The following is a 72,089-nucleotide window of genomic DNA, read 5'->3' as shown; positions in this document are numbered from 1 at the left end:
TCCGCAGGGCCATATTGGGCTCGTATTAGAGAGGAAAAGTTTTACGATTGGGGAGAGAGATCCTTCTCCCCGCTTCCCTTACGCTGAGCATTATGTCTGACAGGACGGAAAAGTAAGCGATCTAAGGTTATCGCCCGTTTTTAAGTGCTAAACGTTCTCGTCTTAGGAGTGTGTGTGTGTTTATGTTCTCTCCCCCTCTCCCACCGGAACCTTCGATGCACCAATCATGGACTCTAGAACAATATTTTACACATGATAGATTGGATGACTTACGTAAAAATGCGTCGAACTACGTTGTGTATAAATAGCACTCCGTTCTTGTTCTTAACTGTATGCTATTAAATTAAGGCACTTTGAGATCTGTTACTATAGATCAATGTGGTGTACTAAGCTCCAAGACTTTGTTACATTTCGAGAAATGTGGTGCACTTGGAGGGTTTAGGACTAGGAAAGCTCTATTCAGTCAAGAGAGGTGGAGTGTAGCTGTATTCGTCTGCTCGGTTGAGGAATAATTGGGTAGCGATGTTGCGGGGTAGGTTGGTCAATGCCGAGGTGAGAATGGTCTTTTAACGTAAGAGGGCGAGATAGCTCTGTGACCACCATACGTAGAGAAATTGATCGAGTACTATGTGCGAAGTCTTAGTATACCAGACAACGCTATAGATATTTCTTAGATCGTTTTTTATGTGTTCGTGAATTAAGTGTGAATGGACGTGCTGAGCAGTCATCTATGAATGTTCGCAATGATACTTGCAAAGCAGAGGATGTATGGTTTAGCTATGATACTGAAATTAGGAAAACTAGCTATAACATGATAGGCCAGTGTTGGACTTATCGCAAAAAATTTTACAGTATCAGCTGTGATGGATAATATTACAGAAGATCGGTGGTGTCTTATCCACCGCATCAGTGCATTGGGTACGACATAATGACTGAAAATGCTTGTTTGAGTTGGGGGACAGTCAAATTTTGGTTGATGGACCGCAACTTCCGAGGTTGCTAGCACCGAAAACGGGTCATTTTTGCACACAAGTTCGGGATCACCATCACTAGAAATGGAACACAGAGTTATAAACTAATCGGTCACTGCGACATACGAGTTTAAATGTAGAGGTGGTCAACCATTTTCGAGGGAAGTCGCCACAACGCCACCAGGCTCTTCTAGTTTCCTTGTGTTGTGGCTGTCCTTTATTTGAAATCATATTCATACAGTCGACAGAATAACATTGAATGATTTACAAGCTGCAAGGTATAGTTTCCTGTGAGAGGCCGTGCATCAGTCCGTGTTAATGTCTGTTTAGAATCAGATACTGACTTCGAAGTCGCGGCAGAAGGACGAAATGCTCGGCAGTGTGCAAAAGCGTGTTAGAAAACATTGTTTGAACAAGGGTCAGAGGTAGCTTCTCCTTCGCTTAGAGTATGGGTGGTCAAACTTAAAAGTGGTCTGTGCAGCGTCTGTATATTTAATATGATCTTGTTCATATAGGCAGCTGCAGTTTGACTTGGTTAGCTGTTTGAGGTGTCAGGAATTCTTGGATGGTCGCACTCTGAGTTATTCGGGGAGAGTATTGTGAATTCCGTTTGTCCCCGCTGGAGGTGGATCGCATTGGTGCCTTCGTGAGTTTTTCACTGTTTGATGGTAGAGGATAAAGATGATAGGGCGTTGAGGATCTGTTGTATCTAGTTGGTGACGTACAACATTGCGCTCATTTCTGGCGAATAGTCAAAAGAAGGTCCTGTTGCAGTAACTGAGGTCGTCCTGTTTCTATACAGACTGCAGAAGGTAATAGACATGTCTTTCTCCGACTAAAATTGCAGAGATCAAATGGGTGAAGATAAATGCATACTCATCTACGCTTAAAAAGGGAGAATGATTTTTGAATATTATTAAGTGAGTTTTGGCCGGAGTGAATATGGTTTTATATATGCGAGTGTTTAAGATTTGCGAGTGGAAATTGTCAGCGAAGGGTGAATGACGTCAGGTTCGCTGGCTGGGGGAGACACTTTTCACATGTCCTGTTGGCGATGCGAGTGGGTTGGGGGGGGGGGAGGGAGGGAGGGATAGAGATCTGCGCTATTCAGGAATCCATTTGTGCGCTGTATGTCGTTAGACAATAGCTGGAGAGCAGTTATAGAAAGAGAGAGCCCACTTCAGCATTCTGGTCCCAGGGCTGAGTGGACGGCTGTTTAGATTGACAGTTATGTTGCTTTGACATGCCGCCGCCGCCACCGGCGCTCGGACGCTCGCTTTGTAAGGCGCTATGTGATTAGTTTGAGCATTTAGTACTTGTCTTGGTCGTTATTGGATTAAGAACTGTAATATTGAAGTTCATGTCCTCAGCGGGACCACTGTGTAATTGAGTGAGAGTGTGTGTTTTTGAAGATATGTTTCGCGATTGGTGATGTTAAGTTGATGGCGAAATTTAGCTACCACTGTAAAAAATAGCTGTCTGCTGCTGAAAGAAGGAAAGAAAGGGGTGACCTTGCCCCCAGACCTGATGGATGAGTTATTCAACAACTATCACTTGCTCTTGCCTAATGATGTTCGGATATAGGAGTCTCTAAACGGCGCGCGAGATTTTTTTATGTGGAAATTTATGCAAACTATAGATAGTGATATTCGACTGCTAGTAACAACAGTTAAGAGTGGAAAAATAGGTCGAAATCGAGTGCTGGCAGAATGTTGGGGCAATGGTAATAATACTTAATTCAAGGTGAAGGTGGTAAATGTGGATCAGGCTTTGAATATTGGTGTGAGTGTCGTATGTGCTTGATGCTCTGTATAAAAGTTTGACTCATTAATTGCGTTTGGTATTTCTGGGGGTGTGTAAAATTAATTTTACTGTTGAAAGTGCGAGAAAGACGAGTTGATTGGTGTTTAGATAGAGGCTACGTTTGTACGTAATTCGAAAAGAGGGGATGAGAATAGTAAATTGATTGATGAACATGGTTTGTGGGGTGATATATGAGTGTCAAGATAGTGTTCAGGACGTCTGCGTATGTTGATGGTGGGACGGGTGTGAGGTGAGGTGCTGTGGGAGGTGTAAATTAGATCTCATTAAAAAAATGTTGTAAAGTAAGAATAATGTTGAAAAGGTATTAGATGGCTGGTCACGCGACGAGGCGAGAGAAGGGATGTGTAGTTATGTTTAGTTAAAGGGTCGTGTAATGTCGTGTGAGGAGCAATGCGCAGTGTGCTACAGTGTCATAGGAGGTAAAGACATGCGCTGCCATGATGGGTCTAGCGTATGGAGACTGCGCTCTCGAATTATGCTACGTAGATATTAAGTTGTCTTTCACCCGAGTTCGGTGGTCGCGGCTCGGGACTGAGACGGATCGTGGTCCTGGACAGACGTATGTGTGTTCTTTGACTTCTGACGAGCGCGTTTACCGCGCCAAGTCACGCTTGCGGAAGCCGAACAGGGGCTGTGTGAGGTCTGAAATCAGACGGATGGGTGACTTCACGATCCTGTGGGCAGGGTGCGGAGAGGGGGGGGGGGGGGTACCTGAGCACGTCTGCTGAGTTATTTTGCGAGCGGATCTACAGGCTCTGCTATGCGTTATTTGGATAGTTTACGAGTACTGAGCGTATCTACACATCTGTGTGAAGAATTATTTAGCAGCAGTTTGCTATTGTATGTACTGAAATTATGATTGGGTGCGTGTCTGTGGGCTGTGCAACATGGCCCAGGGCACATCTGGGTGGGTGTTTAGTGATAGCGTGATGGATATACTGTATGGTTAAATAAGTTGTTCGAAAAAATTGAGTGTTCTCAATGATTACACACACGTGCAGCGCAAATCAGAGTGATTGGTTTTCCATCACGATCTCGGTTGCTTGCGAGTAGTAAATGTTTTCCCGGCCGCGTTAATCATGTGTGTCAACGAGCTATGGGCTATTCTGACAATAGACCTGAAGGCAGGTCAAGACCTGAGACGCCGGCGGTAACCATGAGAAGAACAACGCAGCTTTCACATGTCAGAGGAGAGTGCCCTTTCGGGTCGGCTGTCACGAGCGAGCGCGGAAGCTGAACTTAGATTACGCTCCAAGCCAGGCCGCGCGCGCGTGCGGTCGGCGGGAGGAGGGATTCCAGAGCCTCCACCCAAGACGTATAGGTGATATGAATTTTCTCGGGTGTTAGGCGCGAATGCGACTGTGACGAAGTCATGTTTGGAGGCGGCCGAGCGGAGACTTTTGGTCTGTTTGGTCCAACCAACCAACCCATTAGTCCCTTGTTTCAAATGTGGTCCATTCCGATAGTGTGATATCTCAAAAAAGTCAGAACGATGAAAGGGAAAAGGCTAAAAATGTAAAAGGGCGGTCATGTTGGCAATGGTAAAATCAAAATGAGGCAAGTCTGCAAGAGAGCGAACCCAACGCTACGCTGAAGCAGCAGAGGCAAGACCACCTGCGACTTAAAAGGTGCAACCGCTAGAATGTATAAGTGTGTATGGGAAAAGCAGACTGTTTTTATCATTTTTTTAGGATTGGCTATAGTAAAAGGGGAAGAAAACAGGATCTCAGCCAGAGAGGGGAGTCGGGAATCTCCAACCACGGCGTACAGTGGGAGATACCCCAACACTCACCGCCCTGCCCCAACACCAGAGAGATTAAAAACCTTGAAACTGAGAATACAAACCACTTTCCTTGAGGAAGCCGAGAACCAGGTCGACCATCTGGGAATCGCCAGCCAACATTAAAGGTGAAGTGTGGGGGAGCCTGTACTTAGCACGCAGAACCAAAAGAATGGGGCATTCAACCAAAATGTGGGCTACTGACTGGAAGAATCCACAACCACAAAGTGGGGGTGGCTCATCACACAAAAGAAAACCATGGGCCAGCCTGGTATGGCCAATGTGGAGACGACACAGTGTTGTCGAGTGCATTCGGGAGAGGCCAAAGGAAGAAAGCCACGGGCCTGGTGTCACCTTAATCGCACGAAGTTTGTTAGACAGGGGAGCAGCCTCCCAAGAATTCGCCCACGACTGTGCGAAGTGGGATTTGATGTCAAGCCGTAAATCCGCTGCAGGAGGGCTTACAGATAACGGGGGTAAGTGACTACTCCCCCAGCCTGACGATTAGCGAGCTGATTACCCAGGATACCCACATGGCCATGGACCCAAAGGAAGTCAACGGAACAAGCAGCACGGTGAATATCAGCGAGATGGTCATGGATGACAGATCAAGGGATGGCGCGAAAAACATCGGTCAATAGCCAGAAGGCCACTCATTGAGTCCGTACATAACAAAACATGGTTGTGTTGGGACTGTTTAATAAAGGTAAGGGCCTGAGAAATTGCCATCAATTCCGCAGTAAACACCCCACATGTGGGTGGCAGCAGATTTTTCCGTTCCAACAGAGGACTTTAAGGCATACCCAACATGATCAGCAGATTTAGAGCCATCAGTGTAAAAAACAACAGCATCCCGAGACTCCCATAAAATTCAGCGGAAGAAGGGACGGAACACCATCGGGTGGGGGGGGGGGGATGGAATGTTTCGGGCCTCGGCGGAGATCCATCCGAATTCGAGGCCGAGGAACTAACCGAGGGGGGGCGGAGGGTAGGGAGCAAGGAACACAGGACTAAGAAGGAAGCTGAAAATCACGGCAAAGAGACGCAAGGCGGAGCCCAACCGGTAAACCTGCCTGAGGGCGGGAATCAGGTGGGCGACGTCCATAGAATAGGAAGGATGAGTGGGAGAAGAACGTGATGGGATCGTAGTAAATATCATCCCGGACCAGCAACATAACCCCTGCATGAGCTGGGATACCTACCACAGGGGGTAGGTCAAAACGCACAGAGGTGTAGTGTGCTAAGGCAATTTGATCGCATGGGCGTAGCTTCGTTTCCTGGAGGGCTACGACGAGCGGACGATGCAAGCGGAGCAGCAACTTCAAGTCCTCTCGGTTGGAGCGAATGCTGCGAATATTCCAGTTAATAAGTGCCATCGTAAGAGAAGGAAGATGAGAGAAGGGGTCACCTCGAAGGCCGCTTAGGGCCTGGCTTCGAGCGAGCACTGCCGCCGCTAGCAGGAGGCGGACAGTCATCGTCCATGGGGTCTATAGGGTCATCGGCCATCTCGGGAGGATGGCCGGGAGGGGGAGCTTCCTCCGCCGGTGAACGGCCAGATGTTCGGCTACCAGCGGTGCGGCCAGGCGAAACGGATGACGGCCTGGGGCGGCAACCGCTGGGTGGCGCAGGAGAAGAAAGGCGCCGCGGCGGAGAAGGAGAACTGTGCTTCCTATGCGCCTTTTTAGAAGGACGTTTGGTGGAAGTACCGCTCGAAGGCTGGGAGGTCGAGGGACGGAGGAAGTCTGCACGGGACGGTTCCTTCTTGAAGGCCCGTGCATCTGACTCGGGGTCTTCGACTGAGCAGAAGCTGAGGAAGTGGCTGGTGTGTGTGGGGTGATGGGAGGAAGAGGAGACGTCGACCGTGCTATCTTAGCACTGGCCGAACGAACGACCGTGGTGCTGAAGGTCAGATCGCATGTCTGGGTTGCTACCTCCCGCGTAGTCCGAGGAGAGGCGAGGACAGTGCTGTATTTCCCCGCTGGGAGCAGCGTGGGCTTCCTACTAGCCAGTAGCTGGCGAGCAGCCGAGGTGGACACTTTCTCTTTGACTCGAATTTCCTGAATACAGCGTTCTTCCTTATAGACAGGACAGTCGCGGGAGGATGCGGCATGGTCACCCTGACAGTTCACACAACGAGGAGACGGAGGTGGACAGTCACCCTCATGGGCATCCCTGCCACAAGTGACACATTTAGCCGCATTGGAGCAAGACTGTTGAGTGTGATTGAAACGCCGACACTGGTAGCAGCGCGTAGGTGTCGGGACATAGGGGCGAACAGAAATAACCTCGTAGCCCGCCTTGATGCGCGATGGCAGCTTAACACTATCGAAGGTTAAGAAAAGTGTCCGGGTCGGTACAAGGTCATTATTGACCTTTTTCATGACCCGATGGACAGCCGTCACGCCCTGCTCAGCGAGGAAAGATTGAAGCTCCTCGTCAGTCAATCCGTCGAGAGAGCTACTATAGACTACACCACGAGACGAATTCAAAGTGCGGTGGGCCTCCACCCGGACAGGGAACGTGTACAAGAGTGTGGCCCGAAGCAGTTTTTGTGCCTGAAAGGCACTCTCAGTTTCTAGTAATAAGGTACCGTTACGCAACCTGGTACAAGATTTGACAGATCTGGCTATGGCATCTACGCCCTTCTGAATAACGAAAGGGTTGACAGAGGAAAAATCCTTTCCGTCCTCAGATCGAGAAACTGTGGGGCAGGCGGTAGTACTTTTGTCACTGTTGGCTGGTCACGTTTCCTTTTGTGGGTCGAAGTCGAAAGCGATGGAGTAGAATCCATTACGGAGGAATCCCCCATGACTGCCAGCGTCTCCGATGGCGCGCTCCTTCCTTGTGGGGACCCTCTCAGAGGGCACTCCCGCCTTAGGTGAATGTTTACACCTCAGGTCACACCTTCCGACCATGCCGATTGGTCCCTCCGTCTGTTTCTCGGGAGGTATCAGCTCAGGCAATCACCCCTCCCCGGGCCTGGCCTTTACCAGGGGGTACGCGCGTGCCTTACCTGTCTACCCAGGGCGGGGACTTACGCGTTACCCCGTCACCGGCTACGCGTGCGAACGCGTGGGTCGGCCTTCAGACACGCACAGGGAGGAAAAAGAAGAGAGAGGGAGAAAGAGGACAGACTGTCTCAAACGCCGAGGCGGAGACCAGAGAAGGCAAGGGGAAGAAGGCAATGAGAAGGCAAGGAGAAGGAGGCAATGAGAAGGCAAGGAGGAGAAGGCAATGAGAAGGCAAGGAGAAGTCAAGGGAAAGAGTAAGGAAGACAGTGAAGTGGAGAAGAGCGAAGAAAGGAACCAACAAAAGGAAGGAAGAAACGAGAAGTGAAAAACCAAAAAGACCACGATTATAGGTCGTGAAACCGTCCGTCTCCGGACGCAGGCGCTAACTACCCCCGTGACGGGGATGGACTCCTTTTAGTCGCCTCTTACGACAGGCAGGAATACCTCGGGCCTATTCTAATCCCCGGACCCGCAGGGGGGGCGCCCACCCTGATACCACCCACTCCGATCAGGGGCTCTCCTCACACGCGCCACCCAGGCACAGCAAGGGCCATCTGGCATGGCTACCATTGCCGGGAGTTCCGATGCTCCAGGATGACGAGCAACCACTCCAAGGCTTGCATGAGGAGGTCACAGCTCAGGTATCGGAAGTGTGATCCCTGTGTGTTCAGGGAGCTCAACCAAAAGTGTACATAGCGGCCCCACCACACAGGCTTGCTACTGTGCTGGCTATGCACCCTAGCATCAAACAACAACGTGAAAGAAAAGGTGGAATTAACTAGGAGGGATTATGTCGGAGACACTAGGTAAGGTGCTCTTCCCCAAATGGCTCACAATACGGAAGAGAAATTTAGTAATGGGGGTCAAACCCCAGAGGGGGACCAGAGAGTGCCAAAAGGAGGTGATTATGCAACAAAGCTAAATTGCAAAACCAACGTAACCAGGAGGATAGCGGGGATCAACATAAGCAAGGACACCAGGACAGGGCGAGAGGGAAGGGGGGCAAGAAGAGGAAAGACAGGGAAGGGGAAGTAAATGGGGCCCCGAGCTATTGCAGCCTTCCTACTTTCCAGGGCTGCATCCTCCCCCCGCACGTATACACAAAAGAGTTGTGGACCCCTTGGGGGCAGGGTATTGGGTGAGGGTGTTTGGGCGCATCTGTTGGACTATTTTTTTTGTGAGCATGGCTGTGCACTGTGCTGTGCTTTATTTAGAGAGTTTAAGAGGAAAGCACACTCCCTTCTTCTATCAGCCTAATGCGGGGTGAGTCGTTTTACCAACAACCCCCTACGGATTGGTGGTGGTGGTACGCCTAGTTTTCAATAATTTTCTTACGTTGGTAGCAACGACGCAAGTGAGCTTTGTTTACTGGCAGATTTCACACTTGGCGCCTGATCCTAGGAGGAAGTGGCGGTCGGGTGGATGAGGTTATTACAAGTGCCCTTTCTTTACGCACTATTTTCTTAGGTTGGTAGCGACGGTGCAAATGAGGTTTTTTTACTGATTGAATCCAAACTCGGCGAGAGTTCCTAGGAAGAGATGGCGGTCTGGTCCTCAAAAAGTAGTTGAGGTAGGTGGCGAACAGTCGGCATCGACAGGTTTGAACGTGCCCAGGAAAACAACTTTCGCGCCAAAAGTGTGGCAGGGTGTTCTTTGTGAAATGGCTGACGGTTGTGTGATTCAGCTCCAATGCAAACAATTTTGGCGGGAAACGTGCGGAGGCGGCGAATACGCGTGGTGAACGGACAATGGACCGCTGTGACGTCAAACTTGGCAAGCTCCAGCGTGTCCAGCGAAATCATGTTTACGATGTGGGAGCGATAGCCAGTCCAGCGGCTAGCGCGGGCCGCTGAAGCACGCCGGCAGTCCACCGCGAGCGGCCGCCTCACGTGACAGGCGTCGGCAGTGGGTCCGCGCGCTGACTGGCGGGGCCAGGGGGTGGCGACGATTTGATCTAATTCAGTTGGAGCGCGGATGTCATGGCGACTGCACTGCGATATCAAAGAGGTGTACTGGTATGCCGCTGTCATTCATTCGCGTCTGGTCAGCATTTCCAGCAGATAGCAACTGCTATGACCTTGTTTCCCTCGATCAGATCCTGTGTTGTGCAGGATTATTCAAAATGAGGACAAATTAGCAGGTAGGCCGGCTCTTGCGTTGTGCGGCACTCGCAGTGTATATCTCCATCAGCTGGAAGAACGCCCCATTTTCGCATGTTGGTCTCGCAAAGAGGAACGCCCACCCTAAGACGATTGAGCGATCTCCAAATAGGGTAGGGCAAGTTATCAATCACTAGAGGGAACACCAGAATCTTTCTGAATTTCAGTTGATGAACTTCAGTTGATGGACTACAGCCTGCTGACCATGCAGTGGGTGTCAGGGATCATAAGTTTGCTTAGCCTACTCTACATAAGTAGCAACAGCCCTTCTAATAGTGAGGGGAGCTGTTTCAACAATCGGGTAGATTTTATCGACTGGAGTTGGCTTCATACCTGGAATCCTGGAAAGATTCTCATTGATTGCAATACCAACATGTTTGGTGTGAGTGATGCACTCCACACAGATGAAGCATACTCTGCTGTGGACACAGAAAACAAGAGGCTAAATTCTCAGGATGGGACAACTTGCTCCCCAGGTGGTGGATGTGAGCTTCCTGAAGATGTTATTCTGGGAACTAACTTTCAGCCTGGTGTTAATGGCAATGGGATGTCAAGTCATATATCCCTCCCACAAGGCGGTGCTTAAAGTGCTTGGTGTTTGGCCATATGTCTTCCCAGACTGTGGACGCCCATCACATCCCAATACCCCATATGTCCTGCCTCCCATCTCTGTCAACTGCAGGGAACATCATTCACCTTGCTCGCCAGACTGCAGGATTCTCCAGAAAGACAGGAAAATCATAGACTAAAAGACCCTGGACCAACTGACCTACACTGAGGCTAAGAGGAAATTTGAGCGCCTACATCCTGTGGCTAAGACCACCTTATATGCTGCCACTTCGGGAACAGTTGTCGTCCCATCAGGTCTTCTGTGGCCTCTCAGAACTGGGAGACTACAACTGCTCCCTTGATGGTGGAGTGCACTTCCCTTCCTGTTGATACCGCACCACCTACTTTGGTAGCAACACCCTCCCAGCCATCGGGGATTTCTGTCCGCAATTCTGAGATGGAGAGGCGTAAGTCTTCCTTGGCTCCTCTCGCTAGGAAGGGGTGCCTTGGGTCATTCCCTTCCCAGGTTTCTTCAAGTGGGAAAGATTACACCCGCCAGAGGCTGAAGAACCAAAAGCAGCTGGTTGTCAATAGCCAGAAGGCCACTCATTGAGTCCGTACATAACAAAACATGGTTGTGTTGGGACTGTTTAATAAAGGTAAGGGCCTGAGAAATTGCCATCAATTCCGCAGTAAACACCCCACATGTGGGTGGCAGCAGATTTTTCCGTTCCAACAGAGGACTTTAAGGCATACCCAACATGATCAGCAGATTTAGAGCCATCAGTGTAAAAAACAACAGCATCCCGAGACTCCCATAAAATTCAGCGGAAGAAGGGACGGAACACCATCGGGTGGGGGGGGGGGGGGGGATGGAATGTTTCGGGCCTCGGCGGAGATCCATCCGAATTCGAGGCCGAGGAACTAACCGAGGGGGGGCGGAGGGTAGGGAGCAAGGAACACAGGACTAAGAAGGAAGCTGAAAATCACGGCAAAGAGACGCAAGGCGGAGCCCAACCGGTAAACCTGCCTGAGGGCGGGAATCAGGTGGGCGACGTCCATAGAATAGGAAGGATGAGTGGGAGAAGAACAGACAGCGAGTGCATAAGACACCAGAAGCTGGGACCGCCGAGTAGAAGGGGGGGGGGTGATCTGAGCTTCAACCAGGAGACTATCAACAGTGCTAGCAGTGCTAGTAGGGAAGGCACCAGTGGCCAAACGGATACTGTGCTGTCACCGCCAGACACCACACTTGCTAGGTAGTAGCCTTTAAATCGGCCGCGGTCCGTTAGTATACGTCGCCACTAACAGAGATTGCAGACCGAGCGCCGCCACACGGCAGGTCTAGAGAGACTTCCTAGCACTCGCCCCAGTTGTACAATCGACTTTGCTAACGATGGTTCACTGACAAAATAGGCTCTCATTTGCTGAGACGATAGTTAGCATAGCCTTCAGCTACGTCAATTGCTACGACCTAGCAAGGCGCCATGTTCAGTTACTATCGATATTGTAAATAATGTACAGTCAAGAGCGACGTTCACCATATATGGATTAAAGTTAAATATTCCACCAGCTACGTCCGTTTTTTTGCTAAAGTCTAATTTCTTTGACCTGTTCCAGACCTCACGCCAGCCTGCGTGAGCAAAAGCGCGTGCTTTTCGGCTTCCTCTAATATCACTGTGTTGACTCTCCTGCCAACCCACAACAGATACCACGATGGTGGACTGGATCCAGCACGTGCAGTGTGGAAGGAGCAGCCAAACTATAAACTTTACAACCATAGTCCAAGCGAGACAGAACTAGAGCATGATAAAGACAGAGGAGGGAGCGGTCCGCAACCCAAGATGAGTGGGCAAGGAAGCGAAGGACATTGAGTTTAAGGAAATATCCTACCTTCAGAAGTCTGATATGGGGCAGCCGAGTCAGCTTGTTGTCGAAAGGAAGACCTAGGAAACGAAACTATGGGACCACAGGCAATCGTTGTGCATCGAGATAGAGCTCTGGCTCAGAGTGGATCGTAGTACGGCGACAGAAGTGGACTACCCGCGATTTTAAAGGAGAGAATTGAAACCCGTGTGGCAGGGTCCATGCAGAGGCACGCCGTATAGCTCCCTGGACCTGCCGTTCTGCAGAGGCCATCGATGAGGAACCAACCCAAATGCAGAAATCACCCACATACAGGGCAGGGGTGACTAAAGGACCAACAGAGGCCCCAAGTCCATCGATAGCAATGAGGAAAAGAAGTACACTCAAGAAAGAGTAGGTACTGCTTTTAGTTCTCCACAGACCCAGGAGACGGGCATCCCACATGGTTCTAACTCTGAATGACAGATGGATCAGGAACTGGCGGATAAAAATCGGGATGGGCCCCGAAAACCACACTGATGAAGGGTAAGTAAGATGTGATGGCGCCAGGCCGTGTCATAGGCCTTGCGAAGGTCAAAAACAATGCAACCAAATGGCGGCGCTGGGAAAAAGCCTGCCGAACTGCGGATTCCAAGCGAAGCAAATGATCGATTGGAGACCGTCCCTCTCGAAAGCCACACTAGTAAGAGGACAATAAATCCCGAGATTCGAGGACTCAATTGAGCCGACGGGCTACCATCCGTTCAAGTACAAACAACATTGGTCAAACTAATGGGCCGATAGCTGTCAACAGATAGGGGGTTCTTACTGGGCTTAAGGACAGGAACCACAATGCTATCCCTCCACTGAGAAGGGAAGTCACCCTGGAGCCAGATGCGGTTATACACCTGAAGAAGATGTTGCTGTTGTGGAGCACTGAGATGTTGAAGCAGTTGGTTATGAATTGAATCTGGGCCAGGGGCCGTATAACGAGAAGAAGATAGAGCAGAAAGAAATTCCCATTCAGTAAAAGGTTAGTTGTAAGATTCTGACTCACAAGGGGTGAAACAGCGGGCTGAAGCTTCCACCTTATGTTTTTGATGAAGGAAAGCAGCTGGATAGGAGGCTGACGCTGATGCCACTGCAAAATGGGTCGCAAGATGTTCTGCAAGAACTAATGGGTCCATACAAATGACATCTGGGAGATGAATGCCTGGGAGGGTGGACTGCTGATGGCAACCTTGGAGAGAGCGAAGTGTAGCCCATACTCGTGACAGAGGGACAGTAGAACCAAGGGAAGAAGCAAATTGTTCCCAACATATCCGCTTGCTCTGTTTGATTAAATAACGGGCTTTAGCGCGAAGGCGTTTAAAGGTAGTAAAGCTGCCTACGGATGGGTGCCTCTTAAAGTGTTGCAAAGCTCGACGGCGATCACGGATGGCAATGGCAATGGCCGTACTCCACCATGGGACTTGCCGGCGACGAAATGGTCCAGATGAGCGCGAGACAGCAAGTCTAGCAGCGCGAACAATCGCGTCAGACACGTCACCGAGGACGTCATCAATACGACCCGAAAGAGAGGGAGAAAACACGACATGTGCAGTGTATAGAGGCCAATCAGCGCGTTGGGAAGACCAACGAGGTAACCTGTCCATCGGGGAGCGGGAGGGGATAATCAACGGGAAATGGTCACTATCACAAAGGTCGTCGTGTGGCGACCAGTGTAATGAAGGGAGGATAGAGGGAGAAGAAGGAGAAAGATCAATGGCAGAAAAGGTACCATGACCAGCACTGAAATGAGTAGGGGAGCCATCATTAAGAACGCACAGGTCGTGGTCTGCAATAAATTGGTCAGTAAGACTACCTCGTCTAGAAGGAAAGGCACTGCCCCACAAGGGATGATGAGCATTAAAATCCCCAAGGAGGAGGAAGGGAGGAGGAAGTTGCTGAAGAAGGGCAGTTAAGGCAGCAGGTGTAAGAGTCCTGTCAGGAGGGAGATAAATATTGCAAACTGTGACCGCAGAGTCTAAGTGGACCCTAACTGCAACCGCTTCAAATGTAGTGTGAAGAGGAATCCACGTGCTAGCAATGTACGTACGGACCAACGTATAAACGCCACCAGAAGCCCGCAGGGGTCCGACCTGATTTCGACAGAAAACACGGAACCCACGGAGGGTCGGTGTGTGAGCATCATTCCTGTAGAACCACACAAGCTGCAGAATAAGACGAAATAAGGGATTTCAATTCTGGAAGGTGACGGTAGTCCAATTCCGTTGGAGGACCACAGAATGATGATTTAAATGGAGGCTGAACACGCTAAAGCCAGTCATACCGCCAGGTCATCACCCGTCACTGACAAGAAGGGTGCTACATCCATGAACAACAGGTCAGAATCTGGTTGTAAAGCTGGGGATGGGACCTCTGGTGACACCAGATGCTCTTTGTTCCAGGACCTATGTTTCTTCTTCTTTTCAGGTTGAGATCGAGGAGGGCTGTGTGGCATAAAGTAGCCAGCTGCAGCATGATCGGGAACAGAAAGAGAGCGGGCGACCAGGAGGCCAACAGACTGCGGTTCTCGCGGTCGTCACGTGGCAGCAGACCTGTGTCCGGGAAGGGGCAACCCCGGGAGGGGCAACCCCGGGAGGGGCAACCCCGGGAGGGGCGCCTTTGACCAGCAGAACCCGATGGATTGAGACACTTCTGTGGCTGGGGAGGGGGAGCAGCGCCCAGAGGAGAAGGTGTGGGAGCCGCAGGGGAGGGAGGGAGGGAGGAGAGGGGTCCAGGATTGAGGTACAGAAGGGGGAGGAAGGGGTAAAGATGTAACTAAAGCAAAACTAACCTACACAGAGGCTCGTAAGACGAATACACATCTTCACCCTGTGTCCATGACGTCTAAACGATCAAGGGACTTATACTCCTGTATGTTCTTTTCCTTCTTATATACTGGGCAATCTGGTGAACGTGGAGAATGATTGCCATGACAATTAACACACACAGAAGGGGGAACACAGGGACTCCCCTCATGGAGTGGACGTCCACAGTCACCACAGAGAGGGTCCTGGGTACAGCGAGAAGACATGTGGCCAAAACGCAAGCACTTAAAACACCGCATAGGAGGTGGGATGTACGGCTTCACATCACATCGATAAACCATAATCTTTACTTTCTCATGGAAGGTATCCCCTTGAAAAGCCAGGATAAAGGCACCAGTATCAATGCAATTGTCCTCAGGACCCTTCTGAACACGCCAAACGAAGTTAACACCCCGCCGTCTGAGATTGTTCTGAAGTTCCTATCAGTCTGAAGGATGAGGTCCCTGTGAAACATCGCACCTTGAACCATATTTAGAGACTGATGGGGGGTAATGGACACAGGAATTGTGCCAAGATGGGTACAGGCATGAAGGGCCGCAGACTGGGCAGCTGATGCAGTTTTGATCAGCATCAAACTCGACCGCATCTTGCTCAGGGAGTCCACTTCACCAAACTTGTCTTCAATGTGTTCCACAAAGAATAAAGGTTTGGTATTGGTAGAAGTATCCCCACCAGTCCTGGAGCAAACCAGATTGCGAGGGGTGGGGGGTGGGATGGTTTCACCACTAGCTGATGGGCCTGTCCCTCTTCCCAGGGGGTAGCCATGGAAGGGAAGGCCGAAGCGGGCAAGAGAAGCAGCAATAGAAGAATAAGTTCCACACAGAGAGACGGCCGCAGGAGAATGGCCAGAGTTCTGGACCCCTATGCATTTCATTTGCATAGCGTCCACTTTTTTTTTTTTTTTTTTTTTTTGTGGTGTTCGGGCGCACAACTTCAATGGTCATTAGCGCCCTGACTACTCTAAGAATGCACCGCGAGGCACAAGTTGACCACAACAACTAAAAGGGAAAACACGATAAAAGAGACTGACAGGCATAGGATTAAAAAAACATCATCAAATGTCCTTAGCGAGGTTTGTCAAATTGATAAAACAAAGAACACGAGCAGCTGCTCGTGGGTCATCCGCTAAAATGGCATCTAAAGTATTAGGCAGGTTAAGATCGAGGCGCAGTGTGTTAAGATCTGGACAGGACATTAAAATGTGTCTAACCGTCAGCAAGTGCCCACATGGGCAGAACGGCGCCGGCGCAGCCGTCAGCAGATGGCGATGGCTGAACCGGCAGTGTCCAATTCTTAACCTTGCTAAAACGACCTCCTCTCGCCGAGAAGGGAGTGAGGAGGACGTCCAAGCCACGGGAAGAGGTTTTAAGGCCCGAAGCTTGTTGTCGGTAAGTGCAGCCCAATCGGCATGCCACAGCGACACAACGCGCCGACAAATGACCCTGCTAAAATCGGACGAAGGGACACAACAAGAAGCTGTCCGAGGCTGGAGGACCGCAGCCTTGGCCGCGGCATCTGCAGCTTCGTTCCCAGGGATACCGACATGGCCAGGAACCCACATAAAGCTAACCGGCGTACCGACGTCCACCAGCTGCTGAAGAGAGCGTTGAATCCGGTGTACGAAAGGGTGAACCGGGTACGGATCACTGAGGCTCTGGATGGCGCTCAGGGAATCTGAGCAGATGACATAAGCAGAATGTCGGTGGCGGCAGATGTAAAGAACAGCCTGGTAGAGGGCAAAGAGCTCAGCTGTGAAGACCGAACAATGGCCATGGAGCCGGTATTGGAAACTTTGTGCCCCGACAATAAAGGAACACCCGACCCCGTCATTGGTCTTAGAGCCATCTGTATAAATGAAAGTCATGTTGTTGAACTTCGAACGAAGTTCCAAAAAACGGGAGTGGTAGACCGAACCGGGGGTGACCTCTTTTGGGAGCGAGCTGACGTCGAGGTGAACGCGGACCTGAGCCTGGAGCCAAGGTGGCGTGCGGCTCTCGCCCACTCGAAAGGTTGCAGGGAGTGAAAAATGAAGGTGTTGAAGGAGGCGACGAAAGCGAACTCCAGGGGGTAGCAAGGCAGAGACATACAACCCGTATTGAAGGTCAAGAGAGTCGTCAAAAAAGGAACGATAAGACGGATGGTCGGGCATTGACAGTAGCCGACAGGCATACCGACAAAGCAGTATATCGCGCCGGTAGGTGAGTGGCTATTCGCCAGCGTCAGCATGAAGACTCTCTACGGGACTGGTATAAAATGCTCCGATCGCAAGTCGTAAACCCCGATGTTGTATGGAGTTGAGGCGGCGTAAGATGGATGGCCGTGCAGAGGAGTATACGAAGCTCCCATAATCCAACTTGGAGCGGACGATCGACCGATATAGACGAAGTAGGACGGTTCGATCCGCTCCCCACGACATACCACTGAGAACACGGAGGACATTTAAAGAACGGGTACAACGGGCGGCCAAATATGACACATGTGGAGACCAGCTAAGTTTCCTGTCAAAGGTAAGGCCTAAAAATTTGATTGTCTCCACGAGTGGGAGAGCAACGGGACCGAGTCTTAAGGACGGTGGGAGAAACTCTTTGTAGCGCCAGAAGTTAATACAGACCGTCTTCTCGGCAGAAAAACGGAAGCCATTGGCGACACTCCAGGAGTAAAGACGGTCAAGAGAACGCTGAAGACAGCGCTCCAGGACACGTGCACACTGCGCGCTGCAATAGATGGTAAAATCGTCCACGAAAAGGGAGCCTGATACATCAGCTGGGAGGCAATCCATTATTGGATTGATCGCGATGGCGAAGAGAGCGACGCTCAAAACTGAGCCCTGTGGCCCCCCATTCTCCTGGCGAAAGGTGTCGGACAGGACAGAACCCACACGTACGCTGAACTGTCGATCCATTAAAAAGGAACGAATAAAAAGAGGGAGGCGACCGCGAAAGCCCCATGTATGCATGGTGCGGAGAATGCCCGCCCTCCAACAGGTGTCGTAAGCCTTCTCCAAATCAAAGAACACAGCCGCGGTCGGGCGCTTCCGCAAGAAGTTATTCATAATGAAGGTCGACAAGGTAACCAGATGGTCAACAGCAGAGCGGCGCCTTCGAAATCCACATTGTACATTGGTAAGTAGGCGTCGAGACTCGAGCAGCCAAACCAATCGAGAGTTAACCATTCGCTCCATCACTTTACAAACACAAGGTAAGCGAGATAGGTCGATAACTGGAAGGCAAGTGCTTGTCCTTCCCCGGCTTAGGAATCGGGACAACAATAGACTCGCGCCAGCATGCGGGAACATGTCCCTCAATCCAGATGCGATTGTATGTACGAAGAAGAAAACCTTTACCCGCAGGAGAAAGGTTCTTCAGCATCTGAATATGAATAGAATCAGGCCCTGGAGCGGAGGACCGTGATCGGCCAAGTGCGGTTTCGAGTTCCCGCATGGTGAATGGGGCATTATAACTTTCACAATTCGAGGAGCGGAAGTCAGGTGGCCTAGCCTCCTCTGCCTGTTTGCGGGGGAGGAAGGCAGGGTGGTAATGAGCGGAGCTCGAAACCTCGGCGAAAAAGCGGCCGAAGGCATTGGAGACAGCCTCAGGGGCCACAAGGACTTCATTCGCGACCTTCAAGCCAGAAACTGGGGAGTGGACCCTAGTGCCAGATAGCCGGCGCAGGCTACCCCAGACAACAGAAGAAGGAGTAGAACCGTTGAAGGTGCTTGTGATAGCAGCCCAGCTGGCTTTCTTGCTTTCTTTAATAATACGACGACACTGAGCACGTAATCGTTTATAATTAATACAATTCGCCACTGTAGGGTGGCGTTTAAAGGTGCGTAAAGCACGTCGACGAGCACGTAAAGCGTCTCTACATGCTGCGGTCCACCAGGGGACCGGTACGCGACGTGGAGAAGAAGTAGGGTGAGGGATGGAATATTCAGCAGCAGCGAGAATGACTTCCGTGAGGTGTGCGACCTGACGATCGCAGCTTGTGAAGGTTTGATCCTGAAAGGTCGCCCTGGAAGAGAAGAGCCCCCAGTCTGCCTTGGAGATGGTCCAACGAGAGGAGCACGGAGAGGGAGTATGCTGCAGGAGATGGATAACACACGGGAAGTGGTCGCTCGAATGTGTATCAGCAAGTGCGTACCACTCAAACCGGCGTGCAAGTTGGGGAGTACATATAGAGAGGTCTAAATGGGAATAGGTATGAGGTGTCCGAAAGAAAAGTAGGGGCGCCAGTATTGAGGCAGACAAGATTGAGCTGGTTGAAAAGGTCTGCTAACAAGGAGCCCCTTGGGCAGGATGCTGGAGAGCCCCAAAGAGGATGGTGGGAATTGAAGTCTCCAGTTAACAAAAATGGTGCAGGTAGCTGAGCAATAAGTTGCGTCATGTCTGCCCTGGTAACGGCAGATGACGATGGAGCGTAAACGGTACAAAAGGAAAACGTAAAAGTGGGGAGAGTAATGCGGATGGCAACTGCCTGCAGGCCGGTGTGCAACGTGATGGGATCGTAGTAAATATCATCCCGGACCAGCAACATAACCCCTGCATGAGCTGGGATACCTACCACAGGGGGTAGGTCAAAACGCACAGAGGTGTAGTGTGCTAAGGCAATTTGATCGCATGGGCGTAGCTTCGTTTCCTGGAGGGCTACGACGAGCGGACGATGCAAGCGGAGCAGCAACTTCAAGTCCTCTCGGTTGGAGCGAATGCTGCGAATATTCCAGTTAATAAGTGCCATCATAAGAGAAGGAAGGTGAGAGAAGGGGTCACCTCGAAGGCCGCTTAGGGCCTGGCTTCGAGCGAGCACTGCCGCCGCTAGCAGGAGGCGGACAGTCATCGTCCATGGGGTCTATAGGGTCATCGGCCATCTCGGGAGGATGGCCGGGAGGGGGAGCTTCCTCCGCCGGTGAACGGCCAGATGTTCGGCTACCAGCGGTGCGGCCAGGCGAAACGGATGACGGCCTGGGGCGGCAACCGCTGGGTGGCGCAGGAGAAGAAAGGCGCCGCGGCGGAGAAGGAGAACTGTGCTTCCTATGCGCCTTTTTAGAAGGACGTTTGGTGGAAGTACCGCTCGAAGGCTGGGAGGTCGAGGGACGGAGGAAGTCTGCACGGGACGGTTCCTTCTTGAACGCCCGTGCATCTGACTCGGGGTCTTCGACTGAGCAGAAGCTGAGGAAGTGGCTGGTGTGTGTGGGGTGATGGGAGGAAGAGGAGACGTCGACCGTGCTATCTTAGCACTGGCCGAACGAACGACCGTGGTGCTGAAGGTCAGATCGCATGTCTGGGTTGCTACCTCCCGCGTAGTCCGAGGAGAGGCGAGGACAGTGCTGTATTTCCCCGCTGGGAGCAGCGTGGGCTTCCTACTAGCCAGTAGCTGGCGAGCAGCCGAGGTGGACACTTTCTCTTTGACTCGAATTTCCTGAATACAGCGTTCTTCCTTATAGACAGGACAGTCGCGGGAGGATGCGGCATGGTCACCCTGACAGTTCACACAACGAGGAGACGGAGGTGGACAGTCACCCTCATGGGCATCCCTGCCACAAGTGACACATTTAGCCGCATTGGAGCAAGACTGTTGAGTGTGATTGAAACGCCGACACTGGTAGCAGCGCGTAGGTGTCGGGACATAGGGGCGAACAGAAATAACCTCGTAGCCCGCCTTGATGCGCGATGGCAGCTTAACACTATCGAAGGTTAAGAAAAGTGTCCGGGTCGGTACAAGGTCATTATTGACCTTTTTCATGACCCGATGGACAGCCGTCACGCCCTGCTCAGCGAGGAAAGATTGAAGCTCCTCGTCAGTCAATCCGTCGAGAGAGCTACTATAGACTACACCACGAGACGAATTCAAAGTGCGGTGGGCCTCCACCCGGACAGGGAACGTGTACAAGAGTGTGGCCCGAAGCAGTTTTTGTGCCTGAAAGGCACTCTCAGTTTCTAGTAATAAGGTACCGTTACGCAACCTGGTACAAGATTTGACAGATCTGGCTATGGCATCTACGCCCTTCTGAATAACGAAAGGGTTGACAGAGGAAAAATCCTTTCCGTCCTCAGATCGAGAAACTGTGGGGCAGGCGGTAGTACTTTTGTCACTGTTGGCTGGTCACGTTTCCTTTTGTGGGTCGAAGTCGAAAGCGATGGAGTAGAATCCATTGCGGAGGAATCCCCCATGATTGCCAGCGTCTCCGATGGCGCGCTCCTTCCTTGTGGGGACCCTCTCAGAGGGCACTCCCGCCTTAGGTGAATGTTTACACCTCAGGTCACACCTTCCGACCATGCCGATTGGTCCCTCCGTCTGTTTCTCGGGAGGTATCAGCTCAGGCAATCACCCCTCCCCGGGCCTGGCCTTTACCAGGGGGTACGCGCGTGCCTTACCTGTCTACCCAGGGCGGGGACTTACGCGTTACCCCGTCACCGGCTACGCGTGCGAACGCGTGGGTCGGCCTTCAGACACGCACAGGGAGGAAGGAAGAAGAGGAAAAAGAAGAGAGAGGGAGAAAGAGGACAGACTGTCTCAAACGCCGAGGCGGAGACCAGAGAAGGCAAGGGGAAGAAGGCAATGAGAAGGCAAGGAGAAGGAGGCAATGAGAAGGCAAGGAGGAGAAGGCAATGAGAAGGCAAGGAGAAGTCAAGGGAAAGAGTAAGGAAGACAGTGAAGTGGAGAAGAGCGAAGAAAGGAACCAACAAAAGGAAGGAAGAAACGAGAAGTGAAAAACCAAAAAGACCACGATTATAGGTCGTGAAACCGTCCGTCTCCGGACGCAGGCGCTAACTACCCCCGTGACGGGGATGGACTCCTTTTAGTCGCCTCTTACGACAGACAGGAATACCTCGGGCCTATTCTAATCCCCGGACCCGCAGGGGGGGCGCCCACCCTGATACCACCCACTCCGATCAGGGGCTCTCCTCACACGCGCCACCCAGGCACAGCAAGGGCCATCTGGCATGGCTACCATTGCCGGGAGTTCCGATGCTCCAGGATGACGAGCAACCACTCCAAGTCTTGCATGAGGAGGTCACAGCTCAGGTATCGGAAGTGTGATCCCTGTGTGTTCAGGGAGCTCAACCAAAAGTGTACATAGCGACCCCACCACACAGGCTTGCTACTGTGCTGGCTATGCACCCTAGCATCAAACAACAACGTGAAAGAAAAGGTGGAATTAACTAGGAGGGATTATGTCGGAGACACTAGGTAAGGTGCTCTTCCCCAAATGGCTCACAATACGGAAGAGAAATTTAGTAATGGGGGTCAAACCCCAGAGGGGGACCAGAGAGTGCCAAAAGGAGGTGATTATGCAACAAAGCTAAATTGCAAAACCAACGTAACCAGGAGGATAGCGGGGATCAACATAAGCAAGGACACCAGGACAGGGCGAGAGGGAAGGGGGGCAAGAAGAGGAAAGACAGGGAAGGGGAAGTAAATGGGGCCCCGAGCTATTGCAGCCTTCCTTCTTTCCAGGGCTGCTTCCTCCCCCCGCACGTATACACAAAAGAGTTGTGGACCCCTTGGGGGCAGGGTATTGGGTGAGGGTGTTTGGGCGCATCTGTTGGACTATTTTTTTTGTGAGCATGGCTGTGCACTGTGCTGTGCTTTATTTAGAGAGTTTAAGAGGAAAGCACACTCCCTTCTTCTATCAGCCTAATGCGGGGTGAGTCGTTTTACCAACAACCCCCTACGGATTGGTGGTGGTGGTACGCCTAGTTTTCAATAATTTTCTTACGTTGGTAGCAACGACGCAAGTGAGCTTTGTTTACTGGCAGATTTCACACTTGGCGCCTGATCCTAGGAGGAAGTGGCGGTCGGGTGGATGAGGTTATTACAAGTGCCCTTTCTTTACGCACTATTTTCTTAGGTTGGTAGCGACGGTGCAAATGAGGTTTTTTTACTGATTGAATCCAAACTCGGCGAGAGTTTCTAGGAAGAGATGGCGGTCTGGTCCTCAAAAAGTAGTTGAGGTAGGTGGCGAACAGTCGGCATCGACAGGTTTGAACGTGCCCAGGAAAACAACTTTCGCGCCAAAAGTGTGGCAGGGTGTTCTTTGTGAAATGGCTGACGGTTGTGTGATTCAGCTCCAATGCAAACAATTTTGGCGGGAAACGTGCGGAGGCGGCGAATACGCGTGGTGAACGGACAATGGACCGCTGTGACGTCAAACTTGGCAAGCTCCAGCGTGTCCAGCGAAATCATGTTTACGATGTGGGAGCGATAGCCAGTCCAGCGGCTAGCGCGGGCCGCTGAAGCACGCCGGCAGTCCACCGCGAGCGGCCGCCTCACGTGACAGGCGTCGGCAGTGGGTCCGCGCGCTGACTGGCGGGGCCAGGGGGTGGCGACGATTTGATCTAATTCAGTTGGAGCGCGGATGTCATGGCGACTGCACTGCGATATCAAAGAGGTGTACTGGTATGCCGCTGTCATTCATTCGCGTCTGGTCAGCATTTCCAGCAGATAGCAACTGCTATGACCTTGTTTCCCTCGATCAGATCCTGTGTTGTGCAGGATTATTCAAAATGAGGACAAATTAGCAGGTAGGCCGGCTCTTGCGTTGTGCGGCACTCGCAGTGTATATCTCCATCAGCTGGAAGAACGCCCCATTTTCGCATGTTGGTCTCGCAAAGAGGAACGCCCACCCTAAGACGATTGAGCGATCTCCAAATAGGGTAGGGCAAGTTATCAATCACTAGAGGGAACACCAGAATCTTTCTGAATTTCAGTTGATGAACTTCAGTTGATGGACTACAGCCTGCTGACCATGCAGTGGGTGTCAGGGATCATAAGTTTGCTTAGCCTACTCTACATAAGTAGCAACAGCCCTTCTAATAGTGAGGGGAGCTGTTTCAACAATCGGGTAGATTTTATCGACTGGAGTTGGCTTCATACCTGGAATCCTGGAAAGATTCTCATTGATTGCAATACCAACATGTTTGGTGTGAGTGATGCACTCCACACAGATGAAGCATACTCTGCTGTGGACACAGAAAACAAGAGGCTAAATTCTCAGGATGGGACAACTTGCTCCCCAGGTGGTGGATGTGAGCTTCCTGAAGATGTTATTCTGGGAACTAACTTTCAGCCTGGTGTTAATGGCAATGGGATGTCAAGTCATATATCCCTCCCACAAGGCGGTGCTTAAAGTGCTTGGTGTTTGGCCATATGTCTTCCCAGACTGTGGACGCCCATCACATCCCAATACCCCATATGTCCTGCCTCCCATCTCTGTCAACTGCAGGGAACATCATTCACCTTGCTCGCCAGACTGCAGGATTCTCCAGAAAGACAGGAAAATCATAGACTAAAAGACCCTGGACCAACTGACCTACACTGAGGCTAAGAGGAAATTTGAGCGCCTACATCCTGTGGCTAAGACCACCTTATATGCTGCCACTTCGGGAACAGTTGTCGTCCCATCAGGTCTTCTGTGGCCTCTCAGAACTGGGAGACTACAACTGCTCCCTTGATGGTGGAGTGCACTTCCCTTCCTGTTTGTTACCGCACCACCTACTTTGGTAGCAACACCCTCCCAGCCATCGGGGATTTCTGTCCGCAATTCTGAGATGGAGAGGCGTAAGTCTTCCTTGGCTCCTCTCGCTAGGAAGGGGTGCCTTGGGTCATTCCCTTCCCAGGTTTCTTCAAGTGGGAAAGATTACACCCGCCAGAGGCTGAAGAACCAAAAGCAGCTGGTTGTTGGGCATCACGGTCATCCTTAGTCCCAGAGACTTAGCCAGTGAAGTCCTCCAAGCCACGGAAACCTAAGTAACAGCGCGAGAAATCGAAAAAGAAGACCCCTAAGACCAAGGAGATTGCGGTGCCACCCACACAACCGCAACCTACAAGCTCTGAGGGTCAGCGACATCCAGGTCCTCAGTGGACCCCAGAATCTCCACCCCATCCTCAGCCACAGACACAATGGATATAGATTGCTCAGGCAAAAAGTCTGTGGCAGCATGTGACCCTGAGGTGTAATCTGCCTCACTGAATGTTCCATGTCTTCCCAGTGGAACTGAAGTGTATTTTTTCCACCGCCTGGCTGAGCTACAGCAGCTGTTGAGCTTTACACCTGCTTTCTGCATTGCCCTCCAGAACACTTGTTTCCTGGCAATGTTGACCCCTGCACTCTGTGGCTATAAGGAATATTACAGGTACCGTAGCGACTATAATCGAGTGTCAGGTGTTGAAAGGACACAGTTTCATTACAGACTGTGTTTATGTCCTAAACTCAAACACCTCCCGAATGTGTGGCTACAAGAATACGGATGGAGGAAATAACTGTGTGCAATGAACATCTTTCTCCAGATGGTGCAATAGCCCTGAATGTATTAGCTGCACTGATTGATCAACTCCCTAAACGTTTCCTACTCTTGAGAGATTTTAATACCCATAATCCATTGTGGGATGGCACCATGCTTACTGGCTGAAGCAGACATGTCGAAACTTTACTGTCTCAGTTCGACCTCTGCCTCTTAAATACTTAGGCCGCCCCACATTTCACTGTGGCACAAGGTACATATTCGGCCATTGGTCTCTCGGTGTGCAGTCATGGCCTTCTCCCACCTATCCACTGAAGAGCACATGACGACCTGTGTGGTTGTGACCACTTCCCCGTCTTGTTGTCACTGCCCGGTCGTCAGACACATGGGCGCCTGCCCCGATGGGCTTTAAACAGTGACAGCAGAGGTGAAAGCTTCCCACTCCAACTTGTTCAATCTTCCCCATATGTGATCATCGATGTCAAGTCGGTCGGTACATAGAATTTTACTTTCGAATTCAATGAACGCTTCACGCATAGCCCTCCTGATGCTAACTTTGACATCGTTTAGCTTCTGTTTGTCTGAGAGGTTTTGGCTGCGTTTACACTTGGAGTGGAGCTCTCTTTGCTTTTGCAGTAGTTTCCTAACTTTGTTGTTGTACCACTGTGGGTTTTTCCCGTCCCTCACAGTTTTACTCGGCACGTACGTGTCTAAAACGCATTTTACGATTACCTTGAACTTTTTCCATAAACACTCAACATTGTCAGCGTCGGAACAAATTTTCGTTTTGATCTGTTAGAAGGCAGATTTCAGACTACCTATTACTCTTGCTAAACAGATAAACCTTCCTCCCTTTTTTTATATTCCTATTAACTTCCATATTCAGGGATGCTGCAACGGCCTTATGATCACTGATTCCCTGTTCTGTACATACAGAGTCGAAAAGTTCGGGTCTGTTTGTTATCAGTAGGTCCAAGATGTTATCTCCACGAGCCGATTCTCTGTTTAATTGCTCGAGGTAATTTTCGGATAGTGCACTCAGTATAATGGCACTCGATGCTCTGTCCCTACCACCCATCCTAAACATCTGAGTGTTCCAGTCTATATCTGGTAAATTGAAATCTCCACCTAAGACTATAACATGCTGAGAAAATTTATGTGAAATGTATTCCAAATTTTCTGTCAGTTGTTCTGCCACTAATGCTGCTGAGTCGGGAGGTCGGTAAAAGGAGCCAATTATTAACCTAGTTCGGTTGTTTAGTGTAACCTCCACCCATAATAATTCACAGGAACTATCCACTTCTACTTTACTACAGGATAAACTACTGTTAACAGCGACGAACACTCCACCACCGGTTGCATGCACTCTATCCTTTCTGAACACCGTCTGTACCTTTGTAAAAATTTCGACAGAATTTATCTCTGGCTTAAGCCAGCTTTCTGTACCTATAACGATTTCAGCTTCGGTGCTTTCTATCAGCGCTTGAAGTTCCGGTACTTTACCAACGCAGCTTCGACAGTTGACAATTACAATACCGATTGCTGCTTGGTCCCCGCATGTCCTGACTTTGCCCCGCACCCGTTGAGGCTGTTGCCCTTTCTGTACTTGCCCAAGGCCATCTAACCTAAAAAACCGCCCAGCCCACGCCACACAACCCCTGCTACCCGTGTAGCCGCTTGTTGCGTGTAGTGGACTCCAGACCCATCCAGCGGAACCCGAAACCCCACCACCCTATGGCACAAGTTGAGGAATCTGCAGCCCACACGGTCGCAGAACCGTCTCAGCCTCTGGTACAGAGCCGAGTGGAGGGTCTGAATCAAAGGTCCGCAGTCAGTCCTGTCGACGATGCTGCAGATGGTGAGCTCTGCTTTCATCCCGCTAGCGAGACTGGCAGTCTTCACCAAATCAGATAGCCGCCGGAAGCCAGAGAGGATTTCCTCCGATCCATAGCGACACACATCATTGGTGCCGACATGAGCGACCACCTGCAGATGGGTGCACCCTGTACCCTTCATGGCATCCGGAAGGATCCTTTCCACATCTGGAATGACTCCCCCCGGTATGCACACGGAGTGGACATTGGTTTTCTTCCCCTCTCTTGCTGCCATTTCCCTAAGGGGCTCCATTACGCGCCCGACGTTGGAGCTCCCAACTACCAGTAAGCCCACCCTCTGCAACTGCCCGGATCTTGCAGACTGAGGGGCAACCTCTGGAACAGGACAAGCAGCCATGTCAGGCCGAAGATCAGTATCAGCCTGAGACAGAGCCTGAAACCGGTTCGTCAGACAAACTGGAGAGGCTTTCTGTTCAGCCCTCCGGAATGTCTTTCCCCCCTGCCACACCTTGAAACGCCCTCCCACTCTACCACAGGTGAGGGATCAGCCTCAATGCGGGCAGTATCCCGGGCAACCACAGTCGTAGTCCGATCAGGGGATGCGTGGGACGAGCTGGCCGTCCCCGACAAACCCCCATCCGGACCCCCACAGTGATGCCCATTGGCAACAACCTCAAGCTGTGCGACCGAAGCCAACACTGCCTGAAGCTGGGAGCGAAGGGATGCCAACTCAGCCTGCATCCGAACACAGCAGTTGCAGTCCCTATCCATGCTAAAAACTGTTTTGCAAAAAACGTCTGAACTAATCTACAGAGAGCGCAAACAAATCGACAAAATTTAAACGGTTATTAAAATACAAGATTGCCTAGAAAATGCAGTAATGCTGCTACTTGCGCACTGCTGACACTGCTCGGCGGCGGAAGGAGACTAAGCGAAATTACACTATTCAGGTACTAAAACGCGATGCTACAACTCACAAATACTATAATACGCCCGAAATTTATGAATTAAACAATGCAAGTACCAAAAACACGCAAAGAAATTAAGAATTAAACTATGTAGCAAACGAGTGAGCTAGGAGTATACGACTTGCTGCTCAGCTGCTTATCCAACGGCGGCAGGGAGCACACTGACTGAGATCGTTGAGCAGGTGACTACCACAATCGTTTCTGCGGCATAAAACGCGATTCCTTGCTCTTTACGGTGTCCACAGCGAAAGGCAGTCCCTTGGAAGTCGCTAAAGCAATTAAGGAACGCCGGCGAGCTCTGCAGCGGCATAAGCGGCACCCTTCCCCAGAGCGCCTCATAGCCTTTAAAGGCTCCGTGCCCGCGTTCGCCAGCTAATCAAACGACGGAAGCAGGAGTGTTGGTCGAGACATCTCGACCACTGGTTGCCATACAACACCTTCTCAAGTCTGGGGGAAGCACAAAACTTGTTTTTGGGAACCAGACGCAACAAGATGTTACTGGTGTTAACATAAATGGCGTGTTATCTGCCGACGCAATCGCGATTGCCGAGTAATTTGCTGAGCACTATGCTCGAGTCTCTGCGAAAGTCTGGGGGGTAATTCTCCTACACACTCTCAAATGGCGGCTGGAAGTGAAAGTCGTCTAGTTCACTATACGCCACAGTGAATCCTACAACGCCCCATTTACAGATTGGGAGCTCCGCAGTGCCTTTGCACATTGCCTCAACACAGCTCCTGGGCCTGATCCGATCCGTAGCCAGGTGATTAAACATCTTTCATCTGACTACAAGCGACATCTTCTCATCTGAAACCAGATCTGGTGCGATGGCATCTTTCCATCACAATGGCGGGAGAGTACCATCATTCCAGAGCTCAAACCCGGTAAGAACCCACTTGATGTGCATAGCTATCGGCCCATCAGCCTTACCAACGATGTTTGTAAGCTGCAGGAACGTATGGTGTGTCAGCAGTTGTGTTAGAGGCAGTGGACCACGTGATTGCAGGACCCATGTTAGGGCGGCTTCCACCATGGTCGCTCTACCACTGATAATCTTGTGTCCCTCGAGTTTGCCATCTGAACTGCCTTTCGCAGACGCCCGCACCTAGTTGGTGTCTTTTTTCGATTTACGAAAAGCTTATGACACGACCTGGTGAAATCATATCCTTGCCACATTATACGAGTGAGCTTTCAGAGGCCCACTCCCGATTTTTATCCAAAATTTCCTTTCACTTTGATCCTTCCATGTCCAAATTGGTGCCTCTCATAGTCCTCCTCCCCCTCCCCCCACCCCAATATCCAGGAGAATGGGGTCCCACAGGGCTCTGTATTGAGTGTATACTTTTAGTAGTCAATGGTCTAGCAACAGCTGTACGGCCGTCTGTCTCATCTTCTCTGTATGCAGACGGCCTCTGCGTTTCATACTGCTCCTCTGCTCTTTGTGGATGGCTCCCTGTAGGCGCCGCTCTACCCCGCCATTACCAGTCATGGTTTCCAGTTTTCGGCCGCAATGACGTGTGTCATGCACTTCTGTTGGCGTTGTACTGTTCTCCGGAACCAGAACTTTACCTTAATGACGACCCACTCACTGTAGTGGAGAAGTACCGAATATTAGGACTGGTTTTCGACGCCTGATTCGCTTACGCTCACGACGGTGAGGAATCCAAGTCAGAGTGCTGGCAGCACCTGAATGCCCTATGCTGCCAAAGCAACACCAACTGGGGTGTAGATTTCTCTACACTTCTGCATCTCTGCAGAACCCTTGTTCAATCCCGCTATGACTATGGAAGTCTGGCTTATGGGTGGGCGGCGCCCTCAGTGTTGCGTTTACTAGACCCAGTGCACGACTGTGGCGTTCGCCTAGCGACAGGAGCTTATAGAATGAGTCCGGTGACCAGCGTCCTGATGGAGGCTGTAGTCCCTCCATTGCAGGTTAGGCGTGCCAAACTGCTGGCCAGTTAAGTTGCACACGTTCGTAGTTCTCCTGTGCATCCGAGATACCGTCTTTTCGCACCGACAGTAGTTCATCTCCCACATAGGCGGCCCAGGTAAGGGCTTCCAATTACAGTTCGTCCGGTCCCTTGTTTATGAACTGGAATCCTTTCCTTGACCACCTATACTTGAGGTCCACTCTTGTACACCTCCATGGTGTACACCTAGGCCGCAGCTCTGCCTGGATCTTTCACTTGGCCCTAAGGATGCAGTTAACCCCCGTCTCTCCAATGCCACTTCATCTCTATTCTTGACATATACCAAGGCCATGAAGTGGTTTACACTGACAGCTTGATGGCTGGCGATCCTGTCGACTTTACGTATGTCCATGGAGGACATATTGAACAGCATACCTTGCCTGATGGCTGCAGTGTTTTCCCTGTCGAGCTGGTGGCTATACCTCGTGCTCTTGAGCACATCCGTTCATGCCTTGGAGAGTCGTTTCTTCTGTGTATTGACTCCTTGAGCAGCCTACAAGCTATCGAGCAGTGCTAGTCTCGTCATTCGCTGGTAGCGACCATCCAGGAGTGCATATATGCCTTGGAACCGTCCAGTCGTTCAGTGGTGTTTGTCTGTACCGCAGGTCACGTCAAAATCCCAGGCAACGAACTTGCCGACAGGCTGGCCGAACAGTGCACACGGAAACCGCTTATGGAGATCGGCTTCTCTGCAACTGACCTGCGTTCACTACTACGCCGCAAGGTTTTGCGGCTTTGGGAAACGGAATGGCATAACCTCAGTACGCACAATAAACTGCGTACCATTAAGGAGACTACGAATGTTTGGAAGACCTCCACGCGGGCCTCGTGCAGTGACTTTGCTTTTCTGTTGTCTCCGCATTGGCCACTCTTGGGTGACACACGGCTACCTCCTGCATCGTGATGACCCACTTCAGTGTCTGTGTGGCGGCCGGCTGACAGTGGCCCATATCATGGTGTGCTGTCTTTCTGTGGCTTCCATGCAATGGACTCTTCAGTTACCGGATTCGTTGCCATTAATTTTAGCTGACAACGCCTCATCGGCTAATTTAGTCGTAAATTTTATACGTGATGGTGGGTTTTATCGTTCTGTGTAAGTTTTCACGCATGTCTTTTTTTTCTTTGTGTTCTCCACTCTAATGCTTTAACGTTGGATGTTTTAATATGTCGCAGAGTGGCTGGCTTTTCCTTTTTATTCTCGTGGTCGGCCAGCCACGGTTATCTGCTCTCTTGTTTTCATCCCTTCGACCTGTTTCTTGCTTCTCTCTGTGGTTTTCTTTTCCTGTCTTCTTCATAGTAGTAGAAAGGAAAAACCAGAACGACTGGAGGACAACCAACACTGTTATTGTGCTGTGCGTCTTCTTTCTTTCTTCTTTCCCTTACGTGATTATTTTACTGCGAACAAGGGACCGATGACCTCGCAGTTTGGTCCCTTCCCCCCTCCTTTAAACCAACCAGCCAACATCCTTTACTACGACAGGACTGAAGAGTACTGGCTTCAAAATATATTCATATGTCATCTGCGTACTGTAATATAGTGTCACTGGCAAAGAGGACATGAAGGCGTGCAGTATAGATACTGGATAAAAAGGGAGCCAGGACTGATCCGTGCAGGGAGTTTTCTGCTATTTCTTGGGTCCCAGCGTAATTGCGTGTTGGAAAGTAATTGCCTTTTTTTTTTCAGGAAACGTACAACGTTACGCATGAGTAGTTCTGGAATGTGGAGTTTATTCAGGTTTTTTTTCCCAAAGGTTGACAAGACATATGTTATAATGAAATCTACGAACGAAACTATCATATTATTAGACAGAGGGAAATGAAGCTATTACCAGAAAAACAACTTTGATTTTGAAAAAGAAAAACTGAAACCCTTTTACTGTTAAATATTGATACACAACTAATTTTCACACCGCCATTCTAAGCGCCGTACTAATCCTGTCCATTACCTTCGTCGAACACAGTAGTGTGATGAAAGGCCGACGTGACTCGCCCTTATCAGATCATTTTCCCGACTTGTGGATGGGGACACACTACGTGTTTTCAGCTAGTGGATCTTGATCTTTTGCGTCCATAAACTATTGCAAAACTCGAGCAGCAGCGATTTTCCCTTGTGTGGGATGTGTCGTAGCCTGGGTAGTCAATATAATCCGGATGGGGAGCAGTACCCTTCTCTTGGGAGAGCGCAGTCTGGGGTTCTTACAGCGAAAAGGTTTGTGCAACGACAATTCTCCACTCTTCATTCCACCTCGTCTCCTGTCCATTAAGTCATATACAGCTATCAGACACGACAACGATTCTTCAAGTCGGATGTGTTGTGTGACCGGTTTTAATGTTCTGTGTTACATTCCAAATCCAGGTCAATGCAGTTTCTTCGCCGACTGGAGTGCAGAAATTGTCACGATTTTCGGTTTTTGTGCGTGATTATGTTCTTGGCTGCAGCTTGTGCTTTCATAAGGGAAGAGCGCGTTTAACATTTGAGATATTTTAGTTTTTTATTAACGCCTTCTTGCGTTCCTTGAGGAGTGCGTCACATTCTGAATCCCACAATCAGGATGATGGGCTAGTGGTTGTCCCTTTTCAGGTGTTGAGACTACCGCTGCTTCATCGATAAGCGACACCAAGTCTCTTTCATGATTCCCAGTATAGGTGATATTCGAAGTATTACTGGACGAAAAACTGGAAACTGCGCGGTTGAGAAAGTGAACTGTAACTTAATCACACAGAAATTTAACACATTCTCCCTAGATGATGCGTTTATCATAATTTGATTAGGCAATGGATCTGAACCTAAAGTATCCGCTATCACTTCCCATGTTGTTCTGGTACACAGTGCAGTTAATTCTATGCTGAAGTCCACTGCTGTCCGAGCTTCATTTGGTCGGATTTTCCATGTGGGTCAGCCGTCATTTAGTACTGCAATGTTTTCCCAATCTAGTACATCAGGTAGCATTTTCCCCACTCTGCAGCCCCACAGTGCCCGGTGGCCGTTGCAGTCACCTATATAGGAACAGAAGGGGTTTTCCGAGCGAGACATGATTGTTGTTAACTGCTGTCTGGAAAGTCTTATTCGGTACGTTGTACACCGAGATCAAATTCAGAGGTAGGTCGTTTATCGGCAGACGGATACCCACCGTTTGCAATGGGTTATGCTGAGTGCCGTAATGACAACGAAAAAGTGGCTGTCTTGTTTTATTAACCACGCTGCACCGTCGTAGCCATCATTTCTATCTTCTCTAATGACAGAGTAGCTCTGGCGTGCTAACAGTTCTTTCGGTTTTAACCGTGTTTCGGTGATGGTACAGATGTCTACTTGAATTTCGAGCAGAAAATGTCGAAGGCTATGTTTGTTAGCTTGAGCGACCTTGCGAGACGAAATTTACATACCGTCTCTTGTACACTGGCCCACTCGTGTACTTCAAAAACTACAACAACCATCCTGTCAATCAATACCAAAAAAATGAGTTAAAATTATTCGTGTAGCTGCAATTTTTTGTTATGTGATAGCACGCTGTAAAAGAGTATCGCTTACACCCAGTGTATTGTTGTATACGATGTTGGTTCGATCAGTTTGGCAAAGAACACAATAAAAATGGTTTTTCGTAAACAATTCACCTTGCATCTCGACATAGTCTCCTTTGAGGGATGTGCACTTGGTCCGACGATCCTCCAGTCAATTGATCTCAACGGAAAAATAGATTGTCAAAATGTGCAAAATACTCGTTGACTGCAACTGTCACTTCATTTGATGAAAGTTTCTTCCTAGCAAGCCACAGTTTGAAGTTTGGGAACAGGAGGAAGTTACTTTGGGCTAAGTCTGGTGAAGAGGGTTGGTGACGAAAACCAGTTGGAAGCCCAATTCATGCACTTCCACTATTGTTAGCACCGATACTTGGTAATGGTGCACTAGCCGGGTGAAACAACAGTTTTTGACTGCCAGCCTTGATCTATATTCAGCCAACAGAAATTTGAAACGATCCAGCAATGAACCGTAATAGGGTCCAGCCTTGATTGTGTTTTTTACGAAGTAATCTATGAAGATTATTCCTTGGGATTCACAAAAAACCGTGGCCAACACCTTAGTCTCTTTCCATTGTTTCGACGGCTGTTTCGACTCTGGAGTATAATTATTGATCAAACCAGAAACGATCAGATCGTCACAAGTCGGCGTAAAAAGTCTAGCGGATTCCGATGAAACATCGCCAGACAATGTTGAAATGTTGTGCCTGGTGTGCTTTTGGTGAACAATGAGAAATCGAGCCACCCATCTCGTACAGTTTCTTCGCAGTCAACTCTCAGTGCAGAATACTATCCTTTCGTTCAGTTCAGATAAGACTCAATCAGTAAATTTTATTCGACAGCCTTGCATTACCGTATCGTGGATATTTGTTAGTGGTTTACTCTGTGGTGACATCAGTTTGATGATAGACCGCACTTTGTCTTCGGTGCTTGTCCGACCGCGTTTAAATTCATTAATCCAAAAGTAGATCGTTTCAAATGATAGTGCAGAATCCGTCTGAACTTCATACAGTTCTTTTTCGATTTGTGCCTCAGTCCTACCATTCAAATAAAAATGTTTGGTAACAACACGACATCTTGTTTTCCCCGTTTTCAGTTACAGTCGACACACTGTAATTCAGGTGGCTCTCCGTAATAAACCGTACATTATTTAAATTCTTTGTACGGTTCTTGGAATAATAAAGCCTATCAACAGTGAAGGTGCAACAAAAATTTTCCATTCTTTATGCTGTTTGCTAGATCACAGTTTTCGTTGTCCATTTGCTCGAAGGATTTATATTTTTATCACAGTCAGATTACGTAATCTGAATAATCTTATCAGGGGACCGCCCCTACTCATCACAGATTCCGTCCATATTTATGGTATACACAGTGCTTAACCAATGAAACACAGGAAGAGGAGCTCCCTATGGTCAAACGCTTGGAAAAAATTGAGTTTTTAGGGTAGGTCGGCCGATGCATGGGCCGTCTGTCAGCGTAGGTTCCATGCAACGATTGGCACGGCGGAAGGGATACACAACGGTAAATAGAGGGTCGCAGGGTCGAGTCTGTGTGAGAACTATTACTTTATTTTCAATGTTTACGTTACTGGCACTGCAAAACAACCGGGATAATGGTCAGTGTATCATGTTTATTAATATATTCATGAAAAGCATACCAAGGAGAAGTTGACACAGTTATCTCTTGAAAGTAATTTGCAGTAATTAATGTGTACAGGACTAAGACTGCATTAGTTTCATTTTGACATTTAACAGCGCTCAGCAACTGCACGTGAGCACTATGTTCCCAGTGAGCTAAAATCGGATAATCCAGAATGAAAAAGGAATCGTAGACCGAGAAGACTACATCGAAACAAATTTCATTCAACGTCAACGGCGCTTATGACGTCAGTTGTTTCTGCGCCCTCAAACAAATCCAAATACAAAATTCCACGTCACCAACTATCCTCATCAAAATTTGGCGAATTACTGGGTAACACTTTGTTAGCAAACTGTGCGATGAATTGCAAAGTTCGAGTGTCAATGGAAAATTTTGGCAACCACGTAGCCCAACTTGTAAAAATGTGGCGTGTAGGACAAGTGCAAGATACCGAGATAATTACGGCTTTCCTCTTTTCACGTTGAATATCACCACAGCAGGTGCAAATTAGCTATAAAATAATTGAAGTATGTGAATTGCATATACCTTCCTGGACATGTATTTCCAGTTCTTGCCCTTCCTTTTATACCGTTACCAAAATATTAATACTCGTAAATCTAATGCATTGAGATTTTTTCGGTCTGTCTGCAAAATAAAAAATAATGAAGCTGCACAGGGATTCGAGACGACAACCTTCGAATCGTCGTTCTGTATTACATCTGCTGCCTCGTAAGTGAGCTAACATTAATGGTTAATTGCCCCCGACCAGCGCCAGAATTTCTTTTTTCTAACCACAAGACCATATTTATTCTGAAGCAACGAATGTTCAGAGAGTTATAGTAATGTATCTTATACATCAGAATCATGTGAAACAAGATGATAAAAAATTGAAAAAAAGGATGTCTTCGAAGGTATATTTGTATTTTCAGCTGTTCTCAATGTTTAGTTTGATAAGAACCAAAATGGTTACATGTGTTTTAGGGTGCTGGGAGAGTTTTTACTTTTGAAGTTGTATGAAAGAATTTCAATAAAATTTTACTTCAGAATAGGAATGAAGTGCAACACCGCATTCGAAATATTGATTGCGAATCCCCTATGAAACACTTATACCACTCTGTCTTACTCAAAGAGGGTCGAGGAGACATTGAAGACGAAGGCCGTCCTGGACTACCTAGCACCTAAATTAGACATGCGGAAGAAGCAAAAAAAAAATTCTGGAAAACCGTTGAATTACCATCGGAGAGGATTCTGACGAGATCGGCAAAGCCTTCGACTCATATCAAGCAATTTTTTTCATATATCTTTGGCATGAAACGTCTAGCAGCAAAGTTTTTCCAAAATAGTTGAACGTCGGCCAAAAGCAACGCCGCTTAGGCATAGCTCCGGAACTGGTGAATGAAATCAACGATACAGAACTTCTAAAAAAGGTTTAGCAGGTGACGAAAGATGGGTATAGGAGCCAAACCATGCCAATGCAGACTGTAAGAAGAGCAAACACCGAAAAAACTTCGACAATCACGGTCAATAAGGAATATGTGAATTTTTGGCAAAAATTTTTGTTTGTTGCCTCAGCCAACGTTTTCGTCTGGCAGTGCCCTGTCCCCCTAGACTTCTTTCTATTCCCAAGGCTCAATAGAATCATAAAATGACATTTTGCTACCACTGATGAGATAAAGAAGAGGCTGAACGGTATAACGAAAAGTGAGTTGCAGAACTGCTACCAAGACTGGAAAAAGGTCTGGCGGGTGTGTGTTCTGAAGGGGAGTACACTGAAGGGCACAAGGTTGTGTTGATGAATGACTATTTAAGGAAACCAAAAATTACGGTTACCTTTGGACAACACGTCGTATAAGCGAATAGTGCGATGTTTCGCGTCTGCGAGATGTTAATTTCTGGTTATGTCGATCTTCCCTTGTTTGGAATTATAACGTAATATTTTCACTTCGGTTGGTGGCCCCATGGTATAACATTAGTACCGACTGCACCACAGTTCACGATGTCTACAAATAGGGGGAGGGGGGGGGGGGGGCGAGAGGGATATGCTCACAGCACTTGAGAAAACACAACAGGAAAAGTACAGGTTGTAGTCATAGTTTTTAAAATGGACGTCAGTGTACTTATATCTGGGTACAGCCATGTTGCTCGGTCCCTCTGCTCCGTCTGCCCCCCCCCCCCCCCTCTTCCAGATAACGACAGCAGGCTCGTTGGTGGCCTGTGTATGATAGCACCTGCCCGATGTCTTTGGATGGTCCCCAAGGATCTCGTGAGACCGTTCTGATGGAATAAAGAGTTGATCTCACTACCTTCCATTACTATTATTACTCTAGAAGCAGTGCATAGCGGACTACGCTACGCCTGATACTAGTATTGATGGCTTTTGCACCATCGAATGCCAGCAAAAGGTCCGTTTTTGGATAGCAGTGTCCAGTGCATTGTTAGTGGATGCAGACACCTTTTACAGTGCGCAGAGTATCTCTGTCTGAATTCTTCGTAGTCTTTGGACCGTCACATTAACTGTATTTCAGTGCAGATGCACACTTTGTCGTCACTTCTGCCGCACAGACATAGAAAAACGGTGCTGGAAGTGGCACACGATATTGGGGGGCCTCTGTGTAGCTGTGCTCAGGTGCCCATCAGGGGCTCAGCATTTGTTTGCTGAGTATGGGCTTAGCGACCTCCAGGATTCCTGAACAGGGGACTGGTAAGCGCCGCCAGTCCCGTCACCATGAGCTCTGGGTGTGCTTCAGCGACCACTGTTTAGCGCAGCAGTGGAATGGTACGTGTCACAGGCAGTAGGGGTCTTGACTTGACCGTCCAGATCACGAGGATGTTAAAAACCTTTATAAAACGTCCCTCAATCTCAGGGTGTGCTGCACAATGATGAGATTGATGGCTCTTATCGTGGAACACTCATCAGTGAGAAACCTCTGGGGAACGTATGGCTTACCTAGACATAAAGAGGTCTAGGTGGACTTTTATTTCCCTGGCTGCTCATCGGACCAGCATTGGATCCTTCAAAATCTTCTCTTCCTCCTTCCAGCAGGAAGGGTGGGCCGCTGGTAGGTACCAATGCCCAAACAAGAGGGCTCATGTAGCCAGTCTTCCACACTTGGGATTTACACACACAATATCAGTGTTGAGTAACAGAACGAATGCTGATCAGTATGTGTTTATGAACGAAAAGAAAGGACCTTAGAAAAATGTTGTATGTAAAAAGGTGAAAAGGGCTAGAGGAGATTGCTGAAAGCTTAGCCCCACGTGCTGTTTGACATGCCATGTCTTTGGTTAGACCGCCTCAGGTTGTAAGGTAGCAGCCACTTGGGGCAAATATGATGGTGTGTAAACTGCTTTGATGATCGCCCTGTCTGGAACAGGGACTGCAGTGTCTTTCTTGAAGAAAGGAAGATACAGGAAGGAATTGTTGGATAGTGGAGTGCTCAGTGTGGAACTGTAATGAGTTCAGGACACATGTGAAAGAATTGACACTTCTAGGACAGGAACCCCGTCTGTGCCTCTATTATAAACAGATTTTAAAGCCACTGACACCTATGTGCTATGTGACTATACTCTTCACTGAAAGGGTGACCTGACTGGGGAGAGCCAAGGGAGATGTTTTTGTGTTTGTCAGTAACATGCAGCACTCCTCTGCTCTCACCCTGGCTACCAACCTACAAGCAATTGCTGTCGAAACGTCATGGGTGGCGAAGGATCACGCTGAACTGTTCAGCCAGCTAGTTGTGTCTGAACATTGTGACAGCATCCAGGAATGGGGGGGCCATATCACCCAAGTGATCCATCGTGCCACTGACTTGCCCATTCTAAAGTCCTCATGTCATCTTATGAGGTGACACCTACCTTTGTTGATGGACGAGAGCCGTGCAGCCATCTGAAATAGCCGATTTAAAAGCTATCCTATGGTAGACAACCTCATAGCCTCTCCAGCACAAGAGCCAAAAACCTGATGCATGATTACTGAGATTATGAAAAATTCATGGCGAGCGTTCCTGGACTCCAACCATTTCACTTGTTCTATAAGAGTTTGTGTTTGCCAGAAATCCTCTCAATGGCTTCCCAGTCATTCACCAATGGCAGCAGTGCTGAAATGCTGATATCTCCAAACTTTGCATGCAGACATCACTCAGATACTCGCGGAGAATTTTGCGCACACTACTGCAAATGCCAGCCACGATCTGGCGTTTCGTTACCGTGTGACTGCAGCGAGACAAACTGGACTTTAGATCCAACGATTCCGAGACTTAAAACAACCCTTTCTCCATGTAGGAACTGGAATAAGACCTGTCAAACTCGTGATACAGCACCTGGCCATGACCAGATCCGTAACTGACGCTGTTGGTAAATGTTTAAGCAAGCAAAGAAAATCCTCTTCATATGTTTTACTCTTATACAGCAGAAAGGTAACTTCCCCATCTCGTGGAGAGAGGCGCTTTCGACACCTCTCCTCAAACCAGGAAAGGAACGTACCTGTCCCAGTAGTTATCGGAATATCGTCTTAATGAGCTGTGTAGGAAAGACTCTAGAGTGAATGGTTAGCTGTCGTCTGATCTGGTTGTTAGAGACCAGGCAACTCCTTAGCTGCTCTGTGTGGATTCCGAATATTTTGATCCATTGTCAACAGCCTGCCCCTGTGAGAGGGTGGCTATTCAGCAGTCTTTCCTATACAACCATCACTGTGTCGGTATATTCTTTGAAATCAGTAAGACGTACGATACTACTTGGAGACACTATTTTAGGGGAACTGCATCAATAGGTCTTTCGGGGCCATCTCAGTATCTTCATACAGTCTTTTCTTTCCTAGCGGTTTTTTAGGATCAGGGATGGTGACTCGCTGTCAGATGGTTTTGAGCAAGAGATCTGAGTCCCTCAGGGCAGTGTTTAAAGAGTTAAGCTCTTTGCTGTAGTCATAAGCAGTGTCACATCTGGGGTAAGGATTCCTGTACAGTGTTCCTTATTTGCGGACAATTTTGCTGTTTTCTGTTTCTCCTCCAGTGTTGCAACAGCGAGCCACCAGTAACAACTGACAGTGTGGAGGTGAGTTTTCTGCAGATAAGTTCACGAGTGTGATTAAATTTCCTGCCTTGCGTATTACAGACACCATGCTAAATTTTAAAGACTCAGTGAGGTTTCTGGGAATCTGTTTTTGACTTCAAACTGTAGTAATTGTCACACCCGAGAGACCTGAAAGCTAGATCCCTGAAGGTACTGAAAATCTTAAAGTGCCTTAGCCAGAGGTCTTGGGGAGTGGACAGAGTGTGTGTCCTCCAGATTCAAGCATTTGTGCCTGAACTATTGCTGCACCGTTTATGGATTGGTGATGCCTTCTTATTTGTAGATCCTTGATGGTGTCGACTATAAAAGGCTACAGCTGGCCACAGATGCTTATAGGACCAGTGCAATACCCAGACTTTGGGGTGAGGCGGGGGAACTGCCGCTTACCATCTGGTGGCAGCTTCTCGTGGTGCATCAGGCATGTAATTTCGTTGCAACTGACTTCACCCACACGCCATACTGTTGCCAGTCTGCCTCTGGAACGTCCTTTTTCCAACAGTCCACGAGCCACAATGCCGTTTGGGATCCACTTGCTCCACGCCAAGTGACTGGAGCACACATTGCAAGTACAATCCAAAATCCATGGTTTTAACCGTCTGCCAACCTGGTTACTGGACAGGCCCAGAGTGATTTTAGATTTCTGATGACAAGAGAGATTGGTGTCCTGCTTTCGTTTCTGATGTTTTCTGACATTTTATCTGAGCATCACGACTATGAAGCTGTTATTTATGGATTGGTTGAAACGGGATTCTCTTGGTTGTTCTGTTTACCTGGATTGTGTTCTCATGGTAAGGCTGTCTGAAGCCTGTTTAAATTGTTTGTGTGTTCCGATTCCCTTAGTCCCTTTCATTCGCTGAAACGTTTGTACCCAGCAGATTAAGTAGTCTAGTCTATCCAAAGTGCACTCCTACATCTACAACGACTGGGGAAGGTGGTGTTATTCTGCTGGGTACCAGCACATGAGAATTGTGGGGAATGCAACGGCGGATCTAGTAGCCAATGAGACGTGGCTTGATCAGGTATTTCAGTGTGCCATCCCTCTATACAGTTTCTCCTCGCTGTTAAGCTAGAGTGTCTGTCACTTCCAACCACTCACACTCCAAATGATGCAACAATAACCTCTGTGTAGTAAATCCCACAACACGGCTGTGGCGTACCTCCTTCCAGCCACATTGAGGTAATGAGGTCCTCGTCACCAGTCTTTGAATGGGCCACAGCCCTATGAAATATGCCATCTTGCTCCAGCGAGATAACCCTCCAACGTGTGGCACTTGTGGCGTACACATCACTGTGCGCCACATTTTATTGGACTACGTTTGATTTTCAGACCAGGTCGCAGCTGATTTGTTGACGCATTTGCAGTCTATTTTACGTAATAATCAAATGAATGTGGGTAGTTTTAATGTTTGTGATTCGTCCAACGTTTTACCCGCGATTTTAGGGAGGTGGTTTTAATATGTTCACAGGGTGACTGGCTCGCCCATATTTTAAGTAAGTGGGCAATCAGTGACATTTTCCTCTGCTTTCCGTTTAGCTCTCATCTCGTTTTACGCGCGTTTTAGTCTCCTGTATAGCACCTATTATCTCCGGTTGTCCTAGTGTGTACGATCGCGTCTTAATAATTTTTCCACGTTCGTTCGCTTTAATGTGTGTAAGGGTACTGTGCTGATAACCTCTTCTGTGCTGATAACCTCTTGCGAGTCCGTAAGCTGTAACACCCCCCCCCCACCACACACACACACACACACACACACACACACACACACACACACACACACACACACACACACACACTCAGTTGCCATCATGCATAAAACCATGGATGTGAATACTGGTCTGCCATAAGTTGATATAAGCAAAGGATTGTAGTTTTTGGTTATACATAAGAGTTGCTTCGATGAAACGAGTTACTCCAGTCAGACTTGCTAGCAGCATCATCAATAGTGCCAATAGAATCAGCAGATATTAAATTTACCACTTGCTAGCGCCTTACAAACGAGTATTTCCATTATGTTTTGAGTCCAGCAGTCTTATAGGTATGTACTTTGGTTCCTCTTCCACCCCCTCCCCCAACCCCCCATAGTTCTGTGTGTTAGTTGCACTCTGATGCTTAATTACTTAGTTTTCTTCACCAATTGCAGATGTGACTATCATCTGCAGACTTGGAGAAGCACCTGCAACAATAACAACTTTGACCTCAAATGCATTCATTGCTGCAGTGCTGGTTGGTTGGTTGGTTGTTTGGGGGAAGAGACCAAACAGCGAGGTTATCGGTCTCATAGGGTTAGGGAAGGATGGGGAAGGATGTCGGCCGTGCCCTTTCAAAGGAACCATCCCGGCATTTGCCTGGAGCAATTTAGGGAAATCATGGAAAACCTAAATCAGGATGGTCGGACGCGGGATTGAACCGTCGTCCTTCCGAATGCGAGTCCAGTGTGCATCTACAATGTATTCAATGTGCATCTACAATGTATTCAATGTGCATCTACAATGTATTCAATGTGCATCTACAATGTATTCAATGTGCACTTCACCCCCCCCCCCCCTCACCCAAGGAGCCTCAATGCTCCTTGGCCGGTTTGTGCTTGGCTACTACGGTGCCCCCAGCCATTGCAGCATCTTTCCCCTCCTGTGCTACATGTCTATCCTTTTGCTACTCTCTCATACTCCCTTGTGGGATGTTTTTGGGAGTGTGCTCTGATGTCCACTACTGAAAATGCAGAACAGTCTCTCCACTGCTTTTTGTTCCTTTTTGCTTTCTTCATTCCCCATCTCATACCATTCCTCCGCTTCGACATTTGAGACTCGCCTTTTTTTCTTCCTCCCAGTTCACTGATTAAGGCCATCCCATGCGTCTGACGCGTAACAGGAGACTTGATGAAGTGTAATTTCCATGCCTTGGCCCCCCTGCGAGTCTGGGGATTAGAATAGCCGGAGGTATTCCTGCCTGTCGTAAGAGAAGACCTTTCGGCCTTTAAGTGATGGTCCCCGGTGGGGTTTCACCTCCATTTTTTTAAAATTTTCCCGAAGAGCGAACCACTTGGGGAAAGACGCCTTACATGGTGATTGAGTCAATCATGCATTGACATCTTTAGTCCACATTCTCGTCGTCGCATTGCAGTCCCGACCATTCTCCATCTATTGGGCAAGGAAACCTTCCTGGGTGCGTTTTCCACCATGCACTATGCAGTGTCACTTTCTGTGCTGATGCTGACAATGGACTTCTTTGCACCTCATATCCACCATAGTAGCTAGTCCATTGTGGTGGGGCCGCCATGTACCCTGTTGGTTGTAGCCCCTGACAACACAGGGATCGCTCTGCTGATGCCTGTGCCGTTAATTCCCCATGTATGCCAAGGAGTAGATGTCTGTCACCCTGGGTCATCGAGCTATCCTGCCAGGTGGCCTCTGCTGTGCCTGGGTGGTGCCCATGGGAAGGGCCTCTGGTTGGAGTGGGGGGGGGGCCATCAGGGCAGATTGCATGAAGCTTAGTACGACATCTCTTGCTGGTGCTCCGCCGCCAGCACTCTCTAAGCGGACGAAGTAACGTTAATACTATGAAATATGACCCCAAGGCGTTCCTCTTCCTGGCCACACTATGGGAGGCTAAGGATGGCAGTGAAGCTTATTCATCCTGGTACCTCATATGTACGAGAGCTGATGGGGAATCTTTAGTGTGCATGAAGCCTCAGTTTTATGTGGAGCATTTGGAGAACAAGTATGGGGAGGCGAAGGGCTTGTCCAAAATGCGCTTTGGGTCAGTTTTGATAAAAACAGCATCCTCTGCCCAGTCACAGGCATTACTTGCTTGTGGCAAGATGGGGACTGTTTGTTACCATGATGCCTCATGAGAGCTTAAATGTGGTTCTGGTTATTATTTCCCATAGGATCATCTTGTGCAGTCTGATGATGAGCTGCACCAAAATTTAGAGGGTGATGTGTTCATTTCGTCCAGCACGTCCATCGGGGTCTGAGGGATAACCAGGTTGCCACCAGTGCCTTCATCTTGGCCTTCCCATCTGTCAACTGTGGAGAGCATCATTCACCTTGCTCACCAGACTGCAGGATTTTACAGAAAGACAGGAAAATCATGAACTAAAAGACCCTGGAACAACTGACCTACACTGAGGCTAAGAGGAAATTTGAGCACCTGCATCCTGTGGCTATGACCACCTCATATGCCGCCACTTCGATAACAGTTATCGCCCCATCAGGTCCTCTAATTCCTGTCGCCTCTCAGAACAGAGAGTACACCTGCCCCCTTGATGGTGGGGGGCACTTCCCTCCCTGTTGCTCCCGCACCACCTACATCAGGAGCAACAACCCCCAATCATCGGGGATTTCAGTCCCCACTTCTCAGGCAGAGAAGCCTAAGGATTTTTTGGCTCTTCTCATTAGGAAGGATGCCCCTTGGGAGACTCCCATCCCAGGTTTCTGCTAGTGGGGAAGATGACACCTGCCAGAGGCTGAAGATCCCAAAAGCCGCTGGACGTAGGGATTCATGCTCATCATCAGTCCCGGAGACTGATTCAGTGAAGTTCTCCCAGCCAGGGAAACCCAAAGAGCAGTGCGAGAAATCGAAAAAGAAGTCCCCAAGAACAAGAAACTTGTCGGTAGCAGTGGTGTGGGTGTCACCTCAAGCTCTGTGGCTAAGGGTGGGGTGGAGATTCTGGTGTCTGCTGCGGACCTGGATCTCGCCGGACCCTTAGACACAATGGATATAGACTGATCAGGCAAACATTTGGTGGCAGCAGGTCACCCTGAGGGATAAACTGCCTCATTGAATGTTTCATGCCTTCCCAGTCTCACGATGACGACATCCTTCAGTGGAATTGCGGTGGTTTCTTCCACTGCCTGGTTGAGCTACGGAAAGTGCTAAGCTTTACACCTGCTTCCTGCATTGCTCCCGGGAACATCGTTCCCTGCAATGCAGACTCCTTCACTCTGCATCTGTAAGGGATATTACAGGAACTATAGCTACTAAAATAGGTCAGCTGGAGTTTGCGTTTATGTCCTGTCAGAATATGGATGATTCTGGAAATAACTGTGTGCAATGTATGTCTTCCTCCAGATGGTGTAGTACCCCTGAATGTATTTTCTGCTCCGATTAATCAACTCCCTAAACCTTTCCTATTCATGGGAGATTTTAACGCCAATAACTCCTTGTGGGGTGGCACCATCCTTACTGGCCGAGGCAGATGTGTCTAAACTTTAATGTCTCAGTTCGACCTCTGCCTTTTGAGTACTAGGCCACCACGCAGTGTAGCTCTGCATAATTACTCGACCATTGATTTATCAGTTTGCAGCCCAGGACTTCTCCCATCTATCCACTGGAGAGCACATGACAACCTGTGTGGTAGTGACCACTTCCCCATCTTGTCGCTGCCCCAGCGTCAGGTCCACTGATGCCTTCCCAGATGGGCAGACAAGGAGAACTGGGGAACTTTCACCTCTGCTCTCACCATTGACTCTCCCCCACATGGTAACATAGATGTTAATACCACAATCGTTTCTGGTGTAGAAAACGCGATCTCTCGGTCTTTAGAGTGCCCCCAGCGAAAGACAGTCCTTGCAGATCGCCAGATGTCACTGAGGCAATTACTGAGCGTTGGAAAGCTCTATAGCGGCGTCAGCTGTTCCCTCGAGCATCTGATAGCCTTTAAGTGGCTCCATGTCCGTGTACACCAGCTTATGAAAAGACGGAAACAGAAGTGTTGGAAGAGGTACGTGTTTACCATTGAGTGCCATAGTCACCTTCCCAAGTCTGGACGGAGATGTCAGAGACCTAACCCCCAGCCTTTCGCACTCTCAAACAGCGGCTGGAAGGGAAGTCCTCTCATTCACTACACACCACAGTGAATCCTATAACGCCCCATTTACAGAGTGGGAGCTCCCAAATGCCCTTACACATTGCCCCGACACAGCTCTTGGGCCCGATCGGATCCACAGCCAGATGATTAAACATCTCTCATCTGGCTACAAGCAGCATCATTTTGTCATCTTCAACCCGTTCTGTTGCGATGGCGTCCTTCCATCGCAGTGGCGGGAAAGTACTAACGATCTGGTGCTCAAACCTAGTAAAAACCCGCCGGATATTGATCGCTATCGGCCCATCAGCCTTACCAACGATGTTTGTAAGCTGCTGGAATGTATGGTGTGTCGACGGTTGGTTTGGGTCCTGGAATCACGTGGCCTATTGGCTCCATGTCAGGGCGGCTTCTGCCAGGGGTGCTCTACCACTGATAATCTTGTCTCTCTCGAGTATGCCATGTGAACAGCCTCTTCCAGACGCCTACGCCTTGTTGCCATCTTTTTTGACAAACACGAAGCTTATGCAACCACCTGGCGGCATCATATGCTTGCCACATCATACGAGTGGGGTCTCCGAGGCCCTCCTGTCGCTCAGTACTTTCGTGTCCAAGTTGTTGCCTCCCATAGTCCCCCCATAACCAGGAGAGCAGGGTCCCGCAGGGCTCTGTATTGGGTGTATCAGTAATTTTATTGGCCATTAATGGTCTAGCAGCAGCTGTAGGGCCTCCTGTCTCATCCTCTCTGTATGCAGACGTCTTCTGTATTTCGTACTGCTCCATCAGTTACGGTGGTGTTGAGCGGCACCTACAGGTAGCCATCTGCAAGGCGCAGTTATGGGCTCTTGACCATGGCTTTTAGTTTTCGGCCGCAAAGTCGTGTGTCATGCACTTCTGTCAACGTTGTACTGTTTATCAGGAACCACAACCTTACCTTCATGACGATCCATTCACTGAAGTGGAGACATATCGATTCTTAGGACTGGCTTTCGTCGCCCAATTGACTTGGCTACTTCACCTTCGTCAGCTTAAGCGGAAGTGCTGGTAGCATCTCAATGCCTTGCGCTGCCTGAGCAACACCAACTGGGGTGCAGATGGCTCGACTCAGCTGCAGCTCTACAAAGCCCTTGTTCAATCCCACCTTGATTACTGAAGTGTGGTTTATAGTTCAGAGGCGCCCTCAGCATTGAGTGTACTCGACTCACTGCACCACTGTGGCATTCGCTTAGCGATGGAGCTTTTAGTCCGGTGACCAGTGTCCTGGTGGAGACCAGGGTCCCTCAGTTCCAGATCCGACGTGCACACCTGCTCGCCACTTTCGTTGCACACATTCTTAGTTCTCCTGAGCATTCGAATTATCATCTCCTTTTTCCATCGGCGGCAGTTCATCTCCCGCATCGGTGGCCCAGGTCAAGGCTAACGACTGCATTTCGTGTGGGCTCCCTTCTGAACTAGAGTCCTTCCCTTTACCACCTCACATCCAGGTCCATCCGCATACACCACCTCCATGGTGTACACACAGACCGCTGATTCGTCTGGATCTTATGCATGACCCTAAGGACTCAGTTACTCCTGCCGCTCTCTTATGTCACTTCCTTTCGATTCTTGTCGTGTTCTGGGGCTTTTAAGCGGTTTACACCGAAGCCTCGATGACTGTGGACGTAGGAGAAACCAACATGACCATCAGAGCCCATTTTGAATAGCATTCCTTTCCTGATGGCTGCAGTGTATTTGCTGCAGACCTGGTGACTATCTCTTGTGCACTTCAGTATATCCGTTGAAGCCACAGGTATTGTTTATTTCGTGTACTGACTCTTTGAGCAGCCTACAAGCTATCGACCAGTGCTACCCTCGCCATCCTTTCGTAGCGTCCATCCAGGAATCCATCTATGCCGTGGAACAGTGCCGTCGTTTAGTGGTGTTTGTGTGGACCGAAGGACATGTCAGCATCCCAGAAACGAATTTACCGACAGGCTGGCCAAACAGGTTACGTGGAAACCACTTCTGGAGATGGCATCTCTGAACCTGACCCACATTCTGACTTATACCATTCCGTCTCCCAAAGCCGAAAAACCCTACAGCATCACAGTACACACAATAAATTGTGTGGCATTAAGGAGATTCTGAAAGTGTGGAAGTCTTCCATGTGGGTCTCTCACAGGGAATCGGTTGTCTGCCGGCTCCGTATTTTACACGCTTGGGCGACCCAGGGTTACCTTCTGTGCTGTGAAGACCCGCCTGCGTGTCGGTGCTTCACCCTGTTGACAGTGGCCCGTATTCTGGTGCACTGTCCCACTTTGACTGTCCAGCGACGAAATCTTGGGTTACCGGACTCTCTGCCGCTAACTTTATCTGATAACGCCTCATAAGCTGATGTTGTTTTACGTTTTATTTGTGAGGGTGAGTTTTATTGTCTGATCTAAGTTGTAGCACATGTCCTTTGATCCTCTGTGTCCACCCTAGTGCTTCTAGGGTTGAGGTTTTTAGGTTTTGCAGAGTGGCTGGCTTCTTTTTTATTCTCAAGGTCAAGTAGCCATGGTAAACTGCTATGTTGTTTTAATCTCTTCATCCCGTTTTTTGCTTGTCTGGTTTTCTTGAGCTCTTTTGTCCATTTACATATTTGTTGCCATTCATCGTTCTTGTGCTCCTTCCTTTCATTCCATATTGAGTTATCTCACTCTTGTTTTGTTCTCACACATGTGGCGTTGTTTTATTCAGAACAATCGTCTGATGACCTCGAGTTCGGTCCCTTTCCCCCCTCTTTCAATCCAACCAATCACGCCTTGGCAGACAGGTAGAGTTCGAATGTACCTACTGGTACAAGCCAGGCCCAGGGAGGGGTTGTCGCCTGAGCTGATACCTTCCCATACTGCCGATTGGTCCCTCTGTCAGGTGTTTGAATCCCTCAGACGGGTGCACACCTCACGAAGACCCTCCCAGTCGCACCACGGTTCCTCATGGTTGCACTTAGAGAAAATGGTCACTACTTTGCTATGATAAATCCGTTTGTTATTCAGAAAGGTGTAGATGCAACTGATGGCGCTGTGAAATCCTGCTGTCGTTTACTCGATGACACTACTTTTGAAGACTACTTCTGATTCTCGAGCACAACAACGGCTTGCAACTTCGGTCCTCCACGGCTATCCTGTTCAAGTCGAGACCCATCAAACACTGAACTCTTCCTGTGATGTTACTTACACTAAGCTGCTTAGGAGAGAAATCATGCCTTCATCAAAGAGGTACGTTTCGATTTGAGTCCATAGATGATGAAAAAGGCAGATGCATCATTTGTTTTCACACGCACTCTTTTTCTCACTTTTGATATTGTGGTGTTTCCATCGAAGATCAAAGCAGGCTGTACAACTGTCGCAGTCCGACCGTACATTCCAAACCTGATGCGCTACTACCAGTTTTATCATTATGACCACATTCAAATGTCCTGCGACACCTGGCTGAATACTGACGGCTCCAAGACCACCTTTGGAGTCAAGAGTGCCTGTATGATTGACTACACTCGTTTTAGATTTGGCTTCCATACCAGTGTTCGGTTTCTACTGCAGAGCTTTATGCTGCTCTCCAGTCTGCGCACTACATTCATCGCCATCAGCGGATTCAATAAATTACATGATCTGATTCACTCAGCTCTCTTCTCAACCTCCAGGCTCTTAATCCTGTCCACCCACTGGTCCATCGGATACAGGTCTGCATCCACATGCTCCACTTGGGGGAGCATCTCTGTGTCATTCTTTATCACGTATACTAGCATGGCCTGTGATCCAATGAGGCAGCCGATACAGTGACAAAAGCTGCTGTCTCTTTTCTTTGGATTGCTGAGCTACAGAGTGTGCCATAAAAGAGCAATACAACGAGATAAGAAAAACCGATCTGTCTGAACTTCAGGATAATAAAATTACCTCCTTCCAACGACGAGGCCGGGAGGAAGAGGGTATTTAACTAGACTCCGGATTGTGCACTGTCTTTTTAGGTCTTTTTAGTCATAGACATGTAAGTGGCGATCCTCCCCCGCTTTGCCCCACTGCTCTGAATCGTGGATGGTGAGACCTTTTACTTCAGAGCCCCTATTTTAATCCGCTATGCACACGTTTACAGCTACCGCGTGATATATTTACCCCTTTAGCAGATGTCGCGTGCTCAGCCTATCGCGTTCTTGAGTTTATAAGTGTTAGTGAGATGCCATAGGTCATTTGAAGCTCTTCGGGGAAAACAACCCCTCTTCAATAGCAGTGTTGTAGGATTTCCTTCCATTTTTTGTTTCCCTCCTCCTCGAGTTTACCTCCTATAGCTGCTGACTTAAATTCTGTTTTTACCCTTCACTAAGCCACAGTATGGGCTTACGACATACTGGTTTGCACCTTAAAACCATAATTAAAAAAACCTACCAAATGTTTAAATTGGGGTAGTACTGCTCACAACAGCGATTGTCTGCCGCCTCCTCCCCACTGTATCAATTGGAATGGTGACCACGCAGCCTCCTCTTGATTGTCCTGTGTATCTCGACGAGCCGGCCGTCTCGGAGATCTGGGTGGAGGAAAAAGTGCCTTGCCTTGCCTTGTTGCTCACAAGTCGTCGGCTATTCAGAAACCCTGTGTTCTGCCATTTGGCACTTACAGTACTGTTCTTGCTACATCTTGCTCCACGAAGGACATGGCCACACAGACATGCGACCTCAAATTTAGCACCGTAGTTGTAAAATGGAAGTGTCATGGTAGCATCCCCGTCTCCTCCTCCAGCTATGCAACAAGCCACCAAACTTTCATCTCATAGGGCGGAGTCAGCTGCTACAAAACTGGCAGGCCAGAAAAAAAAAGAAAAATCAGAATACTCCCACAAAGACCTTTCACGTCTCTCCAGCCAACATACATCTGAGAATTCCTCCGCCAACCGTAAAGGCTCCAAGAAATCAAACAAAGGCAAACAGTTGCCTCCTTCACTGACCTCGAGATGCTCTTCAAAGGTGTCTCCCCGTGAGACACTCGCACAACTGACCTCTGTTACACCAGTACACACCATCAAGGGAGAATGCTGACACCTGTGTAGATATTATGGAGCAGGATCCTCCAGTCTCTGTGCCCTGTGGCAATGAGTCAATGAGTCTTCGAAGGCTGGTACTCGGCAGTGCTGAGCTAACACCTTTCATTTTTCCCTCCTCCACTTTCCTAGTCATTTCTCTCCTCCAATGGAACGTTCATAGCCTTAGATCCAACGAAGACGAATTACAGCTGCTCAAGAACATGGCATCATGTTCTCTTCAGCAATCAGTGTTGCATATGCCCTCAACCAGACAATCGTCAGAGACGTGTTTTGAGGCAACCGGGTCAGGCTGAACTCCTTAAGCACACCGTCCAGCAAGTGCAACAGGGTGGGGGGTTCCCTACTGTTTTGGGGTAGCGTTATGTTGGGCCGCCGTACGCCGCTGGTGGTCATGGAAGACGCCGTAATGGCTGTAAGATACATGGATTCCATCCTCCAACCACTAGTGCAACCATACCAGCAGCATATTGGCGAGGCATTCGTATTCACGGACAATTCGCGCCCCCATCGTTCACGTCTTGTGAAAGACTTCCATCAGGTTGACGATATCCCTGGACTAGAATAGCCGGCATGTTCTCCAGACATGAACCCTATTGAACATGCCTGGGATAGATTGAAAAGGGCTGTTTATGAACAATGTGACCCACCAACCACTCTGAGGGGGTCTACGCCGAACCGCCGTTGAGGAACCATCTGGACGAACAGTGACTTGATGAACTAGTGGATAGTATGCCACGACGAATACAGGCATGCATAAATGCAAGAGAACGTGCTACTTGGTATTAGAGGTACCAGCGTGTACAGCAGTCTGCATGGTGGTACAACATGCAATGTGTGGTTTTCATGATCAATCAAAACGGTGGAAATGATGTTAATGTTGATCTCTATTCCAGTTTTATGTACAGGTTCCAGAACTCTCGGAACTGAGGTGATGCAAAATTCTTTTGATGTTTGTATGAATAATCTTGCCTTTCTAATAAGTTCTATAACACTTTTAATACACGGTTGTAATACACATTTTGAAACAATACTGGCACGGCGGAGTTAGTCATACATCCTCCCTTTATCACTTATCGATACAAACAGGTGAAGATACAGAAGTTAATCAATTCGTAAGCGTATGTCTTCTCATTTTTGTATCAAAATGTTCTCTTTGCCACAAAGTAACTTGTTACTTTACCGTTGGTCTATATACATATAGCTTACATGTATAAAAAGAATAGAAGAAAGAAAAAATACTATCCATTACAACGTCACGTTCCGTTGTTGCACTAATGAATGCCACAACGCAATCCGCACTTTTAACCATCATCCTACAACGGCGAAATGCATTCGTTACAAGCAATTGTGTGCCCAGCATCGTCGCCTTCCTCAAGATTGCAAAAACATAGATGGATTTCATTTACTTGTTTAACAGTTCCACACACTTTTCTGTCGTGTGGGACACATCCGACGGCTCTCTGGGATCAAGGTCCATTCCTCAGCTTCCGGCGTGAATGTAGCAGATGACGTAATAATGCTCTATTGCTTTCTTCAGCACCTTGCGCCGCTATTTGGCGATATTCACTCACCATCACCCTGTTTTCTCCATCGGAAGTGAGTAGAGGGAGCTCGGGTGATACCCTCCTCTTCTCAGAATCCTGAGTGCTACAATCCCGCCTTTACCATGAGGTTGCTAGATCATGCTCTCACTTCCTCCATATCCTCCACCGCAGTGCCGGACGATGATCACATTCAGATGGTTCAGAACCTCTGTCCTGCACGCAAGCGTTTTCTCCTTCATCCGTACAATTGCATCTGGGCAGGGGGCACCTTTCCCAGATGCTGGCGTGAAGCCACTGTCACAGCCGTAGCTATTCCCGGTAAGACAAACACCTTCCTTCTAGCTGCTGCCCCATTTCTCTCATCAGCTGTGTTGGCAAGGTGATGGAATGCATTCTTCATGCCCAGCTGGTAAGGTGGCTAAAGCGTCGCAATTTATTAACTACTGCACAATATGGATTTCGAGCGCGCCGATACGCCGGTGACCATCTTGTCACTTTGTCAACCCATGTCACGAATGGTTTCAGCAAAAATATCAGACTGAGGCTTCCACCAAATCGAAAAATAAGGCCAAAGACACCTGCTGGAGGACTGCTATCCTCTGTACTCAATACAAATGGGGCCTTGAAGCCCGCATGTTCCACTTCCTTCAACAATTTTTAAAAGATCGCGTCTTCAAGGTACATGTGTGTTCTGCCCTGTCGAACGCCTTCATCCAGGAAGACGGTGCCAGGGTTCCGTCGTGAGCATCATCGTCTACGCTATAGTCATTAACCCTGTTATGGCCTGTCTCCCGACATGCATTATTTTGCCATCTTTTTGCAGTTATGCACGGCGTTGTCTCCTTGAGCGGCGCCTTCAGCGATGTCTCTATCCTCTTTAGTCGTGGAGCATCGACAATAGCCTTCGTTTTTCCACTGATAAATCTGTTTGGAAGAAACGAATTGCGCCGCCAGAAATGCGTACAGTGTCTTTACATCATCGTCCTGTTGCTCTTCTGTTTTCTGAAATAACGAAATTGCTCATGTTTCATCGGAAACTTTCTCGGTCCTCCCACGTGTCTTACCTACCCTCTCGCTGTACGTGGTTCCTCAGTGGTCTATGTCCGCTCGGCAGTAGTTCCTGGGGAGTGTGTTGGACCACCCTCCTCCGTTTGTACCAATTTCTAATCAGTTCGAAACTAAGTTATGGGCGTTTCGTTAATGCATCTGCATGTCCGTCCATCTTACGCTGTCTAAATACTATACCATTCTGGCATCTGTTTGGTCATTGGCACCTTTTACACTAGTCCGGTTGAGAGAGTGTGGCGAAGCAACTGAGCTACCAGCCGTAACACCGTGACTTTCTCCTTGGCAGATACACCTGCCGTTTGCATGCCATGCATTGTCACCCATCCTCTGCCACTTACTTCGACGACTTCTTTGATCGCCAGTATGGGGCACATCCCTATTTTCTGTTGCTACTTCTACTCCCTTCTGACTACTGCTCCGGCAGTTTTTCATGCTACCTGCCAGTTTCCCAATGGGCGGTAACCATTCACCACGTTGGCTTCGTGCAACGGCCTGTGTTGGTCTCTGATTTCATTCGCTTCCTAAGGACACTAGTACTCCAGACTCGCTCTATTCTCGTAAGTTTCTTCAAACAGAACTTCGCCATAGTACCTTTGTCAGAACCATCAGTGTATCCAGTGTGGCGTCGGGTGTGCCTTCTTCATTGGCGCCGACATTTTTCAATATTGGCTTGTGGAACACTGCTCAGTATTCACAGTGGAGTAGTTCATCCTGTAGCAGGACATTCAGTATAATCAGCGACATAGGCTTTTGAATAGCGTCATCTGCTCCACCTCTGCGGCCTTCAGAGCCTCTGTGTGCTGTACCGTCCAGGTATGCTTTCACTTGCTCACTCTTGGTGCAGCCACTACGATGTTTATGTGGGTACTGGTTACATCGTTCTGAGGGGAAATGAGGCACTAACGCTGCTGCCAAGGCTGCAGTCTTCACACCTCGGCCTGCTAGTCCTTCCAGTCCCTCCAACTACTGACAGACAACAACACACAGATCATTGGTGTCACTTCGGCATCTCCATTGGTCCTCCCTTCAAGGAAACAAGCTCTGACGAATCAAATGTCCCCCAGCAGCTTTGACATCATCTCTCAGCCCTCTCGCCCCCCAAGGAGATCAGTTTACGTAGGTTGCGTATTGGGTACTATCGTCTTAGCCATCGCCATTTGTTAAGTGATGATCCCACCACTGTGCTCATTGCCCTCAACATTTTGACAGTCTACCATTTCCTGATAGGATGCTCTTTTTTATCCACCTTCATTCTCATTTATGTTTGCCATCTTAGTTATAGGCCATTTTAGCGAATAACGGGTGGGCTGTTTTAGTTTTCGTCCGTCGTACCGATATGGCGAAGGAAATTTAATCTTGTGTCAGAACCTCCTTTGCCTCTGGGGAGCATTTTATGGACCTCTCTCTAAGTCCATGATTTTAGCTTTTTTCCTTCTGTCTATTGGGCATAACGTTTAGTCGTTTTAAACTCCTTATTCATCTTCGTGTTTTACAGTTCTGACACGGGCGCACTAAAACAAAACAAACGCAAACCGTGCCGACAAACACCACTGCCGCCAGGACCATCATCGTGGTACTGACCGGTGATACCAACTGGTTTTGCAATGCAGCTGTACCGTGGACTGTCTCGCATTTCCAGTCTGCATTGCACATGCCTTCGAAATTCTTTTGCATGTAGCAACAGCTATCCCTTACCCACCCTGTAACAGATCACCAAATTAGCACTGCACCTGCATTTAAATATTATGATAGCTGTCACTTCTGGGACAGGATTTTACAAACGTTTGTCGGTATCTCGATTATGAAATACTAATATCCTTACAACTTCCCATAATACTTGGGAAGCCATTGTGGAAAGGATGCTCTCTTAAATGGTCAGCTACCTGTGGTATACTTCCATGAAATGGAACACAGCTCTATATTGTGAGTTCGAGCACCCTACAAAAGAGGCAGTGATGGTGGTGAAGAGAAGACCATCACCCAAATTGGAGTGAGAACTGGCAGGATATAATGGGGCTGCTAAGTAGCACAGTGGTTTGGAAGTTTGCTGAAAGCATGGTTGAATGTGACACTCTTAACATTCAGGTGAGGGGCTTGCGTAAAGCATTCAGCCATGTATACCTCTATATCTATTCACGTATTTGTGATCTACTTTATGGAGGTGAGGTTTCATTCCTCTTTCGAAAGATATTGTCACTAAAAGAAAAAGGATAGATTAATATCTAGAATCTAGATAAGGGGGATTAATATTACTTTGAATGGCCACTTCTGACTAAAGACAGAAGTTAGATAACAAATGCAGTCCTTTGTAATAATTGAACTACATCTAATGTCCGTGGTCATTATAATCTGTAAGCCATTTCGTTCTTAATAAAACTCCAGGACATTTCAGAAGCACACTGGACTCTCATTTAGGATGACGACGGTTCAATCCCTCGCCCGGCCATCCTGATTTAGGTTTTCCGTGGTTTCCCTAAATCGCTCCAGGTAAATGCCGGGACGGTTCCTTTGAAAGGGCATGGCCGACTACCTTCCCTAGTCCGATGAAACCGATGACCTCGCTGTCTGGTCTCCTCCCCCAAACAAACAAACCCCAACATTTCAAATTCGTGAGGGAGTATACTGAATATTCAGTTTATATTTACAGACTTGGAGTTAATAGGAAGCCACAAGATGACCATGAACAAACATTTCACAACAAAGTAGTAAAGCATAAAGTAGTTCGACCATTCTACATGTTTGGGGTGCCAAGGGACCGAATTTTGGAAAGTAGATGTCTTGAACTACCTAATATTGGGAAGCAACACTGCTTGTGAATCAAAGGAATGTCGCTCCTGATTTATCAAAACATTTTGGTACACAACATTTGTCACAGATGCGTCAAATCTTTCACCAAGAGATATTATCTAGGAGGACACCTCATAGTTTGCTCGAGCCAGGAACAGCCTTATGTGGAACTGCCTGACGTCCTTAAAGGTGAAGAACACCCACTACCAGATCCAATGTTCCTTCATTGTGCGTATACAGATTAAGTTCCTCCTAGCTCCTGTGCACGTTTCTCATTATGACCCCACTGCCACCCATACAGTCGTCACACGACATTTACCACCATACTCGGCAGAATATGAACTTGTATACTCGTATGACTCGTATCACCAGTTTGATTCACATGTCGAGAATAATCCTGTGAGACGGTTGTTGGCTTAGCTCGAGAACCTGGTATGGAAGTTGATGGGATTTATCGCAACAACATTTTCGTGACTGACTCGTAGAACAATGATGCCCTGTATGAGCAGGCAGCCGATCGTCGTGTTGGTGGGCTGCCATTGCATAGAGAAGACGAAAGTCCTTGTAGAGACCATAGTGATATATGGGGGATGTTCCACAGTGCATCTCACAACTAATGCAACTTAGAGCCAACTATCAAGCTCGTCTCCATCCTCTTTCACATTTTGCGTAGGCGTGATGCCCACTTACTCGTTCAACACTTGGTTGATTCTGGGTTGAAACGTGATAGGGTTACTCATTCCTGCTACCATTGGAAAGAATATTTCATCTTCCAAGAGAACCACATCAAATATATTGCTTTAATTCGTGGAACCGCTTTGCCTCGTGAACGTCTCTCTTCAGAGTCTTCGCCTCAGGAAGTCATGCATATCACCAGACTACATATTCCAATGATGCAAGGTTTCAGTTTGTGATAAAGAAGGGGGTCTGTCCACATGTAATCCTGGATTTGTTGGAGACACTCTATGAAACGGCATTGCCTGACATAACCACACTGTCCGGTATACTAATGGGCACTGCAATAATGGAAGTGGAGGATGAGCAAGATCGGAATCTTCGTCTGGAGTTTAGCGTCCATTGTTTAGGAGAATATGCTAGATTATAGACTAATAGCAATGTACGCTTCCTCACGTACATTTTAGAGTAGTTCTGCTTTCTATTTCTTCATGCCAGGTCTTTCGTGGGATTCGGTACACGCAATATGTCAGCATTGAACGGAATATGTCAGCATTGAACAGTTGACTGGTGTTGACATCTTGCTCTTCTATGAATGCAGAATTCGTGGTAAACATTCCCAGTGACTGCACAGTACGGCAATATGAATAACCCATGAATTAGTGACGAGCAGTACTGGCGATCTAATGATTTATCTTATATCATTTACTTAGTTGTGCGGCGAACGCACAGAGGTGGTTTACATCTGTTAGCCATTTCCAGGGTCCCGATGGACGTGTAGAGGAGAAATTGCCAGACTGAAGGATAAGATCCATGAACCAGGTGGGGATGCTGGTTAAAGAAAGATCCTGGCCTTAGAACTGGCGTATCTCGCCCATGAGCATGGTGAACAGTCAGGTGCCAATATATTAACTTCGGGATGGAGCCCTTTTGTGGGACTGGGCTCTCTGGACACGGCCGGGGAACAAAGATCATTATATTCTGCCCTGTAGAAACCTCAAGTAATGCCACAGATTTTGTATATAATATGTTAGAATCACGCGCAGAAAATACTCCGAGCAATGCTGCCATGTGAATTTTAAAATTTTCCCGGTGAATTGACTGTTCAAACAAATTTCGGGCTTGCAGCCGGTCGTCATTCAATACTTCGCACGATATTTCAACTGGGCACCTGCCAGTGATTTTCAGGTGAGCCGCCGCAGACAGTCTGCGACGGCTCACCTCAAGATCTCCGACAGGTGCCCAGTTGAAATACCGGGCGAAGTATTGAACGACGACCGGCTGCAAGCCCGAAATTTGTTTGAACAATGTAGCCATGGGTTTCCATGTTAATGAAAGACTGTAGAGATGTCCTAGATTCCAGTGCAGTCCATGAAGCCTGTCTAGATTGGTATGTGTGTTGTGGACCTCTCCGAACTCCGCATGTACCGCTTTCAGTATGAGTATGCGAAGCCAAACTTCGTCAATCCCAAGTTACAGTGTATGGATGTAGTCAATTTAATCTACTGGGTTAAAGGCAGCGATCCATCTGAAATAGTTCTTCACGAATGTCTAATTAAACACTTCTGGACACGCAGCTAATAGTCCTTTTGAAATAATACCAGAAAACAAGTAGGTTAATGGCCTAATCAAAGATGAAGTGAATGGATCACAGAATGTGGAGTTTGTTGACACTCATATGAAAGATGTGCGAGTACTGTGTAGATGCAGATGCCACCTAGTGGCGGGCTAATAGTGGGCATAGTGTGATCTCAAATGTTATCGCGATAGAGAATTAGTGTGCCAGGTTTATGGGATTGGTGCGGCTTCTCAAATGGTCAGCCTATAGAGATTTGATGAGAGCTGCTGCATCATAACATATGGTCCATCTGCGCAGATGGGATTGGCACCATATGGTATTCACAATACTCATTGGAGTGACCGTGTGGCTCACTAATATATTTGAAAGTGGGAGACGAGTGTGTGTAATAATAGGATGAGCCACTCTTTGTGTGTGTGTGTGTGTGTGTGTGTGTGTGTGTGTGTGTGTGTGTGTGTGTGTGTGTGTAAATATAACACCAAAAAACTTGAGAATAAATGACACTATGTGATCAGAAGTATCCAGGCATCTGCCTGAAAATAACTTAGAAGTTCTCTGCACCCTCGATTGGCAATGCTGGAATTTAATATGGTGTTGACCCACTATTAGCCTTGATGACAGCTTTCCCAGTCAGGTGCTGGAATGTTTCTTGGGAAATGGCAGCCCGTTCTTCATGGAGTGCTGCACTGAGGAGAGGCATCGATGACGGTCGGTGAGGCCTGGCACGAAGTCGGCGTTCCAAAATATCCCAAAGGTTTCTATAGGATTCGGGTCAGGAATCTGTGCAGAACAGTCCGCTACAGGGACGTTATTGTCGTGTAACCACTCTGCCACAGTCCGTGGATTAGGAACAAGTGCTCGATCGTGTTGAAATGCGCACTCACCATCCCCAAACTGCTCTTCAACAGTGGGAAGCAACAAGGTGCTTGAAACATCAATGTAGGACTGTCCAGTGATAGTGGTACGCGAAACAAGGGGTGCACGCCCTGTGCGTGAAAAACACGACCACACCATAACACAGCCTCCGAATTTTACAGTTGACACTAAACACACTGGAAAATGACGTTCACTGGGCATTCGCCATACCCACACCCTGCCATCAGATCGCCACATTATGTACCGTGACTCATCACTCATCACATCGTTTTCCCACTGTTCAATCGTCCAATGTTTACTCTCTTTACACCAAGTGAGGTGTCGTTTGGCATTTACCAGCGTGATGTGTGGCTTATGAGCAGCAGCTCAACCATGAAGTCCAAGTTTCCTCAACTCCCACCTGTCATAGTACTTACAGTGGATGCTGATGCAGTCTGAAATTCTGGTGTGATGGTCTGGACAGATGTCTGACAGACACCAACAACAATTGAAGCGGGTCGTAATGTGTAACAGGCAGTCAGACGAGCACGGCCTGTGCGCTTTTGTGCTGTACGTGTCCCTTCCCATTTCCAATTCACTATCACATCGTAAACAGTGGACCTAGGGATGTTTATGAGTCTGGAAATCTCGTGTACACACGTGGCACCCAATCGCCTGACCATGTTCGAAGTCCGTGAGTTCCGCGGAGCGCCCCATTCTGCTCTCTCACTATGTCTAATGACTACTGAGATAGGTGATATGGCGTACCTGGCAGTAGGTTGCAGCACAACGCACCTGATATGAAAAAATACGTTTCTGTGGTTGGCCGAATCCTTTTGATCACATAGTGTAGTAAATAGACGCATTGTGTGTACATCAAATATTAATATTTTTCATTTTTATTTACAATGGTATATAAGCAAAAGACAGTAAAAAATGTATTACAAAAACAAAATTGTTCATGATCTGTTGGTTAGTTTGTTGGAGGGTCTATAATAGTTACATCCAAATCCCGCAGCTGGATGATTACTAGTTACAGCAAACATGAGTTTTTTTCCCAGTAATGCTCAGACCTCTAATGGAAAAGCCTACATAGTCGACTTAGTTATGAACGGTTATAATAAGAGGGGACGAAGGTGAGCTCGAATCTTATTGGTACACCTTGGTTTCGTACTATTTTATTGTGTTCCAATTGGCTGAGAGAGGTGGAGTTTTTTTTTTGTTTGTTTGAGGGCGCAAGACTTCTATGGTCATTAGCACCCAGCCCGTGACTTAGGAAACAGTAAAAAACCGAAATTTAAAACCATCAGCAATGGGAACAAAGTCATAAAATTGGAGAAACTAAAAGCAGAAGGAATGCTTAAAAATCCACTACAGAAAGGGGTTGGTTGTCCCAAAAAAAGCTTCAAATGACTGACGTCATTTCACTGTCACTAATAAACTGGAGAACGCGGTCGGCTGAGCGCGTGTCATCTGCTAAAATCGACGATAGATCAGGCGATAGCTGTAGACGGGAGTGTAACGGATTAAAACAGGGGCATTCAATTAAAAAGTGTCATACCGTCCACAGCTGAGAGCAGTGGGGACAGAGTGGAGGAGGATCGCCGCTTAAAAGATGTCGATGGCTAAAAAGGCAGTGCCCTATCCGGAGTCTAGCTAAAATTACCTCCTCCCGACGACGCGTTCGGGAGGAAGAGGTCCAAGCGCAAGGAAGGGCTTTCACTTCCCGCAATATATTATGGGGAAGTGTTGACCAATGCGCATGCCATAAATGAGCAACTTGGCGACATAAACCGCTCCGTAGATCGGTAAACGGAAGAGACTGAATAGCTGGCCGAGGAAGAGAGACTGCAGCCTTGGCCGCTATATCGGCCGCCTCATTTCCACAGAGACCAGCGTGTCCCGGGAGCCAGAGGAACGCCACCGAGACGCCCCCCAAGTGGAGCAAGCGCAGACAGTCCTGAATCCGGTGGACCAGAGGGTGCACAGGGCAAAGAGCTTGGAGACTTAGGAGAGAGCTGAGAGAATCTGAGCAGATTACGTACTGTATCCGCTGATGGCGGCGGATGTAGTGGACAGCCTGGAGAATAGCGTAAAGCTCCGCGGTATAAACCGAACACTGGTCGGGAAGCCGAAAGTGATTTGGGGTGTCGCCAACAATATAGGCACTCCCTACACCTAACGATGTTCTCGAGCCGTCGGTGTAAATAAATGTGGCATCCGTCATTTGTGCACAAAGAGCAGCAAATGCCCGACGATAAACAAGTGTACGGGTACCATCCTTGGGAAATTGACAAAGGTCACGGAGCAAGTAGATCCGGGGACGGAGCCAAGGCGGTGCTGTACCCCAAGTTGTCAAGAAGGTTTTAGGAAAGCGGAAGGAAAGAGAATGGAGCAGTTGACGGAAGCGGACTCCCGGGGGTAGTAGGGAGGAGGAGCGGCCTGCATACCCTACATCAAAGGAGGCATCAAAAAAAAGGTCATGGGCTGGATTAGCAGGCACAGATGGCTAGCATAACGACTCTGAAGGACTGCTCGCCGATTGGACAGCGGAGGTTCAGCAGTCTCAGCATAAAGGCTTTCCACAGGGCTAGTGTAAAAAGCTCCAGACACTAAACGTGATCCACAGTGGTGGATAGAGTCGAGACGCCGAAGAATAGACGGCCGAGCAGAGGAGTAGACTATGCTTCCATAGTCCAATTTCGAGCGCACTAACGCGCGATAGAGGCGGAGAAGGACCACTCGGTCCGCTCCCCAGGAGGTACCATTCAGGACACGGAGGGTGTTGAGTGATCGCAGACAGCGAGCCGAAAGATAGGAAACGTGGGAGGACCAGCACAGTTTTCTGTCAAACATAAGAACCAAGAATTTAGCGACGTTTGAAAACGGAAGGTTGACAGGAACTAGATGTAAGGAGGGCGGAAGAAACTCCTTACATCGCCAAAATTAACACAAACGGTCTTACTGGGATAGAAACGGAAGCCGGTTTCGATGCTCCGAGAGTGGAGGCGATCGAGAGAGCCTTTAAGACGTCGTTCAAGAAGGCTGGTCCGTTGAGAGCTGTAGTAGATAGCAAAATCGTCCACAAAGAGGGAGCCCGAGACATCAGGAAGGAGACAATCCATAATTGGATTGATGGCAATGGCAAACAGTACAACACTCAGCACGGAGCCCTGGGGTACCCCGTTTTCTTGGGAGAAAGTACGGGAGAGAGTAGTGTTCACCAGCACCCTAAATGTGCGCTCTGCCATAAATTCGCGAACAAAAAGGGGTAGCCGACCTCGAAAGCCCCAAGAGAACAGTGTGCGGAGGTTGCTTGTCCTCCAACAGGTATCGTATGCTCTCTCCAGATCAAAAAATATTGCTACTGTTTGGCGTTTCCGGAGAAAATTGTTCATGATGTAAGTGGAGAGAGCAACAAGATGGTCGACTGCCGAACGATGCTTTCGGAATCCGCATTGGGCAGGTGTTAAAAGACTGCGGGATTCCAGCCACCAAGCTAAACGGTAATTCACCATACGCTCCAAAATCTTACAGACACTACTCGTGAGAGAAATGGGGCGATAGCTGGAAGGGAGATGTTTGTCCTTTCCAGGTTTCGGAACGGGAACGACGATAGCTTCCCGCCATCGTCTGGGAAAAGTACTGTCGGTCCAAATTCGATTATAAAGGCGAAGGAGGTAACGCAGACTATGGGGTGATAAATGCAGCAACATTTGGACATGGATACCATCCGGTCCTGGGGCGGAGAAGCGAGAACAACAGAGGGCATGTTGGAGTTCCCGCATGGAGAAAACAGGATTGTAGCTTTCGTGATTTTGAGAGGAGAAAGCAAGATGTCGCACTTCCGCTGCACGTTTCTTCGGGAGAAACGCTGGCGGGTAATTTGAAGAGCTCGAAATCTCAGCAAAGTGCTGACCCAATGAGTTAGAAATTGCGATGGGTTCCACTAAGGTATCATGCGCGGCAGTGAGCCCAGAGACCTGGGGAGAAACTAGGCGCGCCTGAGAACCGTCGAAGCCGATTCCAAACTTCCGAGGAGGGAGTGAAGGTGTTAAATGAGCTAATAAAGAATTTCCAGCTTGCCTTCTTGCTATCGCCGATGACGCGACGGCATCGCGCACGGAGCTGCTTATATCGGATACAGTTGGCCAAAGTTGGATGGTGACGGAAAATGCGAAGAGCACGTCGCCGCTCACGTATTGCGTCACGGCATGCCTCGTTCCACCAAGGAACTGGGGGGGCGCCGGGGCAATTCGGAGGTGCGTGGTATTGAACGTTCCGCAGCTGTGAGAATAACGTCGGTAAAAAGTGTTACCTCATCGTCGACGCTGGGAAAGCGACGGTCATCGAATGTCGCTAGAGACGAAAAAAGTGTCCAATCGGCTTGGGCAAACTTCCAGCGTCGCGAGCGCATATATGGCAGTTGAGGCTGCAGTCGAAGAACACATGGAAAGTGGTCACTCGAGTGTGTATCATCAAGGGCGAACCATTCGAAGCGCCGAGCTAGCGGAACAGTACCGACCGCAAGGTCCAAATGAGATAAATTTGTCGTAGAGGCAGACAAAAATGTGGGGACCCCAGTGTTGAGGCAGACTAGATCCGCTTGGTGGAAGACGTCTAGCAATAGTGAGCCACATGGACGAGGATGTGGAGATCCCCAAAGCGGGTGGTGGGCATTGAAGTCCCCAACCAGCAAATAGGGGGGTGGAAGCTGATCAAGAAGATGAAGGAGATCAGCTCGTGCCATTGGTGTGGACGATGGAATGTATACAGTACAAAGAGAAAAGGTATATCCAGAAAGAGAAAGATGGACAGCAACAGTTTGGAAGGAAGTGTTTAAGGGGGTTGACTGATAATGGAATCATGGAGAAGAATCGCGAGTCCTCCGTGGGCTGGAGTGCCTTCAACAGAGGGGAGATCATATCGGACAGACTGAAAATGAGGGAGAACAAAGTGGTCATGGGGACGCAGCTTTGTTTCCTGAAGACAGAAGATGACCGGCGAGTAGGATCGTAAGAGGATCGACCATTCATCCCGATTGGCTTGAATGCCGCGGATATTCCAGTGGCTAATGGACATAGGGTGAACAGAAAATGAAGGAGTGTGCCCAAGGGTGCGGTCAACTCAACGACTGCTCAGAGCTTGCGACTGACAGCATGGAACGGCATTCAGCCGAAGGCAGAAGATCCTGATCCATAGGTTGGTCACGAGCAGCTCCTGCCACCAGCGATCGGCCGGTTGACCGGCCACCAGCAGTGGGCCTCGGCGACACAGAAGACGGCTGAGGGCGATTTCCGCCAAGTGGCGCTGTAGATGGGACACGCCCTGGCGGAGAAGGAGAGGAACTGGGTTTCTTCGTAGCCTTCTCGGAAGTATGATGTGAAGAGTTTTTACGTACCGCAACTTCTCAACCATCGGTTCCTCCTTCATCTAAACGAGTATGCTCTTTTTTCGAAGACTTGGTGTCCGACTTTTGGGCTCGAGATTTAGCAGAACCCGACGAAGGGTGAGCCATAGAGTGGGCAGGCGAAAGTGGTGAGGTTGAATGGGCGATCTTTGCGCTGGCCGATCTGACGACCGTGGCACTAAAGGTGAGGTCGCAAGTCTGCGTGGCCGCCACCTTTGTTGGCCGAGGAGAAGCAAGGACAGAGCTGTATTTTCCTGTCTGAGGCACGGTGGGCTGTCGACTGGCGAATAATTTTCGAGCAGCAAAGGTCGACACCTTTTCCTTCACTCTTATTTCCTGGATGAGCTTTTCGTCCTTAAAAACGGGGCAATCTCGAGAGGAAGCAGCGTGGTCACCTATACAGTTGATGCAGCGAGGGGATGGAGGTGGACAAGCACCCTCATGGGCATCCTTGCCACACGTAACACATTTGGCCGGATTGGAACAGGACTGGCTGGTGTGATTGAACCGCTGACACCGGTAGCAACGCGTAGGGTTTGGGACGTAAGGGCGAACGGAAATTATCCCATAGCCTGCTTTGATTTTCGATGGGAGTTGAACTTTGTCAAATGTCAAGAAGACAGTGCGGGTTGGAATGATGTTCGTGTCAACCCTTTTCATAACCCGATGAACAGCCGTTACGCCCAGGTCAGACAGGTAGTGCTGAATTTCTTCGTCAGAATCCATTGAGGGAGCGTGTATATACGACTCCACGCGAGGAATTTAAAGCACGGTGCGGTTCCACCCGGACAGGGAAGGTATGTAGTAGTGAGGTACACAGCAATTTTTGTGCCTGGAGGGCACTGACTGTTTCTAACAACAGGGTACCATTCCGTAATCTGGAACAAGACTTTACAGGACCTGCAATTGCGTCGACACCTTTCTGAATAATGAAAGGGTTGACCATGGAGAAGTCGTGACCTTCGTCAAACCGCGAAACAACAAGGAACTGTGGCAACGATAGAAGAACTGTCTGTGGCTGAGACTCCGTGAACTTACGCTTGTGAGCAGACATAGTGAAAGGTGAGGAAACCATTGCGGAAGAATCCCCCATGATTACCGGCGTCTCCGATGGCGTGCTCCTCCCTTGTGGGGGTCCTCTCTGAGGGCACACCCGCCTTAGGTGATTGTTCACACCTCAGGTCACACCTCCCAACAAACGGACGGAGGGACCAATCGGCACTTTCGGAAGGTATCAGCTCGGGTAATCACCCCTCACTGGGCCTGGCCGTTACCAGGGGGTACGTACGTGTCCTACCTGTCTACCCGGGATGGGGAATTACGCGTTACCCCGTCACAGGCTACGCATGGAAGTGCGTGGGTCGGCCTTCAGACACGCACAGGGAGGAAAAAAGAGAAAGGGAAAAGAAAGAAGAGGGGTCTCAAACGCCGCAGCGGAGAAAAGGGCAAAGAAGAGGGAAGGAAAAGAAGAACAGAGGAAGGACGAAGACTTGCAAGTATAGAAAGCAAGGAATTTGGAACAGTTTCGAGCGTCCGTCTCCGGACGTAGGCACAAACCATACTCCCAGAGGGGGAGAAAGGGATGGAAAGAGCCAGAGATGAGGGGGGGGGGCGAAGATGGGGGACGGGGAAGGATGCGGAATGGGATGGTATGCAGCCCGGAAAAGAAGAAGGGCCACATTAGCTCGGGGTGCCGTGCTCGCTAAGCACGTGTCCACGAAAGAGTTGTGGACCCCCGGGAGGGGGGGGGGGGGAGAGGTGGAGTGGTTGCATGCGAGTTTAAGAGTATATCAAATAACCCTCATCGAGTAACGTCATGGTATTGAATATAACTCGCACAATTGCCTAAGGAGTGCGGTTAGTTCCCATGGATGACCTTGATGAAATCCCAGTGGTTTCCAGTGAGAAGGGGAGTGATCTTGAATATAAATTGGCCAAGTGGGTAATTTGACGCTGGATGTTCAATAAGTGGTTAGATTATCTTCGCTAAAACATACACTGCTGTACTGTTGCCCTTTAAATCGCGTCCCCTTAAATCCTGTTCTCTGGAGATGCCTGTCCTAAATCTAGAACATACGCTGCTATCCTGTCCCCAGACAAAGCTTATTTCACTCGCATAAGACACACACTGGGGATAGAATTTTCAGTATCATTAGTGCATATAACTAGTGCATAACATTTTTTAAATTAAATGATATTCACTCAAGGAACCAGATTCCTGTGTACTGTAGAATAATTTTTACACATCAGTAAATAGTTCATTAATTGTAACAGAAGTTCCACATTATTTGGCCACTGAAGTTATATTTTATGGTGGTCTTGAAATGAGTTCCTCCGGTATTAAGATGAACAATAAAAGGAAATGCATATTAACATTTTGAGGACTGAGCAGTTAGGGTTTAGTTCAAACGACGGATCCTGTGATATTTCAGTTTCTTGACTTTGTAAGAGGGCGCTTTGCCTGTGAAATTATGAAAAAATTTCAGACATTTTAGAAATGAAGTCCTGTTTTATTAGCACCAGGGATATTCTTAGTGTTGTGGTTAATTATGTTTCTGACATTACTAGTAAATTACATTATTACATTGTACAATGTGTGCTCATTCATTTCTTACAGTTCCCTACACACAAACCGTCCAGAAGGCTAACGATGTTGCCCTTGGAGTTAGCAGAGGAGGTAAGTGTTTTTGTACATTATTCAGTGATTACTGGGGGACGGGGGGGGGGGGGGGGCGGGGTGACATCGACATATTAACAACTAAAATATGCAGCGTTGATATTGCTCAATGAAACTAAGAGAAAATGCAATTTTACATTGGAAATTGGTTACATTTACCTCACTGTGTAGAATTTCCATAGGTTTTGGAAAATGAATCTGTATATCACAATCTTCAAAATAGTGCATGGCATCTTCTCTCGCATTTGTGGAACATCATTACTGTGTATTTAAGTTTTTAATGACTATTTCTTTTACATGGTTAATTTCTTGGAAAATGTACTTCTGTGCGTTTTCTTCTTAATTGTTAGGAAATCGTATCATATTGCTCAAAAGTCTAAGTTGTCTCACATTTTTTCACTTTACCTTCTTTGTCGATGAATTACGTTGAAAAATGAAAAACGTAATGGTAGGACACACAAATGTTAGTTATTTTCGGTGTCTTATGTATGGTCTGTTACCTGCAATACTTATAAAAGCAAACACACTTGAATGTACACTCCTGGAAATTGATATAAGAACACCATGAATTCATTGTCCCAGGAAGGGGAAACTTTATTGACACATTCCTGGGGTCAGATACATCACATGATCACACTGACAGAACCACAGGCACATAGACACAGGCTACAGAGCATGCACAATGTCGGCACTAGTACAGTGTATATCCACCTTTCGCAGCAATGCAGGCTGCTATTCTCCCATGGAGACGATCGTAGAGATGCTGGATGTAGTCCTGTGGAACGGCTTGCCATGCCATTTCCACCTGGCGCCTCAGTTGGACCAGCGTTCGTGCTGGACGTGCAGACCGCATGAGACGACGCTTCATCCAGTCCCAAACATGCTCAATGGGGGACAGATCCGGAGATCTCGCTGGCCAGAGTAGTTGACTTACACCTTCTAGAGCGCGTTGGGTGGCACGGGATACATGCGGACGTGCATTATCCTGTTGGAACAGCAAGTTCCCTTGCCGGTCTAGGAATGGTAAACCGATGGGTTCGATGACGGTTTGGACGTACCGTGCACTATTCAGTGTCCCCTCGACGATCACCAGCGGTGTACGGCCAGTGTAGGAGATCGCTCCCCACACCATGATGCCAGGTGTTGGCCCTGTGTGCCTCGGTCGTAAGCAGTCCTGATTGTGGCGCTCACCTGCACGGCGCCAAACACGCATACGACCATCATTGGCACCTAGGCAGAAGCGACTCTCATCGCTGAAGACGACACGTCTCCATTCGTCCCTTCATTCACGCCTATCGCGACACCAATGGAGGCGGGCTGCACGATGTTGGGGCGTGAGCGGAAGACGGCCTAACGGTGTGCGGGACCGTAGCCCAGCTTCATGGAGACGGTTGCGAATGGTCCTCGCCGATACCCCAGGAGCAACAGTGTCCCTAATTTTCTGGGAAGTGGCGGTGCGGTCCCCTACGGCCCTGCGTAGGATCCTACGGTCTTGGCGTGCATCCGTGCGTCGCTGCGGTCCGGTCCCAGGTCGACGGGCACGTGCACCTTCCGCCGACTACTGGCGACAACATCGATGTACTGTGGAGACCTCACGCCCCACGTGTTGAGCAATTCGGCGGTACGTCCACCCGGCCTCCCGCATGCCCACTATACGCCCTCGCTCAAAGTCCGTCAACTGCACATACGGTTCACGTCCACGCTGTCGCGGCATGCTACCAGTGTTAAAGACTGCGATGGAGCTCCGTATGCCACGGCAAACTGGCTGACACTGACGGCGGCGGTGCACAAATGCTGCGCAGCTAGCGCCATTCGACGGCCAACACCGCGGTTCCTGGTGTGTCCGCTGTGCCGTGCGTGTGATCATTGCTTGTACAGCCCTCTCGCAGTGTCCGGAGCAAGTATGGTGGGTCTGACACACCGGTGTCAATGTGTTCTATTTTCCATTTCCAGGAGTGTATTTCTAGGTTGTTAATATTTTAACTCATTGTCGATGTACACACAAAGTTCTGCATCACCACAGTTACCAGAACTCCTGAAAATAGACTGTCTGTAATACAACATCCAGTCAACGTCTGACTGTTCAGAGAGATCACTAAACCCACCCAAAGATGTAAACAACAATGCATGAGCAACGCCTATTACACAGAGGGGGTCCGACAGCCGATCAGTTCTAGTCATTCCACCAGGAAGGAGGTACATGCTCGTGTTGTCTGTAGGCCAACCATGCTTAGACAGTCAATACCGCGGTTTGGTCGCTTCCACATTGTTACTTTGTGCCAGGAAGGGCTCTCAACAAGGGAAGTGTCCAGGCGTCTCAGAATAAACCAAAGCAATGTTGTTTGGACATGGAGGAGATGGAGTGAGATAGGAACTGTCGATGACATGCCTCGATCAGGCCGCCCAAGGGCAGAGGATGACCGCTACTTACGGATTATGGCTTGGAGGAACCCTGACAGCAACGCCATGTTGAATAATGCTTTTTGTGCAGCCACAGGACATCGCGTTACGACTCAAACTGTGCCCAATGGGCTGCATGATGCGCAACTTCACTCCCAACGGCGATGATTAGGTCCATCTATGCAATCACGACACCATGCAGTGCGGTACAGATGGGCCCAACAACATGCAGATTGGACTGCTCAGGATTGGCATCACGTTCTCTTCACTGATGAATGCCCCATATGCCTTGAGACAATCGTCGGAGATGTGTTTGGAGGCAACCCTGTCATGCTTTTTTTTTTTGTGGTTTTCGGGCGCACAACTTCAATGGTCATTAGCGCCCTGACTGCTCTAAGAATGCACCGCGAGGCACAAGTTGACAACAACAACTAAAAGGGAAAACACAATAAAAGACAGACTGACAGGCATAGGATTAAAAAACATCATCAAATGTCCTTAGCAAGGTTTGTCAAATTGATAAAACAAAGAACACGAGCAGCTGCTCGTGGGTCATCCGCTAAAATGGCATCTAAAGTATTAGGCAGGTTAAGATCGAGGCGCAGTGTGTTAAGATCTGGACAGGACATTAAAATGTGTCTAACCGTCAGCAAGTGCCCACATGGGCAGAACGGCGCCGGCGCCGCCGTCAGCAGATGGCGATGGCTGAACCGGCAGTGTCCAATTCTTAACCTTGCTAAAACGACCTCCTCCCGCCGAGAATGGCGTGAGGAGGACGTCCAAGCCACGGGAAGAGGTTTTAAGGCCCGAAGCTTGTTGTCGGTAAGTGCAGCCCAATCGGCATGCCACAGCGACACAACGCGCCGACAAATGACCCTGCTAAAATCGGACGAAGGGACACAACAAGAAGCTGTCCGAGGCTGGAGGACCGCAGCCTTGGCCGCGGCATCTGCAGCTTCGTTCCCAGGGATACCGACATGGCCAGGAACCCACATAAAGCTAACCGGCGTACCGACGTCCACCAGCTGCTGAAGAGAGCGTTGGATCCGGTGTACGAAAGGGTGAACCGGGTACGGATCACTGAGGCTCTGGATGGCGCCCAGGGAATCTGAGCAGATGACATAAGCAGAATGTCGGTGGCGGCAGATGTAAAGAACAGCCTGGTAGAGGGCAAAGAGCTCAGCTGTGAAGACCGAACAATGGCCATGGAGCCGGTATTGGAAACTTTGTGCCCCGACAATAAAGGAACACCCGACCCCGTCATTGGTCTTAGAGCCATCTGTATAAATGAAAGTCATGTTGTTGAACTTCGAACGAAGTTCCAAAAAACGGGAGTGGTAGACCGAACCGGGGGTGACCTCTTTTGGGAGCGAGCTGAGGTCGAGGTGAACGCGGACCTGAGCCTGGAGCCAAGGTGGCGTGCGGCTCTCGCCCACTCGAAAGGTTGCAGGGAGTGAAAAATGAAGGTGTTGAAGGAGGCGACGAAAGCGAACTCCAGGGGGTAGCAAGGCAGAGACATACAACCCGTATTGAAGGTCAAGAGAGTCGTCAAAAAAGGAACGATAAGACGGATGGTCGGGCATTGACAGTAGCCGACAGGCATACCGACAAAGCAGTATATCGCGCCGGTAGGTGAGTGGCAATTCGCCAGCGTCAGCATGAAGACTCTCTACGGGACTGGTATAAAATGCTCCGATCGCAAGTCGTAAACCCCGATGTTGTATGGAGTTGAGGCGGCGTAAGATGGATGGCCGTGCAGAGGAGTATACGAAGCTCCCATAATCCAGCTTGGAGCGGACGATCGACCGATATAGACGAAGTAGGACGGTTCGATCCGCTCCCCACGACATACCACTGAGAACACGGAGGACATTTAAAGAACGGGTACAACGGGCGGCCAAATATGACACATGTGGAGACCAGCTAAGTTTCCTGTCAAAGGTAAGGCCTAAAAATTTGATTGTCTCCACGAGTGGGAGAGCAACGGGAC

This window comes from Schistocerca piceifrons, chromosome 1, assembly GCF_021461385.2.
Source record: "Schistocerca piceifrons isolate TAMUIC-IGC-003096 chromosome 1, iqSchPice1.1, whole genome shotgun sequence".
NCBI lineage: Eukaryota > Metazoa > Arthropoda > Insecta > Orthoptera > Acrididae > Schistocerca > Schistocerca piceifrons.
The sequence above is the reverse complement of the archived record's forward strand: the minus strand, read 5'-3'. Positions refer to the sequence as shown.